Source organism: Convolutriloba macropyga, chromosome 4, assembly GCF_964194025.1.
Source record: "Convolutriloba macropyga chromosome 4, txConMacr16.3, whole genome shotgun sequence".
In the NCBI taxonomy this organism is placed as follows: Eukaryota; Metazoa; Xenacoelomorpha; order Acoela; family Convolutidae; genus Convolutriloba; species Convolutriloba macropyga.
In genome coordinates, this window is record NC_134471.1 from 3,967,489 (window position 1) to 4,039,577 (window position 72,089).

At 35.4% G+C, this 72,089-nt stretch overlaps 2 protein-coding genes across 5 annotated transcripts; both read right to left on the bottom strand.

Annotated features, from left to right (window-relative positions):
- Positions 1 to 30,630: 30,630 nt before the first annotated feature.
- On the bottom strand, positions 30,631 to 32,389 carry LOC142338212 (uncharacterized). The gene is made up of 2 exons (XM_075387865.1): positions 31,646 to 32,389; positions 30,631 to 31,075 (listed from the first exon to the last, which is right to left on the bottom strand). Exons 1-2 carry the CDS (start codon positions 32,280 to 32,282, stop codon positions 30,690 to 30,692), a joined length of 1,023 nt encoding a protein of 340 aa, XP_075243980.1. The 5' UTR covers positions 32,283 to 32,389; the 3' UTR covers positions 30,631 to 30,689.
- Positions 32,390 to 33,436: 1,047 nt separating this feature from the next.
- LOC142338213 (uncharacterized) lies at positions 33,437 to 57,873 on the bottom strand. 4 transcript variants are annotated; one of them, XR_012758961.1, is made up of 7 exons: positions 57,744 to 57,873; positions 55,399 to 55,863; positions 54,972 to 55,107; positions 47,563 to 47,839; positions 39,229 to 39,369; positions 36,570 to 36,716; positions 33,437 to 33,850 (listed from the first exon to the last, which is right to left on the bottom strand). XR_012758961.1 is itself a non-coding variant. In XM_075387867.1 (7 exons), the coding sequence occupies exons 2-7, from the start codon at positions 55,482 to 55,484 to the stop codon at positions 33,766 to 33,768; spliced, it is 858 nt and encodes a 285-aa protein (XP_075243982.1). In that variant the 5' UTR covers positions 55,485 to 55,863; positions 57,744 to 57,873; the 3' UTR covers positions 33,437 to 33,765. The 4 variants fall into 4 exon arrangements, 3 of the variants coding, with proteins under 3 accessions (XP_075243982.1, XP_075243983.1, XP_075243981.1); XM_075387867.1 differs by having other exon boundaries at positions 36,570 to 36,702; XM_075387868.1 differs by lacking the exon at positions 57,744 to 57,873 and adding an exon at positions 57,687 to 57,706 and having other exon boundaries at positions 36,570 to 36,702.
- Positions 57,874 to 72,089: the final 14,216 nt, after the last annotated feature.

Below are 72,089 nucleotides of genomic sequence, written 5' to 3' on the forward strand. Positions count from 1 at the left end.
CTTTCGGACTACTGCAACTCTCTCAGAAAAACATCGAAATTTTTTCGTAAACGAGCAATTAGCAATGGAGTTCCCGACGACTTGTGCAATGCAGGGGACCTGTTCTACAGCAATTACCAGTCCTCTGCGTTCCATTTAGATTCTCTTGCCCATTCTTCCTCGTTTAACAGCTTCATTTCCTTCAAACACAATAACAAACTGAGTTTTGGTCAGATTCGTTTGTTTTTCAACAAAAATGGAGCTGAAATGCTAGCTGTTTACCAATTCAAAGTTGTTCAAACGACAAAATGCCCAACGCCTGTTTCTTGTGAACTATATTCATTCGTCAAAGTTGAGAAAACAAGAAAAGTGTACACGCTGTTTGTAGATGCGATCCACGAGAAACTTCTTCACATCTACGTCAATGATATGCATTTTGTCGTCCCGTTGCTTTCTCGTCTTGAGCATGATTAACCTTTCAAAGATTCAATTTTGTTGTTGATAATTGAAAATTTATTCGAAGTTTTCTTTATTTCCAAGTTATTAAAATTTGGGGCTTTGATCAGTATATATGATACCTATAAATTATTTTGAGTAACAAAGTCCGTTTATAGAGGTGACTTTTAATAGAGTCCTTATTACCAGTGAAGTTCTTTCTTCTCAAGCTGTTTTATTGGTGTTATGTTGAGGAACTTTTTCCATATTTTAGATTAGGTCCAGTTTTTTTTCAAAAACTCAGGATATCAGGATCACAACGATATTGTAAGATGATTATGTTTATTTTGTTCAGTCTTTTTGATAACATATGCAAGAAAAAACTATAATTACTTTAATTTTTTACCTTGAAAATAACGTTATTATGGCACGACGAAAAAAAAAATTCTACGAAATCAGTTTTTTTCAAACAAAAGTCATGATTATGATACAAACTTATTAAAGATTCTTAGCTTCTTCAATTCATGGTTTTTGACGTGGCTGGTTTCCCTTGTTAGCCTTATACTGTTTTCATACAAAAGTCTTGCCAGTTAACTTTTTAGTACCCTTCTCCTGCAGTTTTCGTTTCGTATTAACCATATAACCACCATAAATGGTTTTCTTAAAAACCATAAACCGACCATTAATGGCTTTCTTGAATACCATGAACCTTCCATAAATGGTTTTCTTAGATACCATGGCACATTCCATTTATGACCGTCTTGGATACCATAGAGTTACCATTAATGGTGATCTTAGATACCATAGAGGCTTCATTAATGGCTATCTTGGATACCATAGAGCTTCCATTTATGGCTATCTTAGATATCATACACCCGACCATTTATGGTATCTTGGATACCATGGTAAGATCATACACGAAAATTTGGCCCTCCGTGGATGGAACCATAAATGGTCTTAAGTATGGTATCTAAGATGGGGCAACCCGGGCACCAGCTACATATTGGCTTAAGTTATGCAACTGTTGTAATCACACCAGTCACATATGTCACACAGTTTTCAATTTTTTTCTCGGAGTTCTCCGACAACTCGGCTTCGCCTAAAGTTTGATAGCATCTCAATGGTGATGACTACCGTGTGGAAATATTCATTCGTGTACTTCATCCTCAGATACCAGTATGTCAGATTATACTTTACAGTGGCAGATTTCAAAACTGCTGGTATTTTAAAACTGGCCTAGTTCATTTTTCAATCAAGGTAGGGCAACGCTTAAAAGTTATGGCTCATATCTCGATTCGTTAATTGATTTTTGGTCAACACTACAATTTTTCGACAATCCTATCTGAGTCACGTAATATTATACATAGCACACGGTTGATATTGTGATCGAGAAGTGATCAAATTGCGAGGCTAAGCCAAGTTGTTGAATAAATTCAAGTAGAGGACAAGAACCGTGTAGAAGTATTTTTTAATCAAATCCTATTGCAATTTCAATTACAACAATGACATAGCTTACGTCATTGTGTAGCTGATTAGAGAAAAAGGGCGACAAAAGCGTGACAGAAAAAAAATCATAAAATTCCTCAAAAGGGTTTTGCCTCATTTCAAATTTTTGCCGTATTCATTAGGTTCCAACACACCATTTCGTCCAGAATTTGCATTGTAACAAACGTTTATTAAATTTACGCAAATCAACTACACACTTATTCAATAGTTTTGTTAGAGTACTGATAAACAATGTTTAAGTGCCCGAGTCGGAAACAAAAACTAATCTTGCAAGATTCCTACAAGATCTTGCAAGATTAACTTTTTCTTGCAATATCTTGCAAACACAAAAAGAAACAAGGGCATCGTATTATCAATCTATCACATGAAAAAAGGTCACATTGTAAAAAAATATATATATTTTTTACTAGTTCTTGATTCAATTCCTTAGTAGTGTTTTTGCAAGGGCTTGATCGTTCATCGGAATAGTTTAAATTTCTGCTGCATTACGGATAATATTACAGTCGGTCCACAATAGACTAAATTGCAATAAACTTCAACAACAATTTTTTGAAACGTAAACATAAGTGAAAATAAATAGCTTTTTTCCTGAATGAAAATTGTGTCAACGATGTTTTCTATTGCAGTTAGTTTAATTCTCTCTTTCGGAAATTTAATCATGGGTCTTCTTTTTTTCAGCCCGAAAATTTAATCTTTTCGGGCTAAAAGATTTTCTTGCATGATTCTTGCAACACTAACTTTGTCTTGTAAGATCTTGTAAGATTAACTCCGTCTTGCAAGATCTTGCAAGAGTAATTTGTTCTCGCAAGAATCTTGCAAGATCTTGCAAGAATAATTTTTGGTCTCGACTAGGGGGGTCCAATCCTTGTTAGATATTGCTGCATTCTTCAATTTTTGATAGAGGTGAGGTACCTTAGTTTTAGAAATAATAACTTTAATTCAAAAGGTGCAGATTGAAATCAAAGCTTTGGGTCAAAAGAATCAATTAAGAGTGTGCTTTTCTTAACAGTATTCTAATCTGTTCAGTTACCTCGCATTACTATCCTACAAATATAAAACACGAAGCGTTATATAGTTTTTATTTTATATCGTTATAGGAAGTGCAGAGGTTGCAGATACTATTCATCCCAATAAAGAGGGGGTGAGTAGAGAGGGGAGGGAAAGTAGTGGATAAAACAAGGAAACCAACCACCAGTAAAATTTGACCCTTTCTCCTAACGTTAATCGCGCATGTCGAATAGGGCCAAATTTTACTGCTTGTTGGTTTCCTTGTTTTATCCACTACTACATATTCACTCTAAGTCTAACATTAAATTATGAAATAGCTTAATTCTAGAAAATAATAATAAGCTCGTTTGCAAATTCACCACTTTTTCGTTTTTTCACACTTTTATGTTAAATCTTTCAGCATATTCCTCGAATCTATCTTTGTTATGTGTATATCTATATCTATGTAAATAAACACATAATCTACCTTTGAAATTTTCAAATCTAAATCCGCTGATGTGTTGATTTTCATTACACATAATACAAGTTATATATAGACAAGGATCATTATAATGTATATTCATATGATTAATATAATCTCTATTCTTAAAGTAACCCTTACAAATATAACATTCAAATAAACTAACTAAACATTTATCACAACATTTTCTCCATGATTTATCTTTACAACCACCACATTTTACTGATGTAGATATTTTTAATTTGTATGTTTTCAAAAATGAATTTTTTGTCTATAAAAATAAAAATGTCTAACGTAGAAAACGTAAACTTTGTTATATGTGTGATTTGGCCTTTGAAACAAGGAAACAATTTCTCAAACAATATTTAAGTGATGAACACTTAAACAGGGCGAGAAAGGAGTATGAGTATGAAGTGGAAGATGAAATCTTGGAGAGGGTGTATAATCCAGATGAAGATCATTATATTCTCAAACCTAAAGATCTACGAAGTAGCTTTGCTAATCATACTAAGGATACTATTAAAACTAAAACTGAAACTAAAGCTAAAAGTAAAACTGATAGTGAAACATCGTTGAATTTGCAAAACAACTCCGTTGAACCGCTTTGCGGATGGTCAAAGACCCATGATGATAATAATATCTACACCAGAATTAAGTATGAGTGTAAAGAATGTCATGATGAATTTAGGAATAAAATAGCGGTAACTACTCATTCATATAGTCATAATCGCAACCATCTAGAAAAGACAGAATACTTTGATATAAACCCTAGCCAGAACATGAGAGAATTTTATATTACTGATAAAGCTGGAAATTACATTGAAGACATAGACGAAGCCATTGATAACTCTTTAGAAGAAATTAAAAGCTGTTACCAATATAGAAAAGTTAAGAATTTTAAATATAAGATCACAGCTGAGTGTGAGTACAAAAAGAGAACCAAAGAAGAAGTTAAAACTACTAAAATATTTTTCAACACTGACTGTATTATAAATAAGACAATATATGAAAATGGAGACTTCACTCAATGGTTAAACTTTGAAAAGGAAATATATGAGGGTTATGGATATGACTTTGATTTTCTCGGATTAAGAAGTATTCAGATAAATTTTGAACCAACTAAAGCATCTATTGGTAGTTATATAGATTTACCCCCGATCTCAAAAACTCTAAATCAATATTGAATATACGCAATTCCATATATAATTGCTTGCAACTGGCTATTACTGCTTGGCTATATCCTGCTATCGATCCGCGAAGTGGCTTTCTCAATAATGCAACACGCGAGAATAAATATGTAAATAATCTAATTGAAGCACGACAACGAGATAAAGATGATTTTGCTTATATAAGGAGAATACAGAAATTGTACATTTTTATTATCTGGGTATACACACTTGTGGTGGGGGCAAAGTAGAATTGTTTAAACCAATGGATGGTTTTGATAAAAATAGAAAAGATGTCAGAATATTGATTTGGGGGAAGGGGCTAACAGAACACTGTGCTCTAATTAAAAACAGAGAAACCTTGTTAGAACGACCAAATAAAAATATAATTAAATATTATTATTGCGATAGATGTACATATTGTTTTGATTCACAAATAAAAATACGACAAACATGAATGCAGCCACTCTTTCAAACCGCAGGTTGTTTGCCCTATGAAGAAGAAAATTATTTTTATAATTGAACACAAACGTCAGAATATAAAAAATATTATAACTGCTGATATAGAATGTTGTGTCACCAACGTCTCGACCTCAACTGGCAAATATGTAATAGCTGAACACATACCAATAAGTGTGGGTTACATCTGGCAGTGTAATCTCAAAAACTATTTCGGTCTTGATTGTATCAAAAGATTTGCTAGTGATCTATTAGAAATAGAAACTGAGAATAACTTCAAGCGCAACAAACAAATGATATTTAATGAAGAAGATAAATTATATCATGAAACTAATAACACTTGTCATATCTGCAGTAAAACATGTATTAATAAAGTAAGAGATCATTGTCATAAAACTGGTAAATATAGAGGACAAGCACGTAGAATATGTAATCTGAGGTACAAACAACAAAACTTCATTCCCATAATACTCCATAATGGCTCTGGTTATGATTTCAATCTACTATATAGTGAACTCTTTAAACAGAATAATGATAAAAGAAACGAAGATAACATACCACTAGCTGCTGGTAAGACTAAGATGTTTGGCATCGGTTGTCTCAAAATCTTAGATAGTTATGACTTCTCAGCTATGCCTCTAGATCAAATGGCGAAGATATACGGATGTAAAACGAAAACATTATATCCATATGAACACTTTGGTTTAGACACCTGGGAAATCACGGCATATTCGTATGACAGCGAAGCTGTCAATGGTAGCAAAGCTACCTACCAAGAAGTTATAGGTAATCTAAAAATAGAAGACTTCAAATCCTCACTACATAACAAATTACCAACACAAGAAGAAGTAGATAACTTTAATGATGAAAACAGTCATAAAACCGGTAGAGATCTAACTATAGAGTATTTACAGAATGATGTCGAAATATTAGACTACTGCAATGAATGAATATGTTAAATTAAGCATAAAAGAATTCAAGCTCAATCCACTACATTACAATAGTCTACCAGGTCATAGTTATGATTGTTGGTTAATGTCAAGTGTTGTTACATTAGATACATTACAAGATAAACAAATGTTAGATGATTTTGTTGGAGCAAAGAGAGGTGGTATATGTGGAATAATGGGTGATAGATATATTAATAACAGTGATGGTAAGTCCATATCGTACATAGACGCAAACAACCTATATGGTTATGCAATGATGCAAAACTACCTTATAATGACTTCCAATTTACTACTACTACTACTACTACTACAACTGCTACTACACTACTACTACTACTACTACTACTACTACTACTACTACTACTACTACTACTACTACTACTACTACTACTACTACTACTACTACTACTACTACTCTAGATGCAATATTGAATACTTCAGATGATAGTGATCATGGTTACTATATAGTTTGTGAAATTGATTATACTAATAGTTGTAAAGAGAGAACAGAACAGTTAGCACTAATGCCTAATAAGAGAAAGATAAATGATAATGAATTGGATATCGAGAAAGAAATGGTGGCAAAGCAAGATCAGAGAAATTAATCTTAGATCAAAACAACAAAAATAATATATGGTTCATTATAGGATGTTAACGTTCTATGTTAAGATGGGTGTAAAAGTAACTAAAATACATAGTGTAATTAAATTTAAACAAGGTTATATATGTAGAGATTATATAAAAAATAATACAAAAAAAGAGCAACAGCTAAAACTGAAGCAGAGAAGGATGTAAGAAAATTAATGAACAACTCCCTATATGGAAGAATGTGCATGAATCCCCTACCCTTCCTTCAAAGTAAATCCTTACACGATGAATAAAAGATAATGAAAAGTATAAGTAAACCAACGTTTAAGAATATAACTAGATATAGAGATTAAATCCAAATCGAATATATAAGGAAAAAAATAGAATATGATTCTCCAGTATATGTAGGCGTTTCTGTCTTAGAATTAAGTAAATTATATATGTATAATGTATTTTATAATATTCTACAACCATCCCTCAAAGACCTAACATTTCACTATATGGATTCGTATAGTTTCGTATTAAATTATAGTGAAGGTAGTGTCGATAATAAACATATGGACTTAAGTAATCTAGAACCACCAATCAAAACCAATAATAAAGTCCCCGGGAAATTCAAACATGAATTGGGGATTAAGATTATTGAAGAGTTTGTGGTCCTAACACCTAAGACATATAGTTTTAAAAATTACACAAATAAAATTAAGGAGAAAAGTGTAAAGAAGCATAACACTGCTAAATATAAAGAATATTATGATGCAGTTATGTATAACACGCAGAGAATTGTACAAGAAAGTAAAATACAAAAAATTGGGGATAGCATGACAACAAGAAAAACAAATAAAGTTAGTTTAAATACATTCCATGATAAAAGATTCTACGTAAATAACATCAAAAGCTATCCCCATGATGAGAATCTATTTCTGTTTAAAAGGGATTTAATGAATAATATCTACCAAGCAGACCCATCCCTTTTTAAAGAATCAATAGAGGTAATAATAAATAGTATTAAAGAATTAACAATTAAGGAAGATAGAAAGTTTATTGAAGCTGCTATTGGATTATATAATGACCTACCTACTTAGTATAATAATTTTTTTATATAAAAAATGACTAAGCTAGATAGACTTATAAATTTAAATAATCTAGAAAAACAAAACAGAAAGAATAGATTAGAAGAAAAATTAAAGCAACAAGAATATTATGGTGACATAGAAGATTCATTTGATCCTTTATCTAAAACTTTAAATGCAAACAGTGAAGCATGGCTAGCCCATAGTGAACACAATCTAGCATTAAGTGAACAAACATTAAGAGCAATAGATTGGCAAAATCAAGAGTTAGATAAACAAACTAAGATGATCCAGCAAGCTGGTTCCCAGATCATTGAGACTGCTTTGTAGATGGGTGAAATCACTTCTCGGATTGGTGAAAACACTTCCAAGATTAATGAAAAGCTAAAGGGGACTATAAAAGAAACTCAGGATATAGCACCAGTTTGTGTTGATACAAAAACAGCCAAACTTCGTCATGACATGGGGGCTCAAACTAATCCTCAATTAAAATTAGAACTCGTAAATTTACCTACTAGGAGATATAAAACGAATGGTGTTAATGTAACTCTAGAGCAGGGTGCATTTTTAGTTAGGGATAATGTATATGAGTTTTCAGAAGGGTTTACTGATTTTCTTACTAAATGAAATCTAACATATGATGATAAAATTGAGGAAGATGAAAACAAAATTAAAAGGTTTTTAAAGGATATTAGATATGATGTAAGAAAAGGGGATAAGAAAAGCGCTAGTTATAAAACAATAAAACGTATAATGGGGTTAAAAGATGGTGTATTTGGCAGGGGGGTTAAATAGCAACCCTAATCCAAATAATCAACGAAGTTGCCATTTAAATGGTTTAGTAGAAAGACTAAAATTAATAATACTGGAAACAAAAGCTGTTCATGATGGATTATATGATGAAATGCTAGATATATCTGAGCAACTGTTATCTATGAATATTATTAATCAAGAGCAACTAGATAATTTTGTTTTTAACTATGGTAAATAAATAATGATGGAAAAACAACAACAACTATTTGCTAAAGAAGTATTCAGTCCTCAAATAACAAAGTTTAGGAGAGAAAGAATAATACCATTACATAAAGATGAAAAATGGTCAGCTGATTTAATAGATAGGTTATCTCTAAGTAAATACAATAATAATTATAAGTTTATATTGACAGTTATAGCTATATTCACAAAATATGCGTGGGCTCTTCCATTAAGGAATAATTCTGGTCTAGGTATAATTCTGTAATTTCTGTAAACAAATACAAAGATGACAAGAAATAGATTCAATCAAGCTAAACATCAATCGGGGAACCCACTTCTCGGATCAACATCAACATCAACAAACAAGTTAAAACTAAGTAAGGCTCGTGGGTTATTCCTAGAAGATAATGATAATATTGATATGAAGGATACCTGTAAAATTACGAATGTACATCCTCCTACAGATGAAAAAGATGTTGTTAATAAAGAGTATTGTGACAATAACTTATTATCCTCTTCTAATAAAATAGACATTTTAAGTAGAAACATAACTGAACTAGGAAAGGGTGACTTTAATAAAGTAAACAACTAAAACATTACAACTAAATGAAACACAAGTTAATGAAGAACTAATTAATGAATTTAGTGAATCAGCAAATGAAGTCACAAATACTGTTAAGTTTTGTAATAAAGATAGTGCTGATACTATCTCTAAATATAATCAATTAAAACAAGAATTTGATAATAATAAGTTTAATCAAAATTTTACTAACATACATTTAGATGATATGTTTACTAACGGTCTAAAAGAAATGAAAGAATACAATAAATCTCTTAGAAAAGTTATAGTACAATATATAATTGCTATACTTTTACAAAGTAAGTTAGTTGATAATAAAGAGAAAGCAAGACTTCAGATGCATTATGGTTTTAAACAAAAAGATATAATGAAAGAAATAGAAAGAATTTTTACTAATGAAAATAAGCAAAGCTATATCGGAGTCCATGACCAATCCAATAGCACAGAGTGAGAGATTACTATATCCAAATTTGTCATAAGTATCAGAACGATTAATAAAGGAAAAGACTCAAGCTAATAATAAATTTAACAACAATATTAACATTATAAAAGATATTACAATTTATTATGAAACTGAAACTCATAACTATAATAAGAAGTTAAGTAGATATAAAAATTATATTAACGTAGCTGAGATAAAAAATTACTATTATCATCAATAGCAACACACATTTTACTGATGTAGATATTTTTAATTTGTATGTTTTCAAAAATGAATTTTTTGTCTATAAAAATAAAAATGTCTAACGTAGAAAACGTAAACTTTGTTATATGTGTGATTTGGCCTTTGAAACAAGGAAACAATTTCTCAAACATAATTTAAGTGATGAACACTTAAACAGGGCGAGAAAGGAGTATGAGTATGAAGTGGAAGATGAAATCTTGGAGAGGGTGTATAATCCAGATGAAGATCATTATATTCTCAAACCTAAAGATCTACGAAGTAGCTTTGCTAATCATACTAAGGATACTATTAAAACTAAAACTGAAACTAAAGCTAAAAGTAAAACTGATAGTGAAACATCGTTGAATTTGCAAAACAACTCCGTTGAACCGCTTTGCGGATGGTCAAAGACCCATGATGATAATAATATCTACACCAGAATTAAGTATGAGTGTAAAGAATGTCATGATGAATTTAGGAATAAAATAGCGGTAACTACTCATTCATATAGTCATAATCGCAACCATCTAGAAAAGACAGAATACTTTGATATAAACCCTAGCCAGAACATGAGAGAATTTTATATTACTGATAAAGCTGGAAATTACATTGAAGACATAGACGAAGCCATTGATAACTCTTTAGAAGAAATTAAAAGCTGTTACCAATATAGAAAAGTTAAGAATTTTAAATATAAGATCACAGCTGAGTGTGAGTACAAAAAGAGAACCAAAGAAGAAGTTAAAACTACTAAAATATTTTTCAACACTGACTGTATTATAAATAAGACAATATATGAAAATGGAGACTTCACTCAATGGTTAAACTTTGAAAAGGAAATATATGAGGGTTATGGGTATGACTTTGATTTTCTCGGATTAAGAAGTATTCAGATAAATTTTGAACCAACTAAAGCATCTATTGGTAGTTATATAGATTTACCCCCGATCTCAAAAACTCTAAATCAATATTGAATATACGCAATTCCATATATAATTGCTTGCAACTGGCTATTACTGCTTGGCTATATCCTGCTATCGATCCGCGAAGTGGCTTTCTCAATAATGCAACACGCGAGAATAAATATGTAAATAATCTAATTGAAGCACGACAACGAGATAAAGATGATTTTGCTTATATAAGGAGAATACAGAAATTGTACATTTTTATTATCTGGGTATACACACCTTGTGGTGGGGGCAAAGTAGAATTGTTTAAACCAATGGATGGTTTTGATAAAAATAGAAAAGATGTCAGAATATTGATTTGGGGGAAGGGGCTAACAGAACATTGTGCTCTAATTAAAAACATAGAAACCATGTTAGATCGACCAAATAACATTAAATATTATTTTTATTGTGATACATGTAAATATTGGTTTGATTCACAAATTAAACACAACAAACATGAATGTAACAACTCTTGCAAACCCGAGGTTGTTTGTCCTAAGAAGAAGAAAATTACTTTTATGAATGAACACAAACGTCAGAACATAAAAAATATTATAACTGCTGATCTAGAATGTTGCATTGTTGAAGTCGCGACTAATAGCCGTAAGTATGTAATAGCTGAACACATACCAATAAGTGTGGGTTACATCTGGCAGCGTAATTTCAAATACTATTTCGGTCTTGATTGTATCAAATGAGTTGCTAGTGACCTATTAGAATTAGAAACTGAGAATAACTTCAAGCGCAACAAACAAATGATATTTAATGAAGAAGTTAAATTATATCATGAAACTAATGACACTTGTCATATCTGCAGTAAAACATGTATTAATAAAGTAAGAGATCATTGTCATGAAACTGGTAAATATAGAGGACAAGCATGTGGAATATGTAATCTGAGGTACAAACAACAAAACTTCATTCCCATAATACTCCATAATGGCTCTGGTTATGATTTCAATCTACTATATAATGAACTCTTTAAACAGAATAATGATAAAAGAAAAGAAGATAACATACCACTAGCTGCTGGTAAGTCTAAGATGTTCGGCATCGGTTGTCTCAAATTCTTAGATAGTTATGACTTCTTAGCTATGGCTCTAGATAAAATGGCGAAGATAAACGGATGTAAAACGAAAACATTATATCCATATGAACACTTTGGTTTAGACACCTGGGGAACCACGGCATATTCGTATGACAGCGAAGCTGTCAATGGTAGCAAAGCTACCTACCAAGAAGTTATAGGTAATCTAAAAATAGAAGACTTCAAATCCTCACTACATAACAAATTACCAACACAAGAAGAAGTAGATAACTTTAATGATGAAAACAGTCATAAAACCGGTAGAGATCTAACTATAGAGTATTTACAGAATGATGTCGAAATATTAGACTACTGCAATGAATGAATATGTTAAATTAAGCATAAAAGAATTCAAGCTCAATCCACTACATTACGTTAGTCTACCAGGTCATAGTTATGATTGTTGGTTAATGTCAAGTGTTGTTACATTAGAAACATTACAAGATAAACAAATGTTAGATGATTTTGTTGGAGCAAAGAGAGGTGGTATATGTGGAATAATGGGTGATAGATATATTAATAACAGTGATGGTAAGTCCATATCGTACATAGACGCAAACAACCTATATGGTTACGCAATGATGCAAAATTACATTATAATGACTTCCAATTTACTACTTCTACTACTACTACTCTAGATGCAATATTGAGCACTTCAGATGATAGTGATCATGGTTACTACATAGTTTGTGAAATTGATTATACTAATAGTTGTAAAGAGAGAACAGAACAGTTAGCACTACTGCCTAATAAGAGAAAGATAAATGATAATGAATTGGATATCGAGAAAGAAATGGAGGCAAAGCAAGATCAGAGAAATTAATCTTAGATCAAAACAACAAAAATAATATATGGTCCATTATTGGATGTTAATGTTCTATGTTAAGATGGGTGTAAAAGTAACTAAAATACATAGTGTAATTAAATTTAAACAAGATTATATATGTAGAGATTATATAAAAAATAATACAAAAAAAGAGCAACAGCTAAAACTGAAGCAGAGAAGGATGTAAGAAAATTAATGAACAACTCCCTATATGGAAGAATGTGCATGAATCCCCTACCCTTCCTTCAAAGTAAATTCTTACACGATGAATAAAAGATAACGAAAAGTATAAATAAACATTTAAGAATATAAATAGATATAGAGATTATATCCAAATTGAATATATAAAAAAATATAATATTATTCTCCAGTATATGTAGGCGTTACAATCTTAGAGTTAAGTAAATTACATATGTATAATGTATTTTATAATATTCTACAACCATCCCTCAAAGACCTAACATTTCACTATATGGATACGTATAGTTTCGTATTAAGGTATAGTGAAGGTAGTGTTGATAAAAAACATATGGACTTGAGTAATCTAGAACCACCAATCAAAACCAATAATAAAGTCCCCGGGAAATTCAATCATGAATTGAGGATTAAGATTATTGAAGAGTTTGTGGTCCTAACACCTAAGACATATAGTTTTAAAAATTACGTAAATAAAAATAAGGAGAAAGGTGTAAAGAAGCATAGCACTGCTAAATATAAAGAATATTATGATGCAGTTATGTATAACACGCAGAGAACTGTACAAGAAAGTAAAATACAAAAAATTGGGGATAGCATGACAACAAGAAAAACAAGTAAAGTTAGTTTAAATACATTCGATGATAAAGGATTTTACGTAAATAACATCAAAAGCTATCCCCATGATGAGAATCTATTTCTGTTTAAAAGGGATTTAATGAATAATATCTACCAAGCAGACCCATCCCTGTTTAAAGAATCAATAGAGGTAATAATAAATAGTATTAAAGAATTAACAATTAAGGAAGATAGAAAGTTTATTGAAGCTGCTATTGGATTCTATAATGACCTACCTACTTAGTATAATAAATTTTTTATATAAAAAATGACTAAGCTAGATAAACTTATAAATTTAAATAATCTAGAAAAACAAAACAGAAAGAATAGATTAGAAGAAAAATTAAAGCAACAAGAATATTATGGTGACATAGAAGATTCATTTGATCCTCTATCTAAAACTTTAAATGAAAACAGTGAAACATGGCTAGCCCATAGTGAACACAATCTAGCATTAAGTGAACAAACATTAAGAGCAATAGATTGGCAAAATCAAGAGTTAAATAAACGAACTAAGATGATCCAGCAAGCTGGTTCCCAGATCATTGAGACTGCTTTTCAGATGGGTGAAATCACTTCTCGGATTGGTGAAAACACTTCCAAGATTAATGAAACGCTAAAGGGGACTATAAAGGAAACTCAAGATATATCACCAGTTTTTGTTGATACAAAGACAGCCAAACTTCTTCATGACATGGGGGCTCAAACTAATCCTCAATTAAAATTAGAACTCGTAGATTTACCTACTAGGAGATATAAAACGAATGGTGTTAATATAATTCTAGAGCAGGGTGCATTTTTATTTAGGGATAATGTATATGAGTTTTCAGAAGGGTTTACTGATTTTCTTACTAAATCAAATCTATTATATGATGATAATATTGAGGAAGATGAAAACAAAATTAAAAGGTTTTTAAAGGATATTAGATATGATGTAGGAAAAGGGGATAAGAAAAGAGCTAGATATAAAACAATAAAACGTATAATGGGTTTAAAAGATGATGTATTTGGCAGGGGGTTTAAAAAGCAACCCTAACCCAAATAATCAACGAAGTTGCCATTTAAATGGTTTAGTAGAAAGACAAAAATTAATAATACTGGAAACAAAAGCTGGTCATGATGGATTATATGATGAAATCCTAGACATATCTGAGCAACTATTATCTATGAATATTATTAATCAAGAGCAACTAGATAATTTTGTTTTTAACTATGGTAAATAAATAATGATGAAAAAACAACAACAACTATTAGCTAAAGAAGTATTCAGTCCTCAAATAACAAAATTTAGAAGAGAAAGAATAATATCATTATATAAAGATGAAACATGGTCAGCTGATTCAATTGATAAGTTATCTCTAAGTGAATACAATAATAATTATAAGTTTATATTAACAGTTATAGATATATTCACGAAATATGCATGGGCTATTCGATTAAAGAATAAATCTGGTTTATCTATAACTATTGGTTTTAAAATAGTATTAAGTAAAAATCCACAGGGTGGCTCTGAAAGTCGAAAACCAGAAAAGTTACGGGTAGATAGAGGTAGTGAGTTTTTTAATAAAACATTTAAACCTTAACTTAAAGAATATGAAACAAAGCTATATTCTACTTATAGTGATTTAAAGGCTGTGTTTATAGAGAGATTTAATAGAACATTATTACACATAATTAATAAACCAGTGTTCATCAATGGCGATGGTAATTGAGTAAATATATTAAATGATGCAGTCATAACATATAACAATAACATTAATTCAACAATTAATACGCCACCAGTTGATGCTTCTAATAACCCTGATAAAGTTAAACACAATGTTAAATCTACCAAAGCAACACCAAAATTTAACGTTGGTGATTATGTTAGAAATGCAGATAAACGTAATATCTTTTCTAAAGATTACACTTCTAATTGGAATAGAGAACTATTTAAAGTTATTGAAGTTTTGAACACACAACCACTAACATATAAGATAGAAGATATTAATGATGAGATAATAGAAGGTAAATATTACGAACAGGAATTATTAAAATCCGAGTTTGATTTTCAATCTAATAACAAAGTTTTAGAATCATTAAATATTTCTTTCTGTAAACAAATACAAAGATGACAAGAAATAGACTTAACCAAGCAAATAGATCCGCTGGGCGCTGGTACCATCAATCAACAAACAATATAACACTAAGTAAGGCTCGTGGGTTATTCCTAGAAGATAATGATAATATTGATATAAAGGATACCTATAAAATTATAAATGTTCATCCTCCAATAGATGAAAAAGATGTTGTTAATAAAGAGTATGGTGACAATAACTTATTATCTTCTAATAATAAAATAGATATTTTAAGTAAAAACATAACTGAGCTAAGAAAAGGTGAATTTGATAAAGTCACAACTAAAAAATTACCACTAAATGAAACACGAGTTAATGATGAACTAATTAATGAGTTTATTGAATCAGCAAATGAAGTCACAAATATTGTTAAGTTTTGTAATAAAATTGCTGCTGATACTATCTCTAAATATGATCAATTAAAACAAGAATTTGATAATAATAAGTTTAATCAAAATTTTACTAACATACATTTAGATGATATGTTTACTAACGGTCTAAAAGAAGTGAAAGAATGCAATAAATCTCTTAGAAAAGTTATAGTACAATATATAATTGCTATACTTTTACAAATTACGTTAGTTGATAATAAAGAGAAAGCAAGACTTGAGATGCATTATGGTTTTAAACAAGAAGATATCATGAAAGAAATAGAAAGAATTTTTACTAATGAAAATAAGCAAAGCTATGTCAGAGTCCATGACCAATCCAACAGCACAGAGTGAGAGATTACTCTATCCAGGTTTGTCATAAGTATCAGAACGATTAATAAACGAAAAGATTCAAGCTAATAATAAATTCAACAACAATCTTAACATTATAAAAGATATTAGAAATTATTATGAAACTGAAACTCATAACTATAATAAGAAGTTAAGTAGATATAAAAACTATATTAACGTAGCTGAGATAAAAAAAATACTATTATCATCAATAGCAACAACGGCAACAACAACGTCAGTTGCATTAACAGGTATAGAATTACCTTATTCTATACCAACAGCTTTTGCTACAGCAACTGTTTGTGGTTCATTATCAAAATCAATTAAGTCTAAAATAAGAAATAAAATTTTAAAGTATTCACAGATGTATATTTTTAGTAAACAGTTTAGCGACAAGTTTAATAAACTATATACTAAATCAATGAATGATAATAAATAGAAAATGATGAATATAATGAATTAGTCAAGGTATATGAAGAACATAAGAAGAATCGGCGAGGCCGCAACTCCGTTGATAAAAAAAATAAGTTAAGTGTTTTTTTAGATTAAAGCGATTAGTGCTTAGTAATAACAATGTTTTTAGTAATAATAATATTAGTATTAAAATTTACAGATAGATATATCTTTAACTGATACTATAGTCTTAGTCTTAGCCATAATTAAATTATCTTTTTTTTGTACCTAAGTATAAAACTCTTCCTTTTTGTACTACCTTTATACCTTCACCAGTAGTTGCAAATTTAATTAAATCAGGTGTGGCTGATAAAGCAGCTCTAGGGTTTCTAGATGCAGCTGCACTTCCTATTTTACTTGCTATTTCTAATGCTCATACAGGATTATTAGCAACTTTCTTTCCGAAGTTAACTGTAGCTTTACCAACACTTTCAAAGAAATCTTTCAATCCCTCAGCTTCTATTGTTGCATCAGATACTGTCATTGATTTATTCGTTCTACATTTAGTGCAGTATCCTCTTAGCATTTTAGTACCTTTTGAAGTAATAGCTCCACTTATATTATTAGTACCACTATAATGTCTGCCACCAACACAATAAGAATTAGTTTTGAACTTATTTAAAAGACTCATTTCTATATATAAAAAATAATGGAAGTTAAAAAGTATAATCCTTTTGTTGTTATTAATTCTAAGCCTAAGACTAAAACGTTACCTATGGCTAAGGTTAAGCCAAAGCCTAAAACTGAACTTGAAGCTAAGGGATTGACTCTAGGTAATAAAAAGAAACTGGATAATTTTATGCTAAAGGTTTTGTTAAGACTAGTAGGAAATAGTTTGATTATCATTGGTTTAGTCATTGGTTTAGTCATTGATTTGTTCATTGATTTAGTCATTGATTTAGTCATTGATTAAGTCATTAACTATAATTATAATTATGATACAATATCAACCATCTTATTACCATCACTATTAACACTAATAACTTTTCCAGTTAATACTAATGCATGACATATAACATCTGCAACTGCGGCACTAATTTAAAATTAAGTTGAATTGGTTGTGGACCTATATGATCACTTTTATATCTAGTATCGAATACATATATTCTATAACTACTTTTGGATGTTCTATGATTTATATATTGTTTTATATTATGTGGTAACCCATTATAATCTTTATTAAAGCTAACAATGTCTTTAAAAGTCTCATTATAATTATTAGTACCATAATTTAAATTCATTCTATCCTCAGGATAAAACTCACTACCAACCTTACAATAACATTCAGTAACATTCATTATAAGAAATGTACTTGCATCATGAGTTTGTTCATTAACACTATTATTTTCAAAACCAATTATTATATACTGTGGTCTTTCCATCCCACTTTCAATACCAAGATGAAACAAGAAGTTAGTAGCATTGGGTACATTCTTATAAAATGTTTTTCTTTCAAAATAGCTAAAGTCTACATTATTCTTTTTACCTAAACCCTTTTGCACAATAATTCTATTATCATTACTAGGATCAATACTAGGTACACACCATGATATATCTCTAATTTCTATATTAGTATCATTAGCAACTGCACCAGGATTAGCATTAATTCTATGTAGAGCTCTATCATTATTATTTCTTTTTAATATTAGTTTTAATCCTAAACCATATATAATCTTTTCTAAATCATTTACGAAACCAAATAGATCTCTCATCTTAACCATCATATACATATGACCTCTTTCTGCAGCAACTTGATCACTTTTGAGTTGACAATTCCTATTATCTATATTTCTAACAAACCCACTCTCATATTCATCATCACAACTAGTTAATAACTTATACATCAATAGATTAGGATGACAATGATCTATATATTCAATAGTCCTACCACCACTAGTTTCAAGCTTAACTGACCTAAACAATGCCATCATACCATAATTAACTAATCTGATATTAGCATCATTAGCAAATACATCACCAGCATCATCTGATACAACAAACTCTATCTCTAGATATGAATCACGCAAATTTAAATGATTCTCTTCTCTATTGAGAATGATATTAATATTAGTATTAACCGTATTAATTGTTGCTAGATTATTAGGTTTATATTTTATAATCTTACTTTTGTGTATATCATTATTATAACCATAAGTTGTATCCAAACTAAAGTTCACTTTTATAATCCAAAAATTTAACTTCAACTATAACTATAACTATAATTATAACTATAACTATGACTATAACCAAAGCTATAATTATAACTATGGGGCTTCGCCCATGTTGGGGAACCAGGGCCGTAGGCCCCTTCACCATAAATATAATCTAATAATTGAACATAAAAAATGACAGATAACTTAATTCTATATGAACTACATAAGATACATGATGCTTTAACTAAAACTAAAGAAGAACATACACTTAACTTTAGAATGATAAAGCCAACAGAAAAATTTAACTTTAGTGAACCTATACTTAACTGATCAAAATTAGGTTTAATTAGATTATCTGTTTATAATTCGGTGTTTAATGTGTATAGAAGGAACAATCAATTCTTATATGATGCCCAAGGCGAAACATGGTCAGATACCCGTATTTTAGCTGTTATACCAGGTGCATATGAATTAATCGAAATAGCAGAATTAATAAAAGAAGAAACTAGTGGTAATGTTATAATAGAACCTGATAAGAATACAATGAAAACTTTTACGGAAATGAAACAAGGTGCAATTAACTTTGACATAGAAAATTCAATAGCCCTATTACCAGGATTTAGAAAAATAGTTTATAAAAAAGGTAAACATACATCTCAGAAAATTGTTGATATTATGGGTTTCAGTACTATTAACATTCATTGTAAAGTGATATCTGGTGTTAAAGATAATGGGAATAACACAGACATACTATATACTTTTACTCTAACAGAACCACCAGGTTACTTGATAAGTATTATACCAACTAATCTCTTGTATCAAAAAGTAACTAAAGACAGAATAGAATATATAGAGTTTTATAATAAAGATGAGCATGGAAGACCTATAGACTTTAATGGTGATGTATTAAGTTTTACTTTACATCTGGTGTAACCAGCAACAACTTCGTTGATCTGACGTAGTAAGCTGGGCGAAGCCCCATCTGTGTTTACACAGCTGGTCGAAGACCCATCAGTGAAGCTGCTTCGCAGATCTGGTGTAACCAGCAACTTCGTTGATCTAGTCTAAATTATAGATCTAATTCTAGATATTAATATAAACTTAAACTAAACTACAAAACTCTCCGATCCCAATTATTTCTTAGTTTACCATTAATATTTTTGTTTTTAGTTGTATTATTGACAATGTAATTATAAGGCTCTTTCCATACCTTATTACATATATTAGCAAAATCATTATAACTAAGTTCAACATTACTAAAGAAATCTTGATATATAGATATGTGGACTTTACCTCTTTGTTCAAATAAAATAAATAGATTACAATTCTCTCTAACACTCTGTCTATCTATTGTGAATAGATTTTGATTAAGATATATCATATTGCAATCATTATGTCTACCTCTACAAAAGTATTCATTAATAACTGGTTCTTTGGCTCTAACATCCTTGAATATCATTGGTTTCTTTAAGTCTTTGGGTAGGTGATCGGTAGAGGGTAAATCTTTTATATCTTTAACAAACTCAACATCTGCTTTATCGTCAACAGAGTTGCGACTTCGTCGATCATAACTCTCTACACCTTCATATTAATTACCAGTAGGACCAATAATATATAGCTTACCAAATTTATACATCTAAAGTTCTCTAGGAGTGTAGCTTTTGTAATTATATTATCATCATTTAGCCATGATTGTAGATCTTCATTTATATTAACAGAGATATTGTTACTAAGATCAACGAAGTTTCAACTACGTGGATCAGTATAACTGCTTGGTTTACCACAGACGGGGTCTGTTCGCGGATATTCATTTTTGTTAGGTTTACCCCTTTGATGTTTTTCATCAAATAGATTCATAAAAATATCATTAACATTATCATTATCATTAACATTATCATTATCATTAACATTATCATTATCATTAACATTATCATTATCATTATCATTATCATTAACATTATTAGCAAAGGTACTTCGTAGATCATTAGCATTATCATTATCATTAACCTTATCATTATCATTATCATTATTAGTAAAGCTACTTCGTAGCTCATTTTCTGTATCATTAACATTATCTTTAACACTATCATTATCTTTATCATAATCATTATCATTATCATTAACATTATCATTATCAGTATTAGCAAAGCTACTTCGTAGATCATTATCTTTAACATTATCTTTAACATTATCATTATTAGCAAAGCTACTTAGTAGACCTTTACTACAACCTAACCAAAAACACTCATTATATATTCCTGGATAATTACATTGAATAACTAGAGTATTCAAAACATTGTGAATTCTAAATCCTCTATCAATAAGATAGATCATATATAAACAATAAGCCCCACAATAAGATTCATCATATTGTTGTATTCTCTCATTAGAGCCTAGATCAACATGTTCTTCTTAAAATAATGGTGGGGTTTCTACACCAAAACTATCAAAGTAAAACACAGGACCACCTTCTCTTCTTATAACTAAAACCCAATGTGTACCATCAGTTGGATGTGGATTTACAATAATGTTGACGTTAGGTTCACTTGTGTTATCTGGAGTTTTGATCTCTCATTACAATTTCAATTGGTGTTAGACTTATATCTATTCCTCTATCTTTCGTTCTGATATCACTCATAGCATTATTATCAATATTAAATTTATTATTGAATTACTCAAAAGTTAGGATAAGCATTTTTAATAGGTGTAAAAATGGAGACAGGTAGCGCAGTTATAATTTTTATTTTCTTGATTGGAATTTGTTATATAATATATGATTCAATACCAAGTAAATATACAAAAATAGATTACAATTCTCTCTAACACTCTGTCTATCTATTGTGAAAAGATTTTGATTAAGATATATCATATTGCAATTATTATGTCTACTTCTACAAAAGTATTCATTAATAACTGGTTCTTTGGCTCTAACATAATCGAATATCATTGGTTTCTTTAAGTCTTTGGGAAGATGATCGGTAGAGGGTAAATCTTTTATATCTTTAACAAACTCAACATCTGCTTTATCGTCAACAGAGTTGCGACTTCGTCGGTCATAACTCTCTACACCTTCATATTAATTACCAGTAGGACCAATAATATATAGCTTACCAAATTTATACATCTAAGGTTCTCTAGGAGTGTAGCTTTTGTAATTATATTATCATCATTTAGCCATGATTGTAGATCTTCATTTATATTAACAGAGATATTGTTACTAAGATCAACGAAGTTGCCACTACTTGGATCAGTATAACTGCTTTGTTTTACCACAGACGGGGTCTGTTCGCGGATATTCTTTTTTGTTAGGTTTACCCCTTTGATGTTTTTCATCAAATAGATTTATAAAAATATCATTAACATTATCATTACCATTAACATTATCATTATCATTAACATTATCATTATCATTATCATTATCATTAACATTATCATTAACAGTATTAACAAAGCTACTTCGTAGATCATTATCATTAACATTATCATTAACATTATCATTATTAGAAAAGCTACTTAGTAGATCTTTACTACAACCTAAACAAAAACACTCATTATATATTCCTGGATAATTACATTGATTAACTAGCATATTCAAAACATTGTGAATTCTAAATCCTCTATCAATAAAATAGAACATATATAAACAATATGCCCCACAATAAGATTCATCATATTGTTGTATTCTCTCATTAGAGCCTAGATCAACATATTCTTCTAAAAATAATGGTGGGGTTTCTACACCAAAATTATCAAAGTAATACACAGGACCACCTTCTCTTCTTATAACTAAAACCCAATGTGTACCATCAGTTGGATGTGGATTTACAATAATGTTGACGTTATGTTCACTTGTGTTATCTGGAGTTTTGATATCTCATTACAATTTCAATTGGTGTTAGACTTATATCTTTTCCTCTATCTTTTGTTCTGATATCACTCATAGCATTATTATCAATATTAAATTTATTATTGAATTCCTCAAAAGTTATGATAAGCTTTTTTAATAAGTGTAAAAATGGAGACAGGTAGCGCAGTTATAATTTTTGTTTTCTTAATTGGAATTGGTTATATAATATATGATTGAATACCAAGTAAATATACAAAACTAGAAGAAAGTTTTGGTGGATTTATGAATAGGAGTCTAGTTAGATTTGAATATGAAAAGTCACCATTACATACTATTGTTTATGGTGGAACTGCTACAGGCAAAAACATATTTTATCAGACAATACTTAAAGTTATAATTAGATCCAAACCAAAACCAAAACTAAAACCAAAACCAAGACCAAGATCAGGGAAGTAATTTGGTAAACCACGAAAAAAGTTCGTTCACCGATCTGCGAAGCAGTTTCATGGATCAAGCAAAAAACATAATCATAGTGTGTAAAGATGATAGAGATTGGATAGATCCTGAGACTGGTGAGTTTTATATTGGATTTAATACATGCGATATAAATATGATCACATCAAAAAATAAGTCTAAATTCAAAGATAGTGTAATTGTTCTTGATGATATGGGTGATAACTTAAATAAGGATATAGCTTATTATTTCACAGAAGGAAGACATTATAATATTCAAATGATTGTAATGTGTCATAAACCAGCTCAAATAATTAATACAGCAAGAATGAGTTGTGATACTATTTATTTAACAACTTATAATGAAGCTGATCTATTTAAAAAATTTAATGAAAAATTTAAATGTGAACATAACTTCAATAAAATAATTAGTGAGTTAAATATTAACTATTATAAATGTACTGATGGAATGTCAGTTGAACTTCGTTATGGTATAATTAAATATAATAGGAAAGAGAATACTTTCATTATTATTGATAAGAATAGAACTATGATATTTGACTCAAGAGTTGGTTTCCTTGATTTAAAAGCCCTTAGTTTAAAAGATAAATTAGAAAATGAAGACAAAAATAAACTTATAGCATATATGAAACCACTCATGGTAAATGCTACAGATAGAAAAACTATTAATCATGATAATTATCAGTTCTGCTTTAATAAACTTCTTACATAAAAACGTATTAAAATACAGAACGATGTTTTAACACAAGAAAAAAATAAAGCAAATGGTTTTAGATTAATATCAACTATTTTAGGAACTATAAGTTCGGGTTTTATGATATATAATTGTTTTTATTTTGATACAACAAAAAACTGCTGGAGTTGTAGCAATGGGTGCAAGTGGTATGTTAACTAGAGCAAGTAAATTAGTTAATTATGGTTACGGAGAAGATCTGCAAAGCATGTTGGAGAACCAAGGGCAGAGCCCTTACACCATGATGATCTACAAAGTAGCTTTGCTAATACAATCCGCGAAGTGGTTACACCAATAGAAAAGCTACAAGAAGAATATATAGATGAAGAGATGGGAATATTAAATAGAATGAAACAAAAATATTTAAACCGACTATATGTAAATAATGAAGAATTTGGAGAAGAAATTGTAAATTTTGTTAGAGATAAAACGGAATTAGACCTTGAAGTGATTTTAGATAGAAGATATAAAACTAATACACTCAATACGTTAGGAAAGGAATATTTAGCTAAGTGTATCCTGTCTAAAGATAATACTGAAGATTTAATTGAAATCTTGGCTAAATATGATGGTGTAATTGAAATTTGACCAATTATAAATGGTTATAAAATGTTTAGAGTGTAAACATGAATGTGGACTCCCTTTTAATTTAGTTTTTCATTATTCAATATATCATGAAGATAAATTTAGTAAATGTGCATGTGGTGATAAAACATTAAGTGGTATTTGTATGAAAATTGATTGTTCTTTTAATGATGAATCTGGATATAACTGTAACTCTAGCTCCAGCTCTAACTCTAGCATTAACTCTAACTCTAGCATTAACTCTAACTATAACTATAACTCTAACTTTACAACCAAAGCCTTAACTAGAAGTTGTAATAAATGTAATTGTGTAAAACCACTAACTGATTTTGATGAGAGTAACTATACTTGTAGAAATTGTACTTCAGCTAAAGTTAATTGTCTATAATGTCCTTCTGTTGTGAGATATAATGGGATAAGAGCTCATGTAAAGAAACAACATCCAGATGTAGAATTAACTAGAGGATTTAGTAGAAATTCAACTGAGAGATCAGCGGATCCCAGATCAACAAAGTTGCCACTACGTGGATCAGTGGAACTGTTTCACAGATGTGTTATTGGCCAAACTGGGGAAAGTTGTTCGTTTAAATATTATAATTTTGGATCACTTCTGATTAATAATGGAATAAATATAGAAAAAGTAAAAGAGAATATAAATTTATTGAAGAGTATAGATAATTTAAAATAAAAAATACAGAAAAGTAAAAAAAAAATAAAAATTTATTAAAAATTTAGATAATTTTAAAAATTGTTTTAAAAAGAGGGATTTCACTCGTTAAGCGCGATAAATAGCGATTTTGTACTGGGGCATCACTCCGATAGGGGCGATTTCGCTCTTAAAGAGGGATTGCAGTCTTATTTTGAAATTTTATAAATTTTTCGTTTTTTGGAAAAAAATTAATTTTTTAAAATGAAAAAAATATGTAAAATTAGCTTTCTTTCATATTTAGCAACCACTAATAGTACAAAAAGTATGGTGAATATTCAAAGGGGGATATTCGAGTTTACCATTCCAGCATTTATGTCAATGATTATAACGCTGGAGTCTTAGAACTTATATTTGAAGATTTATTTGGAAGGGGAGATAACATTCATTACTAAATTTTGTTGCAATCTGAAATTTCTCATTATCTCGAAAAGTATCCGTCCGATTTAGTTCCTTCCTCTTGCATGTCTTATAATATAGGCCTGTGGTAGTCACTGCCAATTTTGCTCAATTTTGAACCAACAGTTTTGGAGCTATTTACATTTGAAAAACTCCCCCACATATTAGGATTGGTTATAGAATTAAAAAGATATCCCTACTCCACCTCCATGGCGTGCATACCTCATTCTCATACAGAGTGTGTATCCAACTAATAGTTATCCATTCACAAAGTTTGAATTTGATACCTTTTTTAGTTCTCGAGATATTGCTAAAAACCCGTATATTTTATTTCCAAGTCTTGCTATTTAGTTCGTATGCCTTAACTATGCTTGTTTAATAAATGTTATTGCTCAAAAGAGCTATATTTTGTGTAGCCAGGCGAAAGCCACGGTGAATGGCCAAAAAGTGCCGTGGAGAATAAAGGTCCCCACATGGAGAATTATTCTAGAACATTCTTTGTGAAGTAACCTTTTACGCGTTACTGACTAGCCAATCAGAATGAAGATTAGTTACTGGAGTTACAAGCTAGTGGTTGTTTCAATTCTTTATTTTTGTTACAAGCTACGGGTTGTTACCATGCTACTGGTTGTTACAAGCTACTGGTTGTTACAAGCTACTGGCTGTTACAAGCTTAGTTTACTCAATACTAAGTGAGACAGAAAATGATAGAATTTGAGTAAATATGTATCGGCGAATTTACAAACGAGCTTATTATTATTTTCTGGAATTCAGCCATTTCAAAATAAGACTGAGAGTGAATATGTAGTAGTGGATAAAACAGGGATAGCAACAAGCAGTAAAAATTGGCCCGATTCGACATGCGCGATTAGCGTTAGGAGAAAGGGTCAAATTTTAAATTTTACTGGTGGTTGGTATCCCTGTTGTATTCACTACTTCTTCGATGGTGTAAATGTTACTAATTTTGTCCTTCTAACTTTTTTCCAACATTCCTTAAATTTTGATAACAGCCGGCAGATTGTATAACAAAACAAAGGTATAACAACAAACGGTTTACACAAAGGGTAAAATAAGTGTGTATTTGCACTTATATTTATTGGGCAACATCGAGCAGTATAATGAATAATCCTAACAAAAAATCGATTTTATTCTTTACTAGGTAACCACCGACTAGCCAAAAATAAGCAAAAATCGAATTTCGGCGTACGCCCCGCAAAAAATTACGGCCTCAATTAAAAAAAATTAAGTAAAAAATATATATGAGGATACTTCTCAGTATCTGAGGACTCTATGGAGCACAAGTATGTGGGCGTACTCTGCTGTTTTCGGGAACCGAAATTTGTGTGACACCAGTTTGACCCATAAATGCGATTATTTTGAAACGTGACCTCGAATATCTTGGATCAGGCAGATATAAGGCAGATTTATTTGTTTAATTGGTGAGTAGCAGAGCTGCACAGCTTTATTTGAATTCCACTTCGTGTTTTTAGTTCAATGCAATGATTGGTTTTGTTCTGTATGGTCCTTGTATGAGTACTAAGAAATCATACAAATCATATATGACCTAGTATGATTACAAAGAATTTTTTTTCTCTTTTTTTGTTTTTTTACCGAAAGAGGTGCAATATATGGTTTTATTTGTGGATTGTGAAACTCAGTACATTTTTGTAATGTGGGAGGCATCGTTTGAAAAATTTTTTATGATCCTTGTATGAGTACTAAGAAATCATACAAATCATATATGACCTAGTATGAATACAAAGAAATTTTTTTTCTTATTTTTTGTTTTTTTACCGAAAGAAGTGCCATATATGGTTTTATTTGTGGATTGTGAATTTCACTACATTTTTTTAATGTGGGAGGCATCATTTGAAAATTTTTGTATGATCCTTGTATGAGTACTAAGAAATCATACAAATCATATATGACCTAGTATGATTACAAAGAAAAAAATTTTTTTTCTACCCTTTATGCATCTTTGATTGTTATTTTTTTCGTATCAGTAACCAAAAGCATAGCGATTGAAGCCTTTTGAGAGTAGATTTTATTTTTTGTATGATCCTTGTATGACTACCAAGAAATCATACAAATCATATATGACCTAGTACAGTTACTAAGAATCATATATGACCTAGTACGAAATCCAAGAAAGTTGTATGATCGATGACCCGGGAGGGAAAAGGTCCAACTTTATATCACAACTTGGCCCCTAATCTTTTTACACGCTTTGGTTGCTTCATTTATAGCGAACTTATATCAATTGAGAATTGTGGATAATATAGTTCAAAATGATTTTAACAGGTGATTAATTTTTTATAATTCCCGAGGGTGAGTATTAATTCCCAAAAAATTAGGTTTGAAGTTATAGAATCTTGTTTATGAATTTCATCAAACAAATTATGTTTGGTTCTGAAACAACATTAATTTATCCACATTGCTATTACTACACTTTTTGCCTCTCAAATATGTCACAAATCTCAAGACGATGCTCTTTCAATTGGTTCCGATATTCTAACAATGTGTAATTTAAACTTGATAATCTAACAGAGTGAAATTTAAATTTTAAAACCTTGCAAAATGTTCAAGTATTTTTTATTCAAAATTTGGGAATCAACCCCCTTCAACCAAAAAACGATTTTCTAAAATGGTAGATTATCAAAAATTTTATTCACTTAGACGGTTTAATAAACGTCTACTTAAAAAAACATATAATACGTAAGACCTTTGCTCAATAGTAGCAAACAGATAAACTTTTCGATAACAATAATCTTGCAATAAAAACAGATTATATCAGGATTTTGAACAATTTTCACAATTTGCATTGAACATGAGACAGGAGAAATGTTGTTTGAGTGTCAATTTGTGATTTTTCAGCATGTAATTTTTTCGGCGAGTTAAGTAAAATGCATGTTTTGTGCTAAGCTGATTGGGGCGCCACACAACGTTCTTTAAATTTTGCATTTCAAAATTGAACCTTCTGTATTTTTGAAATGTGAAGTGAAACTCAGAGAAAAATTTAGTAAATCTTCAATCATCATGTGAATTGTTCAAATTTACTCCCAATTGATATACCCAGGGATGCAGCGTTTGAGCGACCGAGTGCTGCAAAAAATTTAATTTAAACAGCGAACGTTGAGAATTTTGTCAAGAACTAATTTCTTGATGATAATAATAATTGTGGTTCCTGCATAATCGCAGCGGAACAGCATTAGGCCTACAGTAGCTTGTTATCAGTTGTCCTTTTTTTATTATTCCCAACACTTCAGATTGATCTTTTATGAGTAGCATTGCTCTCTTTTTGATGAATGTGGCCATTTTTTTGCGTCTGAAACTTTCACTTGGTACCAGCATTGCAGCCAACATTGGTCAGGCTATGGTCAACTTTAAACTATGGTTAAGTAAGAGCTCATCCTCAGACAAGCAGCTTCACGGAGGCAGGGGATTGATCTCTCAATCATTGGCGTGTAAACCACACTCCTTACCTCTCGGCTATCACGCCGCTAACTAATGTAACCAAATTTTGGTATAGAAATATTCCATGTTTTTGTACTTTTCTGAGAGTGCTCCTTATAGAGGATAGCAAATTCATTACAGAAGCATTAGAGCTGTGCACTGTTGTGTTATATTGCTGATAAACCTTGTACATAGTTTGTCTAATTATTGTAAGATATAGCTGGATTTTTCATTTTGTTATTGAGACAAAGTACCTCAATTGCTTGCTAGTAGAAAGTGAGTACATCTGGCTGTCTAAAGGTGATTACGCGGTTATTTTCTTCCAACCATTTTTGACTGTTATTTCAAACTATTTAAATATATTTTTTGGGACATCATAACTTCATTTCATAAAGTGAACGTTGGAATCAAAAGATTCCCTAGTTCAAAACTAATGCCAAACTTGCAAACGTTTGCAAATTTTTGCTCAATATTTCCAAATTTGTAAAAATGTGCAAATTATTTCTTCACAAGGTCAAATTTGCAAATTCTCTCTTCACAAGGTCAAATAATGATAAGTTTGCAAAAAAAATTGCAAACGATGGGCCGTGTTCGTTCCGGTCGAGCTCTGCTTAGTTTATCGGGGTGGGTTATTTTCGTAACCATTTCTCGGAGATTGATTATATCAAGTGAAAAATGTATAAAGTCCACCTTGTAAACGATATGTATGGTAAAATCACCCTACCCTAGCGATAAGGGACACAAATATTCAGTGCAATATTTGCAATTGTTTGTAAAAGTAGTGCATTATATTACAAAATTTGCAAATTTCTTCATAAACAATTGCAAATTTGACATTAGGTTTAAACTAGGGATTCGTTTAAACGAACAAATGTTTAATTTGCCTTTCTGAACAATATACATACATATGCATATAATGCAATGGAAAAAGTCTGCTGCTTTAATATTCTCAGGGAAAACTCGTATCAGTTTAAGACTTAATTATTCAATTAGCTCCACATTGTCTGAGAAGAAACTGTGATCTATCTTCAGTCTTAACGAGTTTTCTTGATTAAAATAGTCTAAATAAGCTGTAGATAGTTGATTGTGAATGAAGTCAAGCGTGGATATTAAATACCGTCTTTGCTTTCATAAAAAAGCCTCTACCGATACCGAATTGTATCAATAATTTGTAAAGCGGAAAACCCTACGATTGCGTTTATCTCTAAACCGTTCACCCAAACCCTAAGCATACCTTATTTTGAATATTAATTAAACCAATAAAGTAAATGGTAAAAATTTGGGCTGAAATGTTGAAGGGGTGATTTTTTCTGGGTTATAAAATAGGAGGTGGAAAAGTAGTAAACAATATTTACTTAAAATTAATCTTTTTATTTGCTCTATAGTCGCAGCCAATTTGTCCGTAAGTACCCTCATGTCGAGGTCCTTGTTCAGACCTACTTATGGTCATATTAAGTGGGGGGGGGGGGTTGGTACCAGTAGAGGCTTGTAAATTAGAGGCTTGTCGTAACCAATGACCGAGTTCTTTTTACTCTTGCTTGGGTTCCAGTGTCCAGTCCTCGAATGCGAACGAATAGCAGATGTGATAGATGGCACCCTCCCCGTTATGGTTGTCGTAGAAAGTTGTCAAAGGCTGACAGACTGCCCCTTTTTTGATGTACTTATCGTAATCGTCCATCGTAACAGTCATAGCTCCCAGACTTGCGTCATGTCCGACGGTGTCTTTCTCTCGGACCTCAATGGTGACGCTGCCAATGTCAAGTGGGATCCGGAAGTACCGGCCGTATTTCTGCATGAAGCAGATTTTGTCTCCGTCGTTCATTTTCATGACCCCTCCTTCGGGGGGGATGATGGCGACTGGATCCTTGGCCTGTTTGTCCTTGATGGTGTGCTGGACGTACACATCATCGTCACCTGGGAAAAAGATTATGAACAATTTTGTTTCACAATAAGGTTAAACCTAGTTAATTAGACCATCCGATAAAATATGGCTTTTCGAAAATTTTTTCCCGTGTCACGGTTCAAGCGCAGTTTGATCAGCTCTTAATTATGCAATAAATGCGCAAAATTGATGTAAAATTTTGTGAGAAGTCTGCCGAGACAACTCAAATGAACCAAACGAGCTGAAATTTGCAAAATTTAGCACTGTTCAGCGCATTTCTTACGTACTAAACTTAGATATCCAGGCGCATTTCATGGCATTTCTCAGACATTTTTTTTTTAAAAAAAAACTTGCTCGACTCGAGTGAAATAGTATGCAAGAGGAAACTACTTTGTTGATATGTGAAGATGGGGTTATTGTAGAATTTGAAAATCTGGGGGTGGAGAACTTCCCTTATTCAAATCCCAAAGGTTTGGAAATTCTTAAATATTCGTAAAAACAGAGAAATAGAGTAGTGATAACTTCACAAGCCTACTATCCTAAATAACAGAGAGGGTTATACCAGGCCATTCGATCAAGCTCTTTGGAGAGAGGACAATAACCTTCAATGGCGTCAGCCATCCACTCATAAATGTATTTCACACCCTCCACAAACATGGCCGCTGCCTCAAGTGCCTCAGCGACCAACTCGGCTTCTGGGTTCTTGACTAAACCACAGATCTTGCCACTGATCTCAAGAATTGAAGACGTCGTGTCGAAAAGGGTGTCTGCAAGCTGCTTATTACACCCGCACGATGACTTCTGGCAATGCAGGCCTAGAATCCGAAGCACTGGTAGTTTTTGAGAGATCATTCTGTACTTGAACCCGTACACGCAATGACCTTGTTCAGCGCTGGAGAACTGGAACTCATGGATTGATGTGCTTCCGAGTCCGAAGTCACTTACATGCAAGTACATATGTCCCATATTATCGTCCCTGTCCGGATGTTTCTGGCTGTCCTGTTCCATCAACTGGATTGTCAAAGTGTCATCGTAGCTGACAGTGAAGTCGAGGTCCATCTTTCGGTTGGCTTCATCCTCGTTCATTTTGAAAACGTCGCCGTGTCGGATGTCTTTTGGGTATGTAGAGTAGAAAACGTCGTTGATCCAGATCTTGAAGTATATTTCGTCGTACCCTCTGCCTGGCGTGGCCTTGTAGCAGTGCAGGCTTTCGAACATCATGCAAATCTTTCGTCTCATTTTGCGACACTTTCTCAAATCTTTTTGCTCTCTGCTTTGTCAAGATCTCGAGATTTGATCAACTGATTTTGGAAGAAGTTATCCAAATTAATGATCCTAATTTAAAGACTTCGGAGTACTCAAAATCCAGCTCCGGAGTGCAGGAGGCGTGTTGATGAGTATAAACTCTTATCAGCAAAGAACCTTAAAACCCTCAAACGCTTTCATGAAACCGCAAATTTGGTTGACTTCAAGAACCGTCAATCAAAAATGTGTTTGACACGATCATTGTCTTTTAATACAAGATGCAAACAATTTTTATCTCAAAGCCCAAGAAACTTTTACTTATGTTAAATTTATTTACCTACATTTTACTTAAACCCTGACAATATGAAACAAAGTTTTGAACCCTACATAGATGAAACGCAAAATTTAAACATATATTTATTTGACCGATCTCATTAGAAGATAAGATAACGGCTTCATGTCAACAGCAGTTATCAATATCATATACCTGTCAGTTATGATGCCGATATTTTCGTTTAAACAAGCGCCACTAATCAAAGAACGCGGCATATTTTAAAAGCCATTTATAAACGATATCTTAGAAGTAGAGGGAGAATAAACATGCAACTTGTTTATTTTGATGTATGACCAATTTCAATTGCTTTAAGCACATTTTGTCACATGAAACCTAACAAAACCAAATATGAGCAAAGGTGCAATGTTTTGAATTATGCACCCCCAAAATGATGAACCAACTCTTTTTGAATCAACTTTTTGAGGGTTATAATGACCAGAGAACAAAAGCGAGTGAGGTGCATTTTTTACACCAACAAGCTGACAGGTAAATGTCTACCTAAAGTCTGATCATGAACGAACCATTGGATGAAAAAAGAACCATTGGCTGTGTTCATGATTGTCCGACAATTTAAAAAAACAATAAATTTATTACTAGATCTCATTACTTGAGCCCTCATGCAATCAGGTCCTAGAGGCTCATATGTGCTCTAACAATGAAGCATATAACCAGAGTCAAATCTACAAGTTTAAAAATTGATAACAATTGTTTTAAATTTTAAAATTTTACAATCCTATCCTTTGAAAAAAAAATGATCCTACTTTTCAGCAATGTGTTCCAATTTTTCTATATCATTTGCTGAAAAATGATAATAACAGGTTTGTCAACTTTATTGCTCTTTGTTTTTTAGACTTGGTTTCATTTGTGCAAGTTAGGAATTCTAACCCAACAGGCGTTTATCAGAATGCGAACATATTATGGTTCTAGTCGAATTCTAGTTTGAGTTTCAATGGCCAAAAAACATGATTGGTTCTAATCTTGGTTCTCTAATCTGATTGGTTCTGCTAGACGCTCAATCGGTTCAATCGCCGTGCCTCGGTTGCTCAACGCAATCAATTTTGGGTTGGGTTCAATCAAAAACTAAATTATTATTCAAAGCAATTAGTTCGTTTCAGTCTTAACTGTTCACGGCAAGGGCAGAAGCTATTTTCGCCCAAAATTGCAACAACTTCTTCGCTTTTTCACTGAGTCACCACTTTTGTCTTGAACTTCTTCTTGACCAGCAGATCTACAATCAGAATTCATTGTGGTCAGGAGAATGATTTCCTTTAATTTTAAAGATGGCAGTTGGAGCAATAAGTTCTTCAAAAGTTTCTTTCAGTCAACATCGATCATTGATAAGCATAAATAACATAAAAATATCAAGTAGAATCTGTTCTTCTAAAATCCCGAAATTTTTTGTGTTTCACGAAAAAAAAGTTTTTCAGAGATTTCGAAGATTTTGATATTTTTTGACAAACTATTTGGTTGCACATTGTTAAAGTTTTAATAAATATTAAATTGTGAACTCGTTTAAATATAGATACTTGCAACGCTATATTTAATTGATAAAAAGAACATACGAAAAAGATGTTTCTTATAGTTTTCAAAATATTATGCTATTGACGTGGTGGTACGCCCTCCCTTTGGCAGGATCTAGGCACTGCATACCGCAGGTACTTAGTCTAACAGAACTTCGAGGGGATATATGCAAGTTCAAACTGATTATTTATCAGTCAGGTCACCATTAGACTCCCGCTTTAGAGCTTGTGCTCGCCGTGGGCCCACGGCACGGGTGGAGTTGTGTTTTCGTGCGTGAGAGCCTCCAGTCTCTCTAACACACTTTGCTTGATTTTTTGTATATGACCAGCCATGCACTCTAGTACAGTAATTTTGTAGAACTTTTTTTGACAAAATAGGTCATTGAGCAGAATGTCAGAAATGTTACTGACATAACATTTCTGTCATTCTGCAATGAACAAAGAGCATTAGGATTTCTCAGTTGTGAGATTTCACAACATCTTGCAAATTTTAGTCATCCAAAGGATATTATTAAAATTTTTTTATCGATATTTCCTCTTAGTGTTATGAATGCACTGTTTTTTTAGACTCGAAGAGTACCTTTTTATATCGATGTTTTTGTTACAGAGGGACTTTAGAAAAAAAGAGGCATCAAAATTTATTTGAGGTGTAGCTTGCATACAAAATGAACAGCAGGGATAAAATGTGATTCTTCAGGTTCTTGTTCATTTTTGACTAATAAGTTGTGAAAAATCTAATGGTTTTTGTGTTGATTTTGTTTTTCAATTTTTAGCTGTGGTTTTTTAACTACTATCGTTGCATAAGGCTCTATTATAGATCGTAGTCTAGCAGTCTTTATTATCGATTACTCATGTTTCATGTTTGTTTTAAACATTGCTGCAAACTTTAGTTTGCCGCGTCACATTTTTCTTACTTCAGTTGTGATGTATTGTTTTACGTTCCACTGTTGAACCGATACCAGCAAATTCTTTTTTGTCTTTAAAACTTGTTGAATTTTCAGATGCCCATCAAAAATGTGACAAAATCAGCATGTTTTGCAAATTTTCTCAGTTTTTCATAATTGGTAAATCTTATATTGCTTTTGTCCTCCTGCAGTAAAAATCAAAACAACTACTTAGGTATCAATACGGCTTCTTATATACAGATTTGGCATGTTTTATGTGGTTCTTTGTTTAAAGTGGTCGCCAAGACATGGATTTTTGATGTTTTTTTGTTTTATTTGGGGCTGGCGGAATTAGCCGACACATAAATTAGACGACACGCCTATGGACCAACATATTTCATCAAGACAAAGTTAAAATAACAGAAATCGAAAACTGGTGTTATTAGAAGTTTCGGCTTAATTATTTTTAGTCATGGTAATTTTTTCGGTTGTGCTAGATTCATACAAAGTCCCGAGCCGCCGCAGTATGGCCAAGTTAATTAGAGGTTATAGACAAAAAATGTTTATTTTAATACTAACCGACGCTACTTTTCTCGTACTTTGCTAAGTATCGTACTTTCTCGTAGCGGGATGAGGGCGCTACGTCGGTAAATTGACCGGGCATGGTTTCATTTGCTTCTTATTTATTGTTCTCCAATTTCGCAAACTTCCCAGACAAATTTTTATTTTATCAGAAATCGTGACTTTCACTTACTTAGCTTTGCACATACAAAAGCTTCGATTTGTAATTCATCAGCTGAAATATTTCTAAGCCGACAAAGCTAAAGCAAGAAGTGAGTTGAGTGACAAAATTAAATCAATTATCAATAAAATCAGTTGAGGCATTTTTCAGCGATTATCAGAGTATAATTATCGCACATCCGGGTCTGATAATATCCAGCTATTAAGTCTCACAGCTGGATTTTTGATGCATAGTGTTATAACTGTTTATACTTTTGATATCGTTTAGATATTTTTCACGATGATTTATAGTCAACTTTTTCAGCTGATTAAAATCGATTTAAAATTTTGCCTCTTTTGTCATTCGGTCAATTTAATTCTTTCGAGATTTTCTCGAATAAAAGGTTGAACGATTTTATGGCTCCTTTGCAATCAGCTCAGTATTACATCATAACCTTTGTTGAATATTGTACTTAGCGCTATGAAACCAGTGAAGTCCTTCAGGAACCCATAGTGAAAATACTCAAACTATTATTGGGGTTCAGTCAATCAGAAGTGTGCCAAAAACTATCACGTTGATCTTTATAAGGAGGAAAATCAGAAGTTAATATATTTAATTTGGTTATAAGTCTGTTGTTGAATTTATTTGTGAGAATGATTTCATTTTACGATTCTATACTTTTTTGGAAAATTTTAGTTTGTTGTTTTTTCATAATTTGAACTTGCAGGCAAATTATTTGATATTGTAGTGATAAGATGGGTTTTGATTTTTCTATTTTTATAATATAAAGGTCAAAAAATCTTAATTAAATGAAATCTTTACCTGTTTTTGTCTCCTTTCTGGCTCGTTCTGTCTGAATTAGAAGAAGCTAGAGGTGTTGAATGATGGGTCGGAATTGGTTTTACTTTTGTTTTCTCTTTCTCTCCAGATTGTTGGTTAGAACCAGGCCTGTTTTCTTATCGGGAATAGCTATTTTCATCTCTTATGATCAGTTTCTTAAAGAAGCAAGTTATAGTTCAGAACAATTTCAACTTCATCAGAATCGGTTTTTGGACTCTGATATATGATCAAATTAAAAGTTCGAAGGTATCTAAACTATGGCACCAAAAAACATAAAGACTTGCAGATTTTTTTTTGTAAAAAGTTTAAAAGAACAATTTAAACAAAATTTGGAGTTCAAATGCAGAACTATTTGCGAGTGTTCTTCAAATGATAGACGAAGCTGTTGAAAACGGATCTTAAAATTTAAAACGGATGTTTAAAGAAGGATCTGTTGAAAACGGATTGATGTTAAAAACGGTTCTTAAAAATCTCACTAAATTTAATGCTAACGACTGACAAGGTGATATTTACCTGCATCTGCTTCTCTTCCATTGTAGTGCAACTCTAGTTAACTGAGGACACACTTATGTGCAAAGCAAGCTAGTGGTTAAATTTAGATTTATTTTACAGAACGTACTTTAATCGACACCTTTTTGAATTGACCTATCTGTCATGTTGTTAGTTCAGTTTTTCAACTTACGATAGTAAGTTGAAAAAATGAACTAATAACATGAGAGATAGGTCACTTCAAAAAGTTGTCGATTAAAGTACGTTCTGTAAAATAAATCTAAATTTAACCACTAGCCTGCTTTGCACATACGTGTGTTCTCAGTTAACTAGAGTTGCACCCAAATGGAAGAGAAGCAGACGCAAGTAAAGATCACCTTGTCAGTCGTTAGCATAAAATTTAGTGAGATTGCTAAGATCCCTTTTTAACATCAATTTTGCTTAAATACTGCATTTTGTAAACTATCGAACAAATTGAAACAGAAAACAAAACAAAACAATACCAAAAATTGTTGCAATCACGTCGATTTCATTGAGTGACCGAGAAGTCAATCGATAAATATCATCCGGAGGGAAATTCGTTCTTTATTTTTTCAACGTACCAAAAATACACAGCAAGAATAATTGTCCGGTCACTCCATAAAAATAATTGGAAGATTACGTTTTTACTAATTGATAAAAACCCTTGTAAAAAAATGGAACAATAAAGTTGCTTGAAACAGATTTGTTTAAACAAACTAGCAAACTATTTTGAAAGAATAGACACAACCAAAAAAACTACATGGAAAGCAAAAAAATTCAATTTTTTAATCAGGCAGTATAATTTTCTTGCGGTATTTTATCAATTGAAAACAGAGAAAATGCGTTAAGATGTCCAAATAAACATATCTTTCAATTCATTACAAAACAGACCCTTGAGGCCCTTGAGGGGCATTGCATGGTATCACTCACAGTATAAAAACATCGGTATTATGTGGAGAAAAATTAAACAATAAAATAGTTAGAAGAGGTTAATGTTGTCAGGTTTGTTTTAATAAGCATGGTCAAGCAAAAAAATGAACCAAATCTTGATACAAAATCCGGATACCAAATTGAAAGACTAGTGGGAGCTCTAATCTATTGCAGTCTGCGTCAGTGGGTGAATTAAATTTGCAAAGGACGCTTCAACTGACGTCATTAGATGTTATTATATACCACTATAAACACTAATAAAATGTAAAGTGAAAAAAATGACACCAGTTTTGACCCATTTTTCATTTCACTTTTTTTTGAACTGCCACCATTTGAGATCAGCTGCTGACACTTGTGAATGAGAGAGAAATTTAGATCATGCAAAACGAAAAACTCAAGGGCGCAAAAGTCACTTGGAAATTCAAATCGTTCAAATGAAAAACTTGCTTAAATATACCAACACGTTTACAATAATTGCTTGAAATTTAGTTTGAGAGCAAATAAAATTTGTAAAAATCTATTCATTTTCAACTGCTGCCAAGCAGAAAAAAATGTGTCTTTAGGAATCGCCAAAAAATTGTTACTCATAAAGTAAAGATGTTTTTCAAAATTTGAGGCAAGAAAAATCCTTTTGTATCATAAAAATCGTTTGGATAAATATAGTTTTGAAAACGGAATGTTGTGTCAGAACAAATGACAATAAATAGGTTTGTAGTATCCAATTAGTACTCATTTAATGTTTAGTTTGTTTAATTTTTCGAGAACTACTGTATAAATAAGTTGAGATGGTGGAAATGAAGAATTTTTAAGAGTGGTTTTTTCATTACAGTATCAAATTGGCGAGGTTAAAAAAACAATTTTCGCCGAACAGCTATTTGCGGGGTCTTAAACTCTCCTAAAATAGAATGAATTTTGTACAAATTTCTTGTCTGTTTTGACCCGGACTCAAAATTAAAGAGATTTGGTGAACTATGAATCATCTACGCAATACGTTGTTTTCTGATTCGTTCAAGAATCGCTGAATTTTATTCCGACTCTCAAATTTTACTCCGAAATTGAGCAGTAATTTCTGGAACAAAGTTGTCACTGAATAAAAATTGAGGCTGGTTCTTACAGAGCGGGTTAAACTACATTACGCGCACTAGAAGTTATGAAAAAGTATAAATAAGAGCTGAATAGCAGAAGATTCCATGTTGTTTACTGTCTGTTTGAGTGGGGTGTTGTCCTTGGACGGGGTACGGTAGAGGATTAGCGTCGACCGGGGAAGACTCTTGTTGGTTTTGTGGTGTCTCTCCTGATCTCACTTTATGATTGCCGTCTTTCGATTGGTCGGACGGCGACCCCTTTAGAGCACATTTTCTGGTAAATTATTACTGTTATTAAAGATCAGTTATAATTTGCATTTGGACATGCTTGGCAATTTTCTTCATTCGAAATTTAGGAGTTGAAAATGAGTTCATTCAAATTGGGTCCAATTGAAATGTAATGAAAAGTAATTTAAGCTGGTTGATTTGGGCTTTTTGGGCCATGAAACTAGGGCGACATGATAAATTATAACGCGTTAATCTATAAATGGTACAATTATTTCAGACTCGTTGTACGTACTTGATCAGTAGTTTTGAAATTGTAAATTTTAAATTTATGGAATGTCATATCTGTTCTAAACTATTCTGGGAATTTATTCCTTTAGCAAGAGGAGATTTTGACCGTGGCGTGGTTTATTGGGTATGTAAGGGCTGCTCTCCTTGTGTTTCACAAAGAAAGTTTTACACCGCCCAGTTCGCTCTGAGTGGTTACAAAATCTGTCCGGATACTTCGTTTATGCAGTTCGCTTTTGTAACTGTATATCCGTTCTGCTGTACTTACCGTTGCATTAACTATTTTAGTTCGTAACTATTCGCTGATCTTAGTTTTTTCAACTATCAATTTAAACTGGATTAATACAGATCACACAATACGGGATCTCTTTATGTATACCAGTTCAATCCGATAAAAAAAAACAAATCGAAGACAAAGATATATGTCTAAGACCTGTTTGTGCAAAAATATTTAAATTTAAACCTAGGTTGGCTTTTGCTGTTTGTACTCACAAGTTGAGAATACCAGAAGTTGGGGTTGTAACAGTTGAATTTCAGCTCCAATAATTCGTTGATGCAAGACACAGTAACAGAATTTACTGCTCAAGAATAATATTTTGAATACAAGACACAGTAACAATTTACTGCTCAGGAATATTTCTAGTTCAAGACACAGTAACACGTTATTTACTGCTCAAGACAATTTGTTTTGCAATATTTTGCTGAGTTATACTTTCAGCCGTTTTCTGCGGCTACTACGTTGAGTTCTGTGTGTTGCTTTTGTTATTTCCCCCTTTTTCTCTTTTTTCTCACGTGACAAACTGTAACTAGAACTAGAACTATAACTATAACTATTAAATGACTAAGACAACAGAAAGTGTTTTGTTTCTAATTTCCCCGCCTATGCAAGCTTGTTATTCCTTAAGCTCAGCTCCAACATCGCCGGCCCTGTTTTCCTTCGTGAAAACATCATCGTCAGTTGGAAGTACTGGAGCGAGCTTCACTACGGGCCAATTGTAGTATCCATCTTTTGTTCGGATTTTCGCTGATCGAATCACGCCGTCGGAACCTTCAAAGGTTTCGATTATTCGACCCAGATCGTAATATCCACGTTTGTCACTGTCTTCCACTAACCACACAAGATCACCCTGCTGAAGACTTCTGTCCGTTGTGGTCTGCCATTTCTTTCGACTATTCAACGTTGGCAAGTATTCCTTACGGAATCTGTCCCAGATGAGGTCTGCGTAAGCTTGTGTTTGTCGGAAGAGCTTTCTATGATCAACAAATTGCTCTGCACCTGATAGATACGGTAAACAAAGGTTCTTGTTGCCAAGTAGGAAATGGTTCGGAGTAATAGCTTCTAAATCGGTAGCATCAGAACTGACCTGTGTCAGCGGTCTAGAGTTCAACGTCTGTTCAACAAGACACATCGTGGTTGACAGAACGTCCTCCGTGACTGATCGGTTGCCCAGCACTGCGTACATTGCCTTCTTGCAACTCCTAACCAGTCTTTCCCACACTCCTCCAAAGTGTGGTGATGCAGGTGGGTTGAACTTCCATCTGATACCTTGTTGAATCAGATGTTCTTCAATTCGCACCTTGTTCCATGCTGCTATACACTCTGCCAGTTCTTTTTCAGCTCCAACGAAGTTTGTCCCGTTATCGCTAATCATTTTGACCGGTTTGCCTCTTCGTGCAATGAATCGCATAATTGCGTTCAGACAACTATCAGTGTCTAGTCTTGGTACAATCTCTATATGTACCGCTCGTACAGTAAGGCATGTGAATAGACAGCACCAACGCTTTTCGTTTCTTCGACCAATCTTTACTGTGAATGGTCCGAAATAGTCTACGCCCACATTCGAGAACACTGTTGATGCGACTAATCGTTCTTCAGGTAGATCTGCCATTACTGGTGCCTTTGTTTGGGCTCTTCCCTTTCGACATCTAATGCATTTGTTTTTGATCGATCTCAAAGCATTTCGTATGCCTAGGATCCAGAATTTTTGCTGGACTATGTTTCTGACATGTTCAGTACCTTCGTGGTGATTATTCTTATGTTCATTTTGCAAGAATAATTCAACTACATGGTGCTTCCAATGTAACAGTATTGGATGCTTGGTTTCGAAGTTCAGATGACTTTTACCTATTCTGCCTTGAGCACGAATAAGTCCTTGCTGGTCTATGAATGGTGAAAACTGGAGGATTTTGCTGTTTTTTGGAATTTACTTTTCAGCCTTGAGAGATTTCATCTCTTCAGTAAACTGTTCTTGCTGCAGTAGTGTGAAGATGCTTGCTTGTGCATCCTCTCTTTCTTCAACACTTAGTGTTTTTGTTGACGGTTTGTGTTTTTTGAATACCCGCTGTATGTATGCCATTGTATTTACTAGTCGATTGTAATTGCTGAATCGTTCCCACTGAAACATCGGCTTCTTCTCTTCAACCTTTGCTGAGAAGACCATTTGGTCGTTTTGTTCGTCTGAAGCAAATGTTAAAGCCACTTGTTCAGGCCATTCGCTCTCTGGTTGCTTCAACCAGGCCGGCCCAGTGAGCCATTCACTTCTCTTGAGTTCGTCAACATCAATCGCTCGTGTCCCGATGTCAGCTGGATTGTTAATACCACTCACATGATTCCATTGTGAAACATTAGTTGTATCCAAAATCTCAGCTACTCTGTTTGCAACAAACACCTGTTGCTTACGGTGGGAGCTGTGAATCCATTGCAGAACAGTAGTGGAGTCTGTCCAAAAGTTAGAACTGTGAATCTTCGATTCGTGTTCCTTCACTATCTGCTCTTTAAGTCTCACCGCCATCACTGCTGCTTGTAGTTCCAAGCGTGGTATCGAAAGGTGTCTTATTGGTGCAACTCTGCACTTTCCGATTACAAATGCTAAGTCTGCTGGGTATTCTTTGGGCTTTGAACGTAGGTATGCCACTGCGCACATTGTATCTTCAGATGCGTCGGCAAACACATGAAGTTCCCATTTGTCCTTGGCTGTGCTGAAGTATCTTCTATCAATGCTGGTTTCTGCTACTTCTGGAAGCTGTGCCTTCCACTTCAGAAACTCTTCTTCTTCGTTAGGTTCTACTGAGTTGTCCCAATGTTGTCCATTTTTGGTCCAGATGCTCTTCAGGAGTCGTCTCATATGGACACTGAATGGTGCAAACAGTCCAAGAGGATCAAACACTGAAGAAACTAGTGATGAGATCTTCCTTTGGGTGATTGGGGTCTCAACTTCTTTGCTTGTACCTCTACAAACCTGTAGACTATCATCGATAATCGTCCACTGAAGCCCAAGCACTGATGACCCTTCCCGGCTGGGTTCTACTTCAACCTGCTTTGTTTTGCTGATTGATCTTAAGTCCTCTGGGATTGCGTTGGTTATCACGTCGCTGTTGGTGATCCACTTCTTCAGTTCAAATCCATGTTTTGAAAGAAGAGGTTGCAGTTGTTTGAAAACCTCAATTGCTTCTTCAAGTGTTTCGCCTGACTTGATGAAATCGTCCATGTAGAAGTTGTTTTGGATTGTTTTTGCTGCAATTGGGAACTCGTCTTCGTTATCGATCGCTACTCGCTTCAGAGCGTAGTTGGCGCATGTTGGTGAACTCTTTGCTCCGAAAACATGACGCTGATACTCGTAAATTTGCACAGGTTCGTTCATTGTTGTTCGCCACAGGAATCTCAAGCAGCTTTTATCCCGATCAGGAACTTGCACTTGAAGAAACATCGATTCAATATCTGCGGTTAAGGCAATTGGTCCTTCTCGAAATCTGAATATTGTTCCGATCAATCCGTGTAGTAGATCGGGTCCGGCTAACAACTTGTCATTTAGACATACATCCTTGTATTTTGCTGCAGCGTTGCAAACACGGCGAACTTTACCCGGTTTGTTGGGGTTTAGTACTGGATGGTGTGGCAAATACCATTCCTTTCCGAAAGTGCCTTTGACTTCCGATTTACTAAGGATCTTCACAAATCCTTTTTCAACATCTGTATCAATTGACTGTTGATACAATTCTTTTAAGTTTGGGTCTCGTTGGAATCTTCGTTCCAGTGAGTAGAGCTGACCAAGGGCCGAGCCGTAGTTGTTTGGGAGATTGGGTTCTGGTTCACTCCAGAGCATGCCCACTTCGTACCGCTCGCCTGTAAACTTTGTCGTGCTCTCTAGAAATTTCTGAGCTTGCTGCTCTTTCTTTGATTGACTTACAACATTTATTTTGGAAGCATAGGTTTCTATGTCCCACCATGATTGGATATTTTCTGCCACTTTCACATCTTCTGTGAAGGCAAAATGACAAACATTTTGACTTTTCTTGCCTGTCATGGGACCACTGACTACCCATCCTAATTCTGTTAAGACGGCGAAAGGCTCACTTCGTGTTCCAATCTTATAGTCCAATGGACGTTGAATTTCGTAGGCATCTTGTCCAGGTATGATGCCTACTTCCATCAGGTTGAATGTTCTGTTAGTGAGAACATTCAGATGTCTGAATTTGTTCTTCAATTCCTTGTAATCATATGTTGTGTTTCCCAACGAGATTGATGGGTGTGCAAACGCTTCAATCGAATGCACCTTTGAATGTAGTCCCTTTATTGTGATAGGAACCTTCTCTGTCCTCAAATCTTGCGTCCCATGTATGCCAGCTATGTTCAAGGTAACGTCCATGCCTTTGGCTTGTAGTTGATCCTTGACACTTTGATCGATGAATGATACTGTTGACCCACTATCGAGGAAAGCGTAGGTAGTCAACCTGTTACTACCACTCTGATCCGATACAGGAACTATTTGAAGAAAACTAGTAACTTGGTTACTCTGTTTGATTGTTGCTGCGCTAACATTAACTGCGTGACTACCCTCGTCCATTTGGTTTTCTGAGTGTAGCAGTCTGTTGTGCTTTTTGGTACATCCATTTATACCGCACGGGTGGACTTTACAATCTTTGATTGCATGCCCTTTCCCCAGACATCCATAACATAAGCGTTCTTTTCTCACTGCTGCATAGCGATCGGTGACATTCATATTCTTAAATATTGGACAGTTCCATATTTTATGAGTGCCATCCGCTAGTGGACAGTTGTTGTTTTGCATTTGCTTCGTTTCGTTCGCATTCGAACTCGCACTAATATTTGACGATTTTGAGAATCGTTTTTCCTTGTTAGCGTTTGGTCGATCATCTTCCTTTCGTTCGCTCTTGGTTGATGGCATTCCTTCATGGACAAAAGCCATTCGAGCTAACCATTTTTCAAGGAGAGTGAGATCGGGCCTATCTTCTTGACACTCGTCAACGAAAAAGAACCACTTTTATTTCAAATTTGGGGGCAGTTTTTCAATTGCACTTGCAGTGTTGAACTTGATTGCAGATCGCCTTCATAGTTGTATTACTTCAGTACATTAACTAGGTTGCTGATTGTTATTGAGTAATTAATTATAGCCGTTGAGTCGTGCATTCGAATTGGTTGTTGTTTGCGCAATATGTTAAGCTGAGCGTCGACAATTAGGTAAGGTCGCCCAAACTTCCGTCCCAGGAGTTCCCACGCTTGAGCGTAGAATTCTCCCGAATAGCCCATTCCTGATATAGCTGACTTTGCTTTCCCTGTCAACAAAGTTTTCAAGTGGCTCATTTTCTCTGAGTCGGGTATATCGCAATGGTGAACCCTTGCTTTGACCATGTTCGACCACTCCGGCCACTCTAGGGGATTTCCATCGAATGAACTCAACTTCAACTTAGGCAGTTGACTGCTACTGCTTGGTTTATTGCGCTTAAACTTGTCTTGTTCCCGGGCTGCGCTGGCACGCTCTACACTTGGTGACCGTGAATTAAGTACACCTTCGCGATTGAAGCTTACCCTGGGATAATTGTTGTCGATCCTGGTTTTCGCACGCTCGAAACTATAATCGTGCAAGTTGGAGAATTTATTCGAGTTATCGAGCCAACCGGAAACATCTTTATTCTTCGGGGTTTTCCAGTTGAATGGTGATCTACTTCGCATACTAGGGGCTGCACTATCATCAGAATCTGATGCTCTTGCGTCAAGAGCTTCTTTCTCGTATTCCAGTTTCAGTGCACCTTCTTCTTCAAAAAGTTGCATCTCCATTTCATGCTCCTTCCTTTTCAATTCGAATTCAATTTTCTTCAACCTCATTTTTGATGCAAAGTCTTTCTCTAGAGTCGCAAGCTTTTCTGCTTTTTTAGCTCGTTTATCAGAGGAGGCCTTTGAATCATTGTCCCTGTTTGGGTTTCCATGTTCAGCAGTTTGTTGAGAAACTCCCACAACAGACTGTGAAGACTTAGCGGCAGTTGGTTCTGCATCGCTTGTCAATTGTGCGGTTTGATTCTGTTGATCTGTCATGTTTGTTTCTCCGTGAATGTATGGTAACCAATCTGCGTTTAATGTTTGCAAGAAATTTAGTCGGTCGGCTTCGTAACGTTCAAACAATTCAGAATCACGAAGAAAATTTGCCCGCTTTCGGTTAAGAATGCAAAGAGAGTCGTCAAGTTTCAGCACCTGTTTATAGATGGTCTTGAATTTGCTTGATCTATCGTTGTTCCTGATTAGTTCCTGGCCTTCCTGAATTTTTGCTTTGATTTGTTTTTCGGAGTTGCTAATCTGTCTAAGCAAAATGTCCTGACTCTGTGACGGAGTCACTGCGTTTGTGTTTTGGGACTGCAGCTTGAATATCTACAGTACCTTTTGTTTAATTGCTTTAATTAAGCCTTGCTATTCAACTTCAAATGCACTTTGCCTAATTGGCTTTGCGTTGTTGAATTGCTCGTTGAGTTTTGTTCTCGTCACTTCGTCACTTCGACTGTTGGGTTGGACAGCAGTTTATTCCAGTGTCCGGGTCGGCGGACCAAATGTAACGGCTGCTCTCCTTGTGTTTCACAAAGAAAGTTTTACACCGCCCAGTTCGTTCTGAGTGGTTACAAAATCTGTCCGGATACTTCGTTTATGCAGTTCGCTTTTGTAACTGTATATCCGTTCTGCTGTACTTACCGTTGCATTAACTATTTTAGTTCGTAACTATTCGCTGATCTTAGTTTTTTCAACTATCAATTTAAACTGGATTGCTACAGATCACACAATACGGGATCTCTTTATGTATACCAGTTCAATCCGATAAAAAAAACAAATCGAAGACAAAGATATATGTCTAAGACCTGTTTGTGCAAAAATATTTAAATTTAAACCTAGGTTGGCTTTTGCTGTTTGTACTCACAAGTTGAGAATACCAGAAGTTGGGGTTGTAACAGTTGAATTTCAGCTCCAATAATTCGTTGATGCAAGACACAATAACAGAATTTACTGCTCAAGAATAATATTTTGAATACAAGACACAGTAACAATTTACTGCTCAGGAATATTTCTAGTTCAAGACACAGTAACACGTTATTTACTGCTCAAGACAATTTGTTTTGCAATATTTTGCTGAGTTATACTTTCAGCCGTTTTCTGCGGCTACTACGTTGAGTTCTGTGTGTTGCTTTTGTTATTTCCCCCTTTTTCTCTTTTTTCTCACGTGACAAACTGTAACTAGAACTAGAACTATAACTATAACTATTAAATGACTAAGACAACAGAAAGTGTTTTGTTTCTAATTTCCCCGCCTATGCAAGCTTGTTATTCCTTAAGCTCAGCTCCAACAGGGTACGGGGTTACGACTTCACTCATTCGAAAATACAAAAATGAAACAAATTTCGGCAAATTTTAAACGTATTCTACTTTCAATATTTTAGAGATTCCGCTGGAAAAAATTGAGAACGAGAGCAACTTAAATGGCGGTGTCAGACAAACGAACAATTAATCAGAAGAGAAAGATCAAATGACCAAAAATTGACTGCACTTGAAAAAAGGAGAAGATTGCTATATCAAGATCTATTCTGATTATTAATCTAGGGTTAATAGGGTTTTGACAGGATCTTTATTAGTGTTATTGAAACCAGAAAAGAGCCCGCTTCCTGTGTATGTTTTCTGCTCCTTCGACGTTCATTGCCTGTTCGTTGTTGAGGTGGGGGCTGCGGACTAAAACCCGGTTGTGGTTGCTGGTTAGGAGGGGGTGGCTGAATTGGGGGAGGTTGCGGGGGGCAACCTTGCTGGGGGTATCCCTGATGTGGTTGTTGAAATTGCTGTTGTTGAAATTGTGGGGGTGGTAGTGGGTACTGGTGAGTAGGAGGTGGTGGGTACCCGGATGGATTGAATGAATGTTGGGGCGGGGGTTGTTGATACTGCATTGGCTAAAAACAGAAAAAATGAAATCTGAAACAATAACATTTGGTTTTGATCGGTTTGTGCCCCCACCCCCTCACGAGCGCGCTCGAAAATAGGTACACGACTCGAACTTTCTTAAATAGAGTAAGCGCTGTTCCGGGTAGCATTTGGTTGATTCCGTGGCATAAGTACATAAACTACCTTATGGTGTATTTAGTCCATACATATAAAATACATACAAGAGTGTGTCTACTGGATACAGAATAAAACCCAGATTGAGTTTATAGACCAAATAGACTTATGGTCAGACTTAAACTATAGTGGTCTCTGATCAGACTGTCACAGACCAAAGTGACTAATGATCAGACTATCTTAGACTATAGGGGTCTCTGATCAGACTGTCACAGACCAAAGTGACTAATGATCAGACTATCTTAGACTATAGGGGTCTCTGATCAGACTGTCACAGACCAAAGTGACTAATGATCAGACTATCTTAGACTATAGTGGTCTCTGATCAGACTGTCACAGACCAAAGTGACTAATGATCAGACTATCTTAGACTATAGGGGTCTCTGATCAGACTGTCACAGACCAAAGTGACTTATGGTCAGACTATCTTAGACTATAGTGATCTCTGATCAGACTGCCACAAATAGTTCTAATGATATTTGACCAACAGAAACGGATTCGAGAATCCGAGAAAAAAAGGTTGGTTAAAAAAAGAGAAGTCTTGAAGACAGCAGTTTAAAAAAATATTGTTGAGGAAAAGAGTAACCACTACATTCTGATTGGTAATTACTCCTTTCATTCAAATCAGATATTAATTTTAGCAAGGTTGTAGGTCAAATAACCGCAATTAGCGGGAGCAGAGAACAAATGACTACAAAATCTTTTTCTAAGAAATAATAAAAGTAATCGCCTGATATTAAAGTAGTAATTCTGTAGTTCTATTTGATAATTTAATTTCGTAATTTGTCATTGAACTGGATGTGCTTTGTAATTGTTTTTTGTTAATTGTCACTACTAACTGCTAATTATCACGCGATGCTAATTCTCACTACTTCGAGTCATAGCTAATTTTTTGTGTGGATTGTCTGTTCATGGTCGATTTTTCTCTGGATTCCCTGTTCATTTTTCCACCACCACCTCAATCCGGATTGCTTAGAAGCAAAATTTTCTATGTGTCAAGATTTATCAAGATTTTATCAAGTTACGCCAAGAAAACTTCTTGACATGTCTTGATACGATCTTGTCAAGATCTTGTCAAGGTGTTCCGAGAATTGTTTGTCTATCAAGATCTTGGCAAGATAATTCAAGTTTTGTGAGAGTTAACAAGATCTTGCATGACATGGCAAGGTGTATCAAGTTTCGTTTCACTGGGCGTAGTGCTGATTGATTGAAACTGCGCTCAAAGTTATCTGTGATCAGAACAAGCAGTGCTAAAAATCGCCAGATCAGATACTAGCAATAAACAGTTAAGAACATTTTACTACCACTAATTTGTCCATTCAAAAAGATTGGCATCTGCAGCAAAGGTCCAATCAGGCAAAATTAAATAAAGAATTTATTTGCGTCCCAATAAGAAAAAGACAACGTTACAAAATTTTTGCATGCCAGTGTTACAAGTTGCTTGCACGGTAGTTTAATATAGACGGTTTTTTGTTAACGTCATCACCTGCAGAAGTCATAATAATTTCTATAAGTAGAACGCGGGTTATTGTAAGCAGTTTTTCGTGGTCGATAACACGGGTCAAAGAATTCAATAAGTTGAATTTTTAATTAAATTTTGAACTGAAAATGTACAAAAATTTGCTTGTATTTATAGTGGTTATCTATGCGAAATTATACAGAGAAAATTTAGATTAGCTAAAAATATTTTACATGATTGGCATGTAAATAGATCTTAACTCCGAATCCCGGGGTTGATTTTCTATTTTCATCAACATTTCATGAGAATCATATATGGCTTGGGTACAATCGAGTTCATTAGTTGGAGGTCGGTGGATGTTAAAATCAGGTTTCTGTTGGTGGGAGAATTTGCTTTTGACATATGATTGATAGGCCAATAAGATAATGATAGCGCCAAAACAAAATTAGAATTGAGTTTAGTTTTTTGGCCATTACTTATCGACACAGCAATAAAGTTCGTCAGGTAAGTTCTTCTTTCGTTCTTTGAAACTTTAATAAAGAAAACTTCTAAGTTTTTTTGATGTTTCTTTGAAACCAGCACATCCTTCCTCCTTTCTTAAGCAAGTTTGTGGGTATAGGTTCTCCAAATCTGTCGGGTTGTTTTCTTTTTCTTGCTGATGTTCGTGAAGGCTCTGAGGTTTCGGGTTGTTGGTGCTCTGCAGATGATTTGGCTGCAAAAGCTTCATCTTGAAGTGAAGGTCCCATATCTGTGCTCTAAAGTTGTTGTTTTGATTGAGATATGGTCTCCTCCACTGCTGGTTCAATTTTCACATTGTCCTCGTCTAGTCTCGCAATTTGGTTGTCGCTCTCTAGAATAGTCCGTGCTGAGTTTTCGGGCTGTATGAAAGATGTGTTCAAGCCCTTCCTGATGATGAAGGTAGCAGGAACTGGCTTTGTGTTTTCGTTGGCTTTGAATAGAACGGGTTCGCACAAGTCGAAATCTGCTATTGCTGGTAGTCTCACTCTGCGTCCCAACAAGGGTTTAACTGGAGTTTTGCTCCTCGTCTTTGAAGTGTTACGCTGTGTCATCAGTTCCCTTTGCAGGAATGCTCCAAATGACAAATTAAGGTTGGCACTCCACGCTTGAAGTGCCCGCTTCACTGTCTGAACTGCTCTTTCAACTAGTCCATTAGCTCTTGGATGATAGACGGGTGATTCTATTTTCTTAATTCCCAGTGATTCACACCACTGTTTAAGGTCACCACTTACAAATTCAGGATCATTATCAGAAACTAAAGTTTTTGGTATTCGGAATCTTTTAAGGATTTGACTAAGATATATTTCAACTGTTTCTGATGTTCTATTTCCCGCGGGGAAGGCTTCTATCCAACCAAAACCCGCGTTAACAATTACTAAGATATTGCCTTGGTCCTTAACATAACCCCAGTCCATGTAGAGCCGTTCCCAAACGTCGGCTTCTGGCCACGTAGAGACCGTTTTTCCCATGCTAGGCCTGTTCAATTGGCAATTCTTACATTTACTAACAAAGTGTTGAACGTCTTGGGTAATTCCAGGCCACCATGTTATCATTCTGACTGATGCCTCAGTTGCATTCTTCCCTGGATGTGTCTCATGCGATTTTGCCAAAACCAAGTGTCGTAGTTTGGGTGGAATGAAAGGAACAACACCTCTGAAGATGATTCCATTATGTAAAATAATTGCATCTTTCTGTTGTTCGAATCCTTTTTCCGCTTCTGAACATTGTTTCCAATTGCCGCTTTTGATTCGTTTCATTATGTCCTGGAAGAGTCTGTTTGTTCCAAGTTCAGTTTTGATTTCTGCTTGGGTCACCAAATCACTGTGGGCGAAGTAGATGTTATTGATTGCGAAGCACACTCGATCGTTGTCCGATTCGTCTTCGCCAAAATCCATTCTGCTCAAAGCATCTGCATGGGGTATCTGCTCTCCTGGTGTGTACCTCAACTCATAGTCGAAACCCATTAGAGCTATTGCCCATCTTGTGATTCTCGCTGATGCTGTCTTCGGGATCTCCTCGTCTGGTGCAAAGAGATATTTGAGTGGTTTGTGGTCAGTCTGTAGGGTAAATCGTCTTCCAAGAAGGAATTGTTTTAGTCTTGTGACCACAAACACAAATGCCAGTGCTTCCCGCTCTATGTTCGAGTAGTTTTGCTCCGCTGGAGTCAATTTTCTCGATACATATATGACTGGATGTCCTTCTTGCGAAAGAACCCCGCCAATGGATTTTTCAGAGGCGTCAGTAGTAACTGTTGCTTCTTTTTGTAGACTATATGGCTGTACTAGTGGGTTAGCACACAATTCATTTTTTATGTCTTCAATGGTTTTTTGTTGCATTTTGCGCCATGAGAAATCGCAATTTCTCAAGTTGTTTAAGGGTAGCATTTTTGTGGCAAAATCAGGAATCATTCTTCCGTAAAAATTAGCTAGCCCAACAAACGATTCGAGTTGTTTATTGTTGGTTGGTGCTTTTGCATTTTTTATTTTTTCAATATGTTTGGGATCTGGTGCTACTCCCTCCTTTTGAATGGAGTACCCCAAAAAACTAACGCTATCGACTGGTTTTGAGTTAGATTTTTTCTCATTAATAGTAAAGTTTTTCTCACGTAGTCGACTCTTGACTGCAAGCATTCTCTTGTCGGACTGCTCCTTGGTAGTTCCATACACCAATACATCGTCTTGAAAGATCACAACACCTTTAATTCCTTTGAGTGTTGATTCGATGCAATTCTGGAAGGTTGAAGAAGAGTTTTTCAATCCCTGAGGTAGTCGGCACATCTTGAACAGTCCCTGAGATGTGTTGATTGTGCATATATCTTTAGCTTCTTCGTCAACTTCAATTTGATAGTAGGCATCTGAGAGGTCAATTTTGCCAAAGTAAGAGGCCCCATGTAGGTTATGGAGGATCGTCTCCATGTCCGGTATTGGGTAGTCCTCATCCATGACCTTGCCATTGATGTGCACTTTCAAGTCCGCGCAAAGTCTCAGTTCTCCACTCTTCTTTCTCTGCCACACAACTGGAGATGCATTAGTGACTCCTCCTGGCTGTACCGGTTCAAGGATGCCTTGTCTGACCATTTGTTCCAGCTTCTCTGTGACCTTGTCTTGAAGAGGTAGAGGTATTTTTCTGGCTTTGCAGAACATTGGCTGTGTTCCTGGTATCAGCTTCACATGAGCTTTGTAACACTTCACAGCAGGTAGGTGCTCGGCTGTCATGTTGTTCACGCTGTGCTTGGGTAGAAGGTCTCTACCAAGTAGTCCAAATTCTTTATCAGACTGCAAGTTGTTTTTGAGTGAGCCTGCTTCCGTTCCACTCAACGTCACAAGTAAGTGATCCCAGAAGCGTTAATTGATGACCATCATAAGCTTCAAGATGTCTTATCTTACCATCCAACTGAGGTTTACCAAGCTCAGTCCATATTTTAGATGATATCACTGTGCTATCTGCACCTGTGTCTACCTGCATTTTTACTTTGCAGTTATTTATTGAGATATATTCCCATGTCAGAGACATGCTAAAGATTTGTTCTATAGTATAAAACATTCCCATCTCCGATAATGGCGATGCTTGCTCTGAAGAAACATTTTCTTCTTCGCAAAAGTTCTTCTGTTTATTGTACTTACCTGAATTTGGTTGGGATTTGCTTCTACACATTTTTGAGAAGTGTCCCACCTTTTCACAGGTGTTGCATTTTTTACTTAGCGCTGGACAGGGTCTACTAAAGTGTGGCTTACCTCCAAACCTAGTGCACATGCTGTTGTTTTTATTAGCCGTAATTTTTTCATTTAGTTTTCGAAAGGTCTTTTTGAAGTTGAACCCAACTTCTTCTTTCACATTAAAGGGCTTATTACCTGATGAAGAACTTGCAAAAGCCACTGCTTGACTTCTGAACTGTAAGTTCTCGGTCATTTCAGTAACCGACATTGCTGGTTTTGCTTTAATACCGTCTAGTAGTCTAAGTTTTGCTTCAGGGTCCCTTAAACCTGAGATAAACTTTAATTTTACCAACTCCTCTTCGGGGTTGGCCGCTGTTTTCAGTTTTTCGAAGTCACAATAACGTGCTTCTTCTCTAAGACGTGCTAGGAAGTCGTCGTCTGACTCCCCTACACCTTGTATAACGGACAGAAATTTAGCACTTTCTGCCGTTACTACTCTCTCTTTTGGAGAAAAAGAGTTTTGAATCGCCAATCTGATGTCTTTATACGGAGTGTCTATCAAATTCCTAGGACTCATTAGGCTCCTAAGTTTAATAATTGCATCTTGCCCGCACATACTAAGGAAGAGATTGGTTACCTGTAGGTCCTGTACAGTACCGTCGTTGTTGACCTTGTCCTCTTTCTTCTCTAAGCGACATTTCGCCACAAAAGACACAATCCACGCAGTAGCTGATTCTGCATTCTGTAGATCCAAAATTTGTCTGTCCGTAGCTGGTCTGGACACCATTGTCGTGGTCGATAACACGGGTCAAAGAATTCAATAAGTTGAATTTTAAATTAAATTTTGACCTGAAAATATACAAAAATTAGCTTGTATTTATAGTGGTTATCTATGCGAAATTATACAGAGAAAATTTAGATTAGCTAAAAAAATTTTACATGATTGGCATGTGAATAGATCTTAACTCCAAATCCCAGTGGTGATTTTCTATTTTCATCAACATTTCATGAGAATCATATACGGCTTGGGTACAATCGAGTTCATTAGTTGGAGGTCGGTGGATGTTAAAATCAGGTTTCTGTTGGTGGGAGAATTTACTTTTGACATATGATTGATAGGTCAATAAGATAATGATAGCGCCAAAATAAAATTAGAATTGAGTTTTAGTTTTGTGGCCATTACTTATCGACACAGCAATAAAGTTCGTCAGGTAAGTTCTTCTTTCGTTCTTTGAAACTTTAATAAAGAAAGCTTCTAAGTTTTTTTGATGTTTCTTTGAAACCATCACACAGTTAGACTTTTTGCTTCTAATCATAACCAACAGACTCCTAATGGGTCTCTTATCAGAAAGTAACTGTTTTTCTTTGGCTCTTAGAAGTGGCATAATGTATTATTCAAAAAATTACAAAATAACCGTGGAAAATAATTTTTCTTTCCAAACCAAATTGACCTCTGATCAGACTCAATCCGGACTATTGTCGTTTCTGTGCGTCCGAACTATTGTCGTTTCTGTGCGTCCGAGGTTTTTGTGCGTCCGAAGTGGCTTCTGATCCGATTTTCGTGCGTTCAAAATCTCCTCTGATCAGACTTAATTCAGACCAGTGTGCAAACTTTCGCGTATCCGAAAGGAGATCCAGACCCTGTATTTTGAGCCCCAATCCCCCCAGTACGCTTCAAGATGGTATCCGATACTTGCTTTACTATTGTCTGACATGTCAAACTGTGAACTACAGTGTAGGACTACAGAAATAAAAGCATTACAGCGCCAGAAGGAGACACTCAAGCCATACTACGACCTCTAGAAAAGGTCTTAAAATAGTAGGGTTGGTAACCTGAGGGTACTGCATGTTTGGGTTGCCACCCATCACGAGAGCCTCGTGCTGTTGTTGTTGTTGTTGTTGCTCCTGTTGTTGTTGTTTAGACAACATGTACCCCATCATCATTCCACCCGCCATCATTGCCCCATCACTGAAACCATAAAATATAAACCTAACTTTATATCAAATACTTTCTTGACTATCATAAGAGCCGGCCCAGTACGGCGAAAAGCGTGTCCTAATTTTGATTCAATCTGTGCCCACTAATAAAAGGTGGTGGTGGGGGGGGGGGGTTGATTTATATTAAGTTAACTCAAGGGTTGTCAAAACAAAATGAAAGTTGATTAAATTTTGAGCTTTTTTGAGGTTTTTTTGTTCAGCATCACTGATTATGTCTATTTTTTGCCGACCGCAATTGAAGTAAAATGGAGAGAAAACTGACTTGTGTCTGTGATGGCTGTGGCTACTGCTAGAACTAGAGAAGAAAGAACTGTCCGACCCACTGCCGCTTCTGATTCCGAACTTCATTCTTCTGCCGTCTAGAATGTTCTGTTTACTCCTGTCTTCTAAAATGTTATGTTCCGTTAGAATGTTTTGTTTCTCTTCTCTTCTATAATGTTCTGTATCGTTAGAATGGTTTGCTTCTCAAGTCTTCCAGAAAGTTCTGTTTCGTTAGAATGTTATGTTTCTCTTGTCTTCTAGAATGTTCTGTTTCATTAGATTGTTCTTCTTCTCCTGTCTTCTAGAATGTTCTGTTTTGTTAGAATGTTCTGTTTCGTTAGGGTGTTTTGTTTCTCTTGTGTTCTAAAATGTCCTGTTTCGTTCTGGTTCTGGAAAGTTCTCTATTGAATCAATGTTAGACTACTTAGTTTAAAAATCATTATCTGTCTTCCTTCCTGTCACAAAGCTAAAACATATTTAAACAATTCATAATGGCCTTTAGCCTATTAATCTATTCAGGTTTAATTTACCTGAAGGAGCTCAAACTTCAAAGCTGAGTTCGCTGCTTACTAATTTTTTCCTCTGTCGTCTAGTGATAATTGAATTGAAAAAAAAACAATTATGCAGATGTGAGGAGGTGAGGGTGGTGGGGTTGGGGGTGCGCACCTGTAGTATACCACAAATTGGTTTGGGGTTTTGTGAAATGTATTATAGGAAAGAAAATATACGGAAGAACCCTTCAATTTTTGTAAATTTGAAACTTGGATTGCATAAACTATGGTAAGATCTTCAGAAATCAAATGTACTGTACACACTCACGTGCAAATTTCAAAATGCCGAAAACCTACAGTGCCAGAAGTTAAATGCCAGAAGTTTCTACTTAGCCAGAAGTCGACTTCTGTTGACTTTCGTCAATTCAAGACGTGCGCATTTCGTGTTTCGAGCATTGTTAGGTGACAAAGAAGAAGTCTGTGATGAAGAAGTCTTTCGAATTTTTCACTAAATATCTGGATCTATTCTGTTTCGTAACCCCCCCCCCCCCCAAGCTTAGTGAGCACAAATTTTTTATGACCCCCAGGCGCACGTGCTATTTTCTTACATATTAACGTGCTTATATAACATATAATTTGTTACTGGGGGTCATAAAAACACTGGGGGGGGGGGGGCAAAACAGAATAGATCCATATATCTCGAGTCACGTAACCAATACATCTGTGAACTGTGATAAAAGACAGCAACAAAAACTAAAGTAGATCTATTCTGTTTAGCCCCCCCCCCCCCAGCTCAGAGCGTAAATCTTTTAGTAACGTGCTATATAACAGCATATAATTTGTAACTAGGGAGTCGTAAAAAACACTGGGTGGGGGGCTAAACACATTAAGTCCACAACGATAATAATGGTCCACATTAAGTCCAAAACGATAATAATGGTCTTGATCAGAATACCCAAACAGAAGTTAGGCCATTTCATGACAAATTTTTTAAAAAATGATAATATAGGTTTGGAAAAAAATTAATTACTGTTGTTTTTCTGTGAATGTATACAGCATTGCCATGAGGAAGTGGACGGTAGAAATATAGAATCAAAAGAAAATAAATTTATTGAAAACTGAAGTGTTTTTAGACAGAAATAGTTAGATAGATACATCATCGCAAGATCTTTTTTGGTGATTCACTCCGGTAATTTTTAATATTCAAATAACTAAAAAATTGCCACAACCAACTAAGTTTAGAGAAAAATATTTGAAGACGAATAAATGCAAATACATCTTGAAAAAATGATATTTTAAGTCTACACGAACTGACCAAATCAAAATAAAACATTTTTGCTGAATCTTTGATGGAGTTGGCTTCGTTTTCTAGAGTATTTTTTTCACAAAGTGTAAACTTTAGCAAACTTTTCAAAAAAACTACACTGATAGATAAAATTCAAATTTTGAAAAACTATGTAACTGTTTAAAAATTGGCATGCAAGCGATCATATAATTCTCGCGTAGATTTGTTTGCGTTTCATTTTATTGTTTTTGTTTTTTTTAACTCATTTGGGTTTATCTGACCTATTTGCTCGACAATTATAATCTATGCTATGACTAGACGTTAAGTTCATTTCGAGAACTGTAGATTTTTTTGGATTTTTTTCAAGAAATGACTTATATTTGCAACGCCAAAGCCAAAAACTTAGATACAAAATTTATGCACTAAAATATGAACTAAAAATCGGAAAAGCGAGATATTTTCATCCCTTTTTTTGTTTAACCCTTTTTGTGAATGTGTTTCTGTGCCATTTACTGGAAGCTGGAAATCAGGAGAAAAACAGCACAATCTCTTCATCATACGATAACTTACGCATGTATGAATGTGCAGTTGCTCTCATTTATGCGAACTTTTTTGATTTCTTTGTTGCTTTGTTTCGTAGAAATTGTTTCCTCTAAGTAATAGACAGAAACCTATTTTTCCCTGTACGAGTTTATTAATATACTTGGCAGAGTTGCGTTGAAACGAATCGAAGCCAAGTTGAAACGAAGCCCGGCTCTAACAATGAGGAATTAAAAGTTGTTCTCTATTTATTCTCGATCAATTATACATAGACGCAAAACGGAGTGACATCTGAATCAACCATTTTGGCATCAAATTCGCAAGAAAACAATAGAACAAAATGCACAAGGCTACGAAAGATTGAAAAGTTTAATTTTTCATGAAAGGGGAAATAAGAGAGAGGAAAAAATGTATATGAACCTTTTCAAAAATTAGAATGCATTTAACAGAGCGAATTCATTAGAGGTTTTCCAGATTACAGCAGAATATAAATCTGAAAGGCTATATTTTTCGCAAAACGAAGGCGTATAAATAAAATATTTGATTCAAAGTTTGTTTTTAATTTTGATTAATCTACAATTTCAATTATAAAACTTTTAATTCAACGAAAACTAATAGAAAAGTTCATTAATCAAGGTGTTTTCTGGAACAAAGAATTAAGAGGCAAAAATACTGTAAAATGTTGAAATTTTTATCACGATTAGGTAAACTTTATGTTGTGATATTTTTTGTACTCACCTTACAGTACTTTTTTTAGACGACGGCAAAGTCATCAGGTTACCACAAGAGATGTGTACTGCTTTGTTAGGATACTGATAATTTTTTAATGTGAGTGATCTAGTGATCTAAGTAAGAGTCAGGGAAATACTTGTGCATTTATGAATTGATTACTGCACTGAGCAGAAATCAAGCAAGATCAAGCGAGTTGAAATAAATCCTGGCACTAACCAACGGGGCATCAAGAGCATTTTTTAATTTTAACTTTAAAATCAGCAATCCAAATAGATAAAATAGATAAAACTGATTTTTCAATGAACCATTTTTGTCGTAACTTCTGAAGTAGACAGTTGATGAACACTGCTTTGCTTAACAAAGAAGTTTTTAAACAAAGAATTTCAAAACAGCAGAAAGTCATCAAAATGTCTTTTTTTTAATCAAGAGAAGACGCAAAATTGGATCAACAGCTAATCAATTTAAAAGATAGTGACACGACAATCGTTTCCATTTCAACAAAATTGTTGAGATTTTTTTTACTTACAAGGTCAAAAAACTCTCGATTTTCTCCTAAAATCCTTTTGTTGTGGAAGAACAGAATTTATATGCATGGTTTGAAAAAAAATCAGAACTAGACTAACTACTCTACTAATGGCTTCTTAGACTGAAAACTACAATTTCTCTGCTGTTTTCGTTCCTCAGCAAGCACTGAAACACGTCAAAATATACTACCTGAAATGGAGAGTTGTCTTTTGCCTAAATTGATTAGAGAAAAACAACAAAATTGATTGAATTTGGGTTTTCTCAAAATTTTTGAAAATATTTGTAATGTTATATAATTTGTCTAAATCTGTCTATATCCTTTGTCAAGTTTCCAGTTCTCCAGTCTTTTCTTTGTGAATTGGTTACACTGTCTGTCGATTGATAATATGCTGGTGATGCATCTGATTAGTGAGAATAGTCAGATTTCTACTTCGAGTCGTTTCCGGAATTCTTCCGGCTATGTTTTCTTTTAAGATCTGTTCACACATTTTCATGATTTTTGACGTCAAATTGGAGTAGTGATTTTGGTCACGCCGAAACAGGAAATGGAGCGAAAAAGTGAGTGGTTTTGCGACATGAAATTTTTTCGCTCTAATTTTAAAGTAGAGTGAGAATACGGTGTTTGAACAAAAATTCGGTTTCTCGGTAGTGGTTTTTTGTTCACATGCGGCAATTTTACTCTGATTTTTACTGTTTTTCCAATTTTTTGGATCGGATTTTTTTCTAGATGGATTTCCCAATCCATTCAAGCTCATATTAGGCCCAGTATTTTTGTTTGAATTAAATTTTCATTTCTCACTAGTGGATTTTTTTGTTCACATGCCGGCATTTTGACCTTAATTTTGTTTTTTTTTCTTATTTTTTATCTGGTTTTTTAAAAATAGTTTTCTCAATTCACTCATAGTCCATTCTAGTTTTTCTGTTTAGTCAATGAAAATTGTTTTAATTGTAGGCCAGGACTTGTCCTGCTCTGTTTTTTGTTGAGTGCATTTATTACTGGATTGCAACAAGTTCGGTAGGTCTTGCAAAAATTCAATTTATATTCACTTCATGTCAAAAGACAGTCGTCTAATGAAATTCACAAATGATGTTCGTTTCGTAGCAATCCATTTTGTATCAGCACAAGCAAAATTGTCCATTAAGGGCGACAATTACACCAAAAGTCTTTTTAAATAACAGGTTAGAGGACTGAAATTCATAGGGTTGAAGCCAGTCAAAACTATCGATTACGAGTATCAGTAGTCTAATGAACTCAATTCACGCACATCAAAAAGGTGCCCAGTAACTCAATTATCTGTAAACACGAATAACAGTCGAATAATAAATTTCCGATCTATTATGTTTCGCCTCCCCACCCCAGTGTTTTTTATGACCCCCAGTTTCAAATTATATGTACTTATATCGCACGTTACTATGTTAGAACAAAGCACGTGCGCCTGGGGTCATAAAAAATTTATGCTTACTAAGCTGTGGGCGGGAACAGAATAGATCCTAAATGTCATGTACTTTTGAAAAATAATGGATAGTTGAAGTTGACAGAAAGCGGATTTATTGGACATTTGACGTATTGACGTAGTCTTTGGTATTAATGAACAATTTTGTTTGCATCCGTGCAATGATGACGGGTATGGGGAATTGCACACAAAGGAGAGTTGTCTTTTGCCTAAATTGATTAGAGAAAAACAACAAAAGTGATTGAATTTGGGTTTTCTCAAAATTTTTGAAAATGTTTGTGTAAAATCGTAACCAATAGGCTGAGACCACAACCATTAGAATTTTAGTCGTGAAACATTATTTTAGTTAAACGGACAATTAAGTAATGCAATTAGTGACAAAATAATAGCTATGAACACGGGACAATTTTTGAATAACTTTAGGTGAAAATAAAATGTGGACAGGGAACAAGCTAACAATCAGATTAGGGTCAGTGACGGCTGTAATGGAGACTGAGAGCGGATTAATTGTGTTAAAAGGGTTTACCTTGAACTCTTAGAAGTCGCAGGTATTCTATTTTCAGGCATAAAAATTGGGGATTTGTGGTGCACTGATTGAGAGTTGGCGGAACCCCTGCGCATGCTGTTATCATAAAGACTGGAGTCATAACAATTGTCATCATTATACTGTTATCATGAAAATGATTATATCATGAAAGTCGCTATAAAAGGGTTAAGCCATCTCTTTCTATTTCCTGCGAGAATTATTTGTGGATATCCTACTTCTCATGATCCTCGACCAGTGCAAATGAAAGGCCGTTCATAGACGCAGCAGAAGTTCATAAACCGAGGGGAGTGAATTACTGATCTCAAAGCATTTTACGATGTCTTCTAAGAAATTGCGCTCAATAATGGATAGCAGCTTGCGACCAGGAGCGGATAGCTTTTTATTACCTAAGATCTGTTTGTAGTCACTGACATCCAATATAGCTGAAAGAAATTCTAGTTTTACAAAATTCTTGATTTTGGTCATATATGAAAATTTTTACAAGTTGGGACTGAAATTTTGTCCACCCCCCGATTTTGCGAAGCCGACATGGCCGAACACAACCGGGATTGCCAACACCCCAGGGGGCGCCTAAGCTCTTTGTGTAAAAGAATTGGTAGTGACAGCTTAACTAGGTGGGGAGCCATTAACACTTATATGGGGAAAAAGTGATAATTTTGGGGTAAAATCCGAAAACGCTGATTTTTGAGTTTCATGAACGCCACCTATTACAGGGTGTAATAAAGCCCTGAGCCCATGCCTGATTAGGCCAAATGCGAACCGTACCCCCAAACCGCCTTATGTAAACAAAAGACCCGGAAACGTAGGATCGGCCGAGAAGGAAGCGTGAACCGATTTGTCGGCCATTTTGAATTATTTCGCTTATCACGGACGTACGACGCAACCAGGCCGTAAGCCTACAGCGGGTAAGCGGACGTGCGGACGGTACCCTAGGAATTCCCCTATGTAAACAAATTGCACGTAAGAACCGAAAAATCCGGAATTCGCACATACGTAGAATTTGGCGGCCATCTTGACTGACATCTAATAAGTAAGAGTTGGTATTTAACACGTCACCTTATTACGGCATTGGTATTGCGGAATGTAAACAAAGTAGCCAATAATAGTATAGAAGGCTGGAAACCTTGTGCAATAATGACGGTTATTTGGTTTGAGTAAACAAACTGTTTTCTCGGCTCAGTATATAAGCGGCTTACACTATAAGCGCAGCGCAGAAGTTGGAAAACCGTGAAAGAGTTAATATTCGATTGTTTGGCATAGCTGGCCGGTATTATTGAGCGTGAGGCTCTGTGAATCGTTATTGAGCGTCGTTGCGTTAACTTTGCAGGAGCGATTGAGCGCGATGCTCTGAATAGTCGCTGTTATAGAGTTAGAGTTATTTGGCTAAGTTTGCCTGACTTGATTGAGCGAGAAGCTCTGAGTAGTCTTTGCAGTTCGGTTACATTATTGAGCACCAATTGCTGTTGCAAGTGAACGAGAGGCTCTCGAACTTGCGTTATTTGATTGAGCAAGCGGCTCGGATTAGTTATAGTTATTTGGCAGAGTTTGCCTGATTGAGCGAGAAGTTCGGACTTATTGTTGTTGTTAGACTGTGGTTCATCACTCTGTTATTAGCTGAGGGATAATTCCAGCTGTTTTGATTGCGTTTGAGTATAAGCGGCAATCGTTATCACTGTAGAGTTGGATTGAGAAATAACTTAGTTATTTATTGTTCCAAGCTTGTGGTTGCTTGTGTTAGAATTAGTTATAGTAGTAGTTATTTTGATTGTCGTAGCGCATGTTGCCTGATGCCTATTGAGTTATTGTAATTAGTTTTTACAGTTATTTAATTTAAGTGTTTTTACCATCGACACTTTTGTACAGCCAAGAGCATTGTACGGGAAATCTATTGTTGTTAAGAAGAAGAAGAACCACCAACTGAAACCTTTCGAATTGTGAGATCTGGGCGCTATTGTTTTCCCGTGATAGGCAGACTAATCAAAATTCAGAATTTTACAGTTTGTAATGTTATATAATTTGTCTAAATCAGCAAGAATAAGAAATCAAATATTTAAAAAATCAAGCAAAATGAACAACAACGGTTGGTACTAATTGTGGAATGACTGCTTTTTTTACCGATTGGCATTTATGCGAGATTTTGCGGCTGAAAACAACGGGCACGAAATTCACGCATGTCTCAATATTAAATTTTTATTGAACTACTTTTTACAATTCAAAGAATTTGATTACAATTCAAAGAATTTGAATTGTATTGGGGCGCTGTCTTTTTTTAAGATCTGTTCACACATTTTCATGATTTTTGAAGTCAAATTGGAGGAGTGATTTTGGTCACGCCGAAACAGGAAATGGAGCGAAAAAGTGAGTGGTTTTGCGACATGAAATTTTTTCGCTCTAATTTTAAAGTAGAGTGAGAATACGGTGTTTGAACAAAAATTCGGTTTCTCGGTAGTGGTTTTTTGTTCACATGCGGCAATTTTACTCTGATTTTTACTGTTTTTCCAATTTTTTGGATCGGATTTTTTTCTAGATGGATTTCCCAATCCATTCAAGCTCATATTAGGCCTAGTATTTTTGTTTGAATTAAATTTTCATTTCTCACTAGTGGTTTTTTTGTTCACATTCCGGCATTTTGACCTCAATTTTATTTTTTTTCTTATTTTTTTTTAAAAATGGTTTTTTAAAAAACGGTTTTCTCAATTCAGACCCTAATTTTGTTTTTTTCTTATTTTTTTAAAAATGGTTTTTTAAAAATGGTTTTCTCAATTCACTCATAGTCCATTCGAGGACTAGTTTTTCTGTTTAGTCAATAAAAATTCTTTGAATTGTACGTCAGGACTTGTCCTGCTCTGTTTTTTGTTGTGTGGATTTATTACTGGATTGCAACAAGGTCGGTAGGTCCTGCAAAAATTCAATTTGTATTCAATTCATGTCAAAAGACAGTTGTCTAATGTAATTCACAAATGAGGTTCGTTTCGTAGCCGTCCATTTTGTATCAGCACAAGCAAAACTGTCCATTAAGGGCGACAATTACATCAAAAGTCTTTTTAAATAACAGGCTAAGGGACTGAAATTCATAGGGTTGAAGCCAATTAAAACTATTGATAACGAGTATCAGTAGGCAGTGGTCTTATGAACTCAATTCACACACATCAAAAAGGTGCCAAGTAACTAATTATCTGAAAACACGAACAACAGCCGAATAATAAATGTCGGATCTATCCTGTTCACCCCCCCCCCCCCCCCACAGTGTTTTTTATGACCCCCAGTTTCAAATTATATGTTGTTATATAGCACGTTACTATGTTAGAAAATAGCACGTGCGCCTGGGGTCATAAAAGATTTATGCTCACAAAGCTGGGGGGGGGGGGGACAGAATAGATCCTAAATGTAATGTACTTTTGAAACGTAATGGATAGTTGTAGTTGACAGAAAGCGGATGTACATTTGACACTTGACGTAGTTTTTGGTATTAAAGAACAATTTTGTTTGCATCTGTTCAACGATGACGAGTAGGGGAAAATGCGCATGTCTGCTAAAATGGGCTTAGAGCTTGTTCTTAGATTTAAATAGTGCCTCATAGCTGAGATAATAACAGAAAACACTAAATAAAGTCCAGGTAATTTTACCTGAAAAAACACCTTAACATATCTTAAACGTTCATGTAGTTATGCATTACTTGAACTTGTCTTAAAATACCCCCAGTTTACCTGAATACTACCCAAAAACTGAGGGGTCACATGAGCTAATACCTGAAGATACCTTAAATTTACCTGAAAAACAAACTTGAACAGTTAAGTTAAAATTGGCTAAAATTACGTGAAAACTTGCAAAAGTACACCCTAAAAAATTGTACCTTCAAAAATATACCTTCCTAAAAAGACTTGAACTTTAACCTGAACTCTTAAAGTAAAAAATTACGTTAAGATTTTATGTTAGATGTTTAAATTTGAGGTAAAAAATAAAAGTGAATGGATGTAAGATAAGTTCAGGTTTTTTCATGGAAAAGTTCAAATGGTGCTCGTGTAGCTGTAAATCCATTAAAACAGTCTACCAAAGCTTCAATTTATTCAAACGTATTATCGGCCAATTCTACGTACAATCCAACAACGTATAATCATCAGTACGATCATAGCAACAAGTGAGAGTTTAGACGGCAAGGTTTTAAGGTTTTTTTGATGCTCTTTTACTGGTTTTTTTTCTGATGTCATTGACGTCAGAATCAGTTCATAATCGATCAACAATCGTCTAGAGAACCTAAAAATATTAAGCCTAAAACCGCCTTATTCGATACATATCATGGTATTATTTACTTAAAATTAGGTTATACGAACTTTTCCGGAACTTTTTGTGTATATAAGGCGCAATTCTATACGTAATTTAAATACTCGATTCTGATTGGTTAATATTCTCGCTTAGACTTATTTAGTTACTAACATCCTCCGGCCCAGAAGATGCTGGGAGAATTGGTACTAATTTTACAAGCGGGCGAACGAGCGATCCGGAGGACGTGCGCAATACGGCGGAGCTTGCGACGCTGTCGGAACCGTAACGAAGTTCAGTGATCCGAGCAGTGGGGTAGTAACCCCTTGGGTTGGTCTCTTCAACTACCCAAACCAAATCACCGGTCTTAAGGTGATGCTCGGCAGGCGTCTGCCACTTGGAACGTCGGTTCAGCGCCGGTACGTATTCTTTGATCCAACGAGACCAAATAGCGTTAGCGTAAGACTGCGCGCGGGCGTAACGTTTACGGTGGTCAAACTCATCTACGCCAATGATGAACGGGAGACTACGTGCTTGGTTGCCGAGGAGAAAGTGATTAGGTGTTAATGCTCCTAGGTCGGACGGGTCGGCGCTTACGGGCGTTAGCGGACGTGAATTAAGTGCATGTTCGACCAGACAAAAAGTGGTACTTAAAACCTCATCTGTGAGGCGACGTGTTCCAAGGATTGTGTAAAGTACGCGCTTGAAACTACGTACTAGCCTCTCCCAGAGGCCACCCTGGTGTGGCGCACTGGGCGGGTTGAACCTCCACTTGATGCCTTTGTGGGCAAGTTCTACAGCGATGTTGATGGTGTTCCACTTTTCGACGTTCTCGCGTAGTTCTTTTTCCGCGCCAACAAAGTTAGTGTTATTGTCTGACCAAATAATGGCTGGTGTACCCCGACGGGAGACGAACCGCTCCACTCCCATTACACACGAACTGGCGTCCATGGACGGAACGATTTCAACATGAACGGCACGAGTAGTTAAGCATGTGAAGAGGAAACCCCACCTTTTCTCGGTAGTCCTACGTACAGTAACGTAAAACGGGCCGAAGTAGTCGACCCCGGTGTTCGTGAAGGGAGGAGACTGGTATGCGAGTCTTTCTACTGGGAGGTCAGCCATGATGGGTTGAATAGTGGCAGCGCGGAACATCCTGCGCGTAAGGCAGTTAGATTTAATGGAACGTAGTGAGGAGCGTAATTTAAGGATGGTATAACGTTCTTGTACTTTTGCCCGCAGGTAATCAATACCCTGATGATGATGTTTAACGTGGGTGCGCCTGAGGAACAACTTTACAAATGCATGGCGTGCGTCCAGAACGATAGGATGTTTTACATCAAAGTCAACTTCGACCAACCACTTGATGCGGCCTGCCGATCGGATTAGACGGTTTGCCCCAATAAAGGGAGAAAACGGGGCAATACGGCTACTCCGTTTAACGGGTTTGTTTTCGAGAAGATGTTTTCTCTCTGCATTGAATGACTCCCCTTGCACAAGATACTGGAGATGACGCTCGGCTTCGTCAAGCTCCGTGGGGTCTATGATGCTACCATCGACGTTACGGTAACATTTGTGAGAAGGTAACAAGCGGAGTGGGTACGCTGTTATCCGTAGCAACTTCTGATAAGAACTGTACTTATCGAAGGGAATTAGTTGCGGGGGCGGTTCCTTAGTTGACTTGATTACGGATGCGGCCAATGATGTATTGGTTTCGTCAGTTTCCTAAGTTACTATACCAAGTTTGATGTTTTTAACTACTTCGATGCTTGGTTCGAACGGGAATTCCTTGGTTCTTAAGAAATCTGGACCCCCTCACCCAGCTACTTGATTGCAAAACCTCAGCGGACATACCACGAGTACCGGCATCTGCTGGATTATCGCTTGAGGCAACGTGGTTCCATTCGTCAACGCTAGTGTGTTCTAAAATCTCGCATACGCGGTTTGCAACAAATATTGGCTGCTTGCTTCTGGAGTTGAGCCACTGCAAGACAGTAGTGCTGTCGGTCCACATATAAACTTTGTTGACATGCACAGTAAGGGCTCGACAGATATCTTGTTTCAACCGAGCGGACAGTAAAGCAGATTGCAGCTCTAGCTTTGGAATTGTCATCACCTTCATAGGTGCTACACGAGCTTTATCAGGGAGAATGCAAGCTCTGTTTTTGGCCCACTAGAAGTGTTTACTTGAGCTAGGAGAAATGCAACAGCGCTGAAGACCTCTTGGGAACTATCGCCAAACATGTGTAGTTCCAGGTGTTTAAAGTTTCCCGAAAAGTAGCTCCTCGGTATAGTGATTTCTGCAAGCTTGGGTAGTTCTACACTCCATTCGAGGAACCTTTCAACAGTGTCTTTTGGTAATTCTTCATCCCAGTGTTGCCCGCTGACACGCCAGATGTCCATCAGTAACAATCGGGCACCAACAGTAAATGGTGCCACTAGGCCGATGGGATCAAACACCTTAGACACTAGGCTCAATACCAAGCGTTGTGTTAAAGACTTATTTACTGTACTGGAGGTACCCCGACTCACAACTAGAGTATCATTGTTGTGATCCCATTTCAACCCAAGCACGTGCGAAGATTCCTCCTTAGATGAGGCAATTACTTTTGGTTCGGTGGACTGAGGTGACCCATCAATTCGATCAGCCAGATTTGGTACATTGCTTACGAACTTAGTAAGCTTGAACCCACCTAGATGGAGAAGTTGCACCAACTCCTTCGATCTTTTGAGAGCCCTCTCAGGTGACTCCACCGAATCCAAGTAATCGTCCATGTAGAAGTTTTCTAGGACGGCTTTGGTTGCTTCCGGGTACTGAAGAACATTGTCTCGGGCCGTGCGTTGCAGTGCATAGTTAGCGCATGTGGGCGAGTCTTTAGCCCCGAATATATGGCGCGTGTATTGATACACTACAACATTTGTTGTGGGGTCCTCCCGCCACAAAAAAACTCAGTGATGGCTGGTCCCAATCAGGGACACCCACTTGGAGGAACATACCCTCGATATCTGCGGACACGGCAAATTGATGTTGACGGAACCTAAGTAGTACATGGATTAGGTTTTGGAGCAGGTCGGGGCCAGTGAGCAAAGATTTATTCAAAGAAGTACCGTGGAACTTTGCTGCACCATTTAATACCCTACGCACTTTCCCCGGTTTGTTCGGATTGATTACGGGATGATGTGGTAGGTACCACTCTTTATCCGACCGCTGCTCGACCTTGTGAGAATCAGGGACTGTAATCAAGTAACCTTTTCCCAAGTCTTCACGGATAGTATTAGCATAATTTTCTTTCAATGATGTATCTCTCGAGAGCCGCTTTTCGAGAGACTTGAGTTGTACCAGTGCCAAAAAGTAGTTATTTGGGAGCTGGATTTCGTCATCAGCCCATAACATACCGACATCGTATCTTTGGCCGTTACGTAAAGTTGTTGTTTCAAGTATTTCCTGCGCGCGAGCATCCGCTGCGGATCGTGGGTCAACTTGCTTGAACGCGCCGTACGATTCCATATCATACCAAGATTTAACCTGACAAGCTAATTCAAAATCCTGTTCAATATTGGCTTTGAAACACGTGGAGACTGAACTTGAACTTGACGGGAGTGGGCCACTTAAAACCCAACTTAAAACCCACTTAAATACCCTATGGGTAAGCGGACAGCGAACGGTGAGCACTTTTCGTCGGCTGAAAAATACTCTAACGGGCGGATGGCATGGTAGACATCCTGTCCAAGTATCATCTCAATTTCTCCATAGCTATATCTTACTGGATCTAGAACTGCCAAATGTGGGTAAGTTTCCTGCATGGACTTGGCGTCAATGATGTCAGAACCTACGTTTAAAGTTTCCCTCACGTAGGGATGCACAGTGAATGCTTCGAAGTCTTGGTCTTTATGAGGTGTCACAGTCAATTGAACCACCTTTGTGTCTATGAGTTCTTCCGTGTTTATACCCTTGACGGTCAGTTTTAATGCGGTACCCTGCAAACCGAGTCTAGCTGCGAGACTATCGGACACCCAAGAGTTACTGCAAGCGGTATCGCATAAAACCAACGCCGTAGTACTAGTACCAGAAGAATTAGTAACTTTCAGTTCCGTGACCTGAAGAAGGCCTTTGACATCCGTCACGGAAGACAAAGTGGTTGTTTTGCTTGGTTGCAGTTGGCCAGTAGATGGCCTACTAGTACCTGCGTTCGACTTCGAAGTATCGATGTTATTGTTTGTTGAGGGTTTAGCTGGAAAAACCCTTTCAGCTCCATGAAGTAGCGTGTTATGGGAGCTGTTACAACCATCTTTCCTACATTTACGGGGACTTGGGCATTGCCTAAACATGTGTTCATCACGCAAACAAGAGAAACAGAGCTTTGCCTCAGCCACGGCCTTGGCTCTCTGTGTGGGGGTCTTTTCCTTAAAGACACGGCATTCCCACAACCGGTGGCTGCCTTTGCATACAATGCAACTAGAGATTGATGTTGACGGAGATCTCTGTTGCGGCTTAGGGTTACTCTTCTGTTGCGTATTTGCAGCAAATGCCTTTGAAGCAACTTTTGATCTTGTTACTGAGTTGTTGGTATCCTCAGTCCTTGCTTTAGTTGCGGTATTCTTCATTAAATCGTGCGCTTGGGCCTTCTCTTTTAACCAATCGTTGAAATCAAGAAGAGTAGGTTTCACCCAATGCTTTTTGACCGTGAAGAGTGACCATGACTCCTTCATATTGGGTGGTAGCTTCTGTACGACAGTGTTGAGAAGCGAGGCACTCTTTAAATCCGAATCATATGACAGCGATTTAAATACCCCGACGAGACTTGAAATGCACCCCGAGTGGTAAATGATGTTATCGCTATTGTGCATCTTCAGTGGTGGAAAGCTGTTGAGTTTGTCCAAATGTGCACTTACAACCGCCTGTGGTTGGCCAAATTTACGTTCTAAGGTCCTCAGTGCGTCTTTGTACATTGTGCCGCAGTAGGCGAACTCAGCTATAGCTGTTTTAGCTTTACCTGTTACGAGGATCTTAAGGTATGTCAATTTTACATCATCAGTTAAGGACTGAGAGTCAATTGCGCTTTTAAACTGACCATACCATTCGTGCCACTGTAGAGGATCCCCACTGTATTGTGACAATTTCCATTCGGGTAGTGGGTCATTCCTCTTGCTAGATAAGGCGTCAGTGAATGCCTTAATCAAGCTTGCATTTTCAGATGCTGGCGCTGGAGGCGTGGGATGCGGTGGACCACCCCAGCACAATGGTATCGGAGCAGTATGCCCGTATGTTGGATGTATAACCGGCGTGACGAAAGGTGGCGCGACGTTAGTAGTTGTACTAAAGGGGTTAACAGGGATGCTACAGTTTGCTGCGTGGTTGCTATTAGGATTTTGTAGTGCATTCAATTGCAAGATGGGATGGCTGATGGTGGGGTTAGCTGTGCTTGGGGGTAGGTTAGATTGAACGTTGTTATAGACGGTTGCAATATTTTTGCCTGGTTTACGTTTGCGAGAATATTCTGAGGGAAACGCCACAAATTTAAATCGGGGTTACGGTTAAGGAGAAGTTTGGTTGCGGTAGGGCATGGTAACAGGCGGGCTTGAGGTGAATGGACAATGTTTTGTTGTGGAATGTTGGGGACGGGTAAGTATGCTGTTGCGCTCGCTGGAATGGGCGACGGAACCATGGGAGGCTGAGGATTATATAATTGTTGAGGCGGGAATACAGGAGGCGGGTTCACGAGTGGGTTTAGAAGTGGGGGTACATTATGCGAGGAATGGGCAATAGGGACTTGTGTTTGGTGTGGAATACTACTTTGAGGTGGATTCTGTTGTTGCGGAACATGAGGCATCGACATATGTAATTGACAAGGCACACTGGAGCTTTTTGGACCCAAGAATTGATTTACTTGTGGGTTGGTTGAAAGATCAGGTACAAAAATGGAGTTCGTTGGTGCCATAACGGGTGTTGGTGGCCGGGGAGGTTGCATAGGTGGTTGAGGTGGTGGAAGTGCAACATTTTGTACGTCGACTGATACTTGGTTCACCTTACCACTGCCTGAGGGACTATGTGCCTGCTCGACTCTTTGATCAGTGAGTGGTTGCTGCAGTTGAGCCTGGAGGTATTCCCGATACAACGCTTCTTGCTGAGCAACAGAAATCGCAACTCCTGGCCGTGTGTACTGAGAAAGCATTTCAAGGTGATTCAAGTTACCGGCAACATTATTTGTGTTTTCTGGAGGATTAGTGGCAGTATCTTGATAAGGAGGGTCAGCGGTTGCTGAACCAGGACGAGAAAAAATTAACTCACTTGCAGCAGTCAATGAATTACCTGCTGGAAAAGAATTTACCCAATCCTGAACAAGTCTCTGACTTCTATCTGATCCCCTATCTTTAAGCAAATTCAGTTCACTTGAGTGGTGACTAAACAATGAATGGTTATCCATTAATTCAGCCTCATCTAATTTAGCTGCGGCAACACGCTGGCGGTGGTCTTCCTCTAATTCTTGAAGTGCCATCTGCTCCATTTGTATTTTAAGCTCCTTTTTCCTCATGGCAATTTCGTGTTTTTGCTTAGCGAGGCGCATGGCAGCTTGTTCTTGTTTCTCGGCCTCTTCGCGTTTTAGTTTTGCCATTAGAAATTCATGTTTACGCTGGCTAGACATTGATGATGTTGCTCGGCGTGAACTTCTCTTGGATTGCCCTTGAGGATTAACGCTCTCACATACAGTGTCTCGGTCAGCAACTGAGTCAATATAACTTCTAGCCGTAAGCAAGAATTTATCATTGTTCTTGGTTACATCATCCGACCATTGCTCAAGGACAGGGTAAATTGAATCTGGGTTCTCCGCTTTACTGGCTAAGTCAAATAGTTCTTCA

Bases quoted from the DNA above. Each gene is read 5' to 3' on its own strand.
- LOC142338212 (XM_075387865.1), bottom strand. From the start codon at position 32,282: ATGAGACGAAAGATTTGCATGATGTTCGAAAGCCTGCACTGCTACAAG. The intron at 31,076-31,645 runs GTTATTGTCCTC...TCTTTTTCCCAG, and splicing joins GATGGCTGACGCCATTGAAG to GTGACGATGATGTGTACGTC.
- LOC142338213 (XM_075387867.1), bottom strand. From the start codon at position 55,484: ATGAAGTTCGGAATCAGAAGCGGCAGTGGGTCGGACAGTTCTTTCTTC. The intron at 55,108-55,398 runs GTCAGTTTTCTC...TTATGGTTTCAG, and splicing joins CACAGCCATCACAGACACAA to TGATGGGGCAATGATGGCGG. The intron at 39,370-47,562 runs AAGCGGGCTCTT...GTGCTCTAAAGG, and splicing joins GAGCAGAAAACATACACAGG to GGTCGCCGTCCGACCAATCG.